This window comes from Ursus americanus, chromosome 10 (assembly GCF_024610735.1).
Source record: "Ursus americanus isolate L20-20 chromosome 10, mUrsAme1.1.p, whole genome shotgun sequence".
NCBI lineage: Eukaryota > Metazoa > Chordata > Mammalia > Carnivora > Ursidae > Ursus > Ursus americanus.
In genome coordinates this window covers 7539133-7611221 of record NC_142136.1, presented here as the reverse complement: position 1 = coordinate 7611221, position 72089 = coordinate 7539133, and the positions used below count along the sequence as shown (strand labels likewise).

At 37.5% G+C, this 72089-nt stretch overlaps 1 pseudogene; it reads left to right on the top strand.

Annotated features, from left to right (window-relative positions):
* The first annotated feature begins 51700 nt into the window (after positions 1-51700).
* Positions 51701-59937, top strand: LOC123802236 (nuclear receptor coactivator 7 pseudogene; annotated as a pseudogene).
* Positions 59938-72089: the final 12152 nt, after the last annotated feature.

Below are 72089 nucleotides of genomic sequence, written 5' to 3'. Positions count from 1 at the left end.
ACTTGCTCCCCATCGCCCCTTTCAGGCCAGTCTTCTCTCACTCTCCTGGTTCAGCACCTTCTTTTTTTTTTTTTTAGATTTTATTTATTTATTTCACAGAGAGACAGCCAGCAAGAGAGGGAACACAAGCGGGGGGAGTGGGAGAGGAAGAAGCAGGCTCCCAGTGGATGAGGCTGATGTGGGGGTCGATCCCAGAACGCCAAGATCACATCCTGAGCCGAAGGCAGACGCTTAACGACTGAGCCACCCACGCGCCCCGGTTCAGCACCTTCTTATGGCCTCTCAAAGGTATCCTTCTCCTTGGCATACACTCATGCTATTACTTCACTCACTTTAGAACTCCATCTGTGCCCTCACCCTTTTCCTCCAGGTACTCCTTGTTACTCTCCTTGTATTTATAACAGAACTCCCTGAAAAATGCTATCCATATTCCTTCTCTGCTTTCCTGTCCTTCTAGGGATGCTCTCTAAACAAAGTTTTGCCCACTGTGTTGAACTTGCCTATTTCAGGTTCACCAAAGATCATTTCTTGATCCTCACTCCATAGGATCTGTCAAAGGCATTTGACATGTGTCTCCTTGAAAGGGTTCCTTCATGTGGTTTTCAGGATGCAATACTCACCTGGCATTACTTCTCTTTTTCTTTCTATATCTTCTCTTTTGTTGTGCTTGTTCCTTCTTTTTTTTTTTTTTTTAAGATTTTATTTATTTATTCGACAGAGATAGAGAGCCAGCCATAGAGGGAACACAAGCAGGGGGAGTGGGAGAGGAAGAAGCAGGCTCATAGAGGAAGAGCCTGATGTGGGGCTCGATCCCATAACGCCAGGATCACTCCCTGAGCCGAAGGCAGATGCTTAACTGCTGTGCCACCCAGGCGCCCCTTGCTTGTTCCTTCTTATCTCCTGTCCTTTTAATGTGGCATTGCCTGGTGCTCAGTCCTAGAGAGTCTCCTCATCCCATGTATCTCTATTCCCTTACTTATGTCATTCATATCAGTAATAAACATGTCATCTACATGCTGATGATTCCCCAACTGATATAGCCTACCCAGATCTTTCCCCTGAACTCCAGATTGGCATATCCATGTCCACTAGGGAGTCCCTGGGTTTCCACAGGTCTGCTCCTCCCATATTCTCTTCTTAGTCGTATGCACCCACATTCTTGAAAGTGTTGATGTCAGCCCAGACTTCTTCATTTTATCATCCCCAGGCTTTTATTCCAACTCGTCAGTAAATTCTGAAAGCTAAATATGTAGGATTCAAGCATGTTCCGCCATCTTATCTCACCATCATCTATCACCAAAACACTACATTACTTCAACAGCCTCCAATCCAGGTTCCTGGCTTCTGCTATTGCCCCTGCAATCTCTTCTCAAAAAAGCAGCCGGAGGGATTCAATTAAAATGCCATTCCCCTGCTCAAATGTCTTAATGCCTCCCCAATTCACCAAGAGTAAAATGGAAAATCTTGTGCCTGCAAAGCCTGCATGATCAGGTGCCTCCTTCCCTTTCCCATTCTTCTTTCCCCTATTATCCACATTGGCCACCATACACTGACTGGCCTCTTTGGTGAGCCTCCATTGTGAGAATAGCCAGGATTTACTTCTCTTGGAAACCACATGTGTCAAAATGGCGAGTGCCCTCATATTCTGTAGATTTTGATTTAGAAATCATCTTCCCAGTGATGCCATTCTTGGGCAACCTATCTAAGGCTGTAACTCGCAACTCTGACATTCTGTGTCCCTTCCTTCCCTGATTTATTTATTCTTAAGTATTATTACTAACATATGAAACCTGTGTGTACATAGCCCCCCCCACACACACAAATGTTTATTGTCTGTGTGAAGGCAGGTCTTGTGCTTGTTCTTTCCACTCTTATATCCCCAGTGCCCAGAATGTAGTACATAGAAGATACATCGTAAATATTGATAGAGTGACCGCGATTGACTGTAGTAAGTAGATGATGCTATAAATTTTACATATAGAGAGTGTGAATGCTAGGTTTCTATAAGAACAACAAAACCCTCCACTATGTTTTCCTTCTACACTGCTGTGTTACTACACACTAAAATACCTTTTTAAATGTAAAAATGTATAGTTTCAGTCCACTGTGTTGAATTTAGTTTATCAGAATACCCCGAACATTGTAAACGTTTTAAATTAACTCTTGTATTTTCTGTAAGCCATTTCCAACTGAAAAATAGTAATGGTTATCAGTGCTAAAATGGGAAATTGCAAACTTAAAAAAAGAAAATTTAACAAGATAAGTGATTGAAAGAGAGTATCCCTTTTCATAAGCTTTACTTCAAAACAGAATTTAATCAAAATCGGCCCGCAGATGTCCTTACATAATTTTATGGCAATTCCTTTCCAATCCAATATCATACAGGATTTCAAATCATTCCAGGATGGAACAATTCACTTTTCTATTCATCAGCTAGGATTTCTGATTATAGTGGTCCTGCCTTTCTCCATTTCAATGACTCTTCATGGAAGAATCAAAGAGTAACTTTCTGCAATAGTGGGGTTGCCTTCTGCAGTTATGTTTTTTTGTTTTGTTTTGTTTTTTGGGTTTTTTTTTTGGGTTTTGGTTTTCTTAAGTGGGCACTAAACATTCTGCTACACATAGTATTTTCTTTACATGTATTAAGAGATGAAAGCAGTCTCTTTGCTCTATGCGTCATTTTATTTTTATGTCTTAAAATGATAACCCACAATTAAAATGCTCCAAAGGAAATTAGTTGGTGCCAAACTGAACAGTTAAACTACTACATCTAGGGAGGTGTTGTGAAAAAATCTTCTAGGTTATTACACAGTACTCATTATTAGGTGTAAATGCCAGGCATTCAACGAGCTTCTATTTGTGTTTATTTCTTTTTGATGTAGAGGCCCAAATAGAGATGAGAAAACCAATCTAAATGGATTTCACTCTAAAACCAAAATGAGTTGTGTCTGAAATTTTGTTGCTACACTTTTGAGGTAGCCTGAAATTTTGTAGTCTGAAATTTTGAAGCTACACCTCTCGGGTTTCATCTAAAAGAAAGATGGGAAAAAGGTTAGAGCATTTTCACTCAATCAGATGGTGGTAGTAGAAAGAGCAAGAAGCCTGCATCCGTGAGGGGCTGTGTTTTATTGCTCAGTGGGCCCTGCAGCCATTTTGTAATGGCTGAGGGAGGGCGTCTGTGAGCACAGGTGGCCACCAGTTCGCCTTCAGTAGCAGCCCAAGCATTTAGTCTGGAAAGGAGGCCAGGTGGCCCCTAAGGAATTATAGAAGGAAACCATGTAAAAGCTGAAATGAGAAAAACCTGGGGAATAAATACAAAAGCATGTGTTCGCAAGGGTGAGTGCTCCCAGGAATGCCACCTCAGCAGAAATCTGGTAACTAGGCCACGCAGAGAACAGTCTTTCTAGTTTAAATGATTCTTGCAAAAATCTTCCCTATCTCTTCCTTAACCTTCAATTCTGCTGTATATTCAAATGTGCAGGAAAAAAAATTAAGTATAAATTTGGGAAACACACTCAAATTCAGCAAATTTTGTATTCCATATTTATAGAGCCTTTAGCTTACAAGTCCCTCAACTGGTAAATATATAATCCTCGAGCTGATGCTGACAGCTGACTGAGGTTTTTATGTTCAGTTCAATAATTCATTTTCAGGGTAATTTGGACGATGCAATGATATAACTGTGTTAACGGACAGTTTTGAAATTAATATTTTAATGTTTCCTATTCAGATATTGCAAGAAACACTGGTTAAATGTTCTATTTTAACTCGCTTAGGTTTCTGAACATGATATTCTGTGTCATTTGATGGCAAACAACTCACCAAGCTTGACTCATGCTTAAAGCTCTGCGCTAATTAATCAAGAATAGACTACTGATTCTCCTGCTGATGACCTCGTCAGCAGTGGGTATATTTCAAGATGAAAAAAACAAAAAGGGCGTCCTAATTATAATTTTTTCACTGTGGTTTTCTCCCTAAGCCGGCATGCTGAGACCGTGGAGACAGACTGCCTGGGTTCTTAACCCGGCGAGAATAACTCACATTCACGGAGCAACTGTTAATGCCAGTACTCTGTAAAACGCCTCATAAATGAATCATGTAACTGAATTATCACAACAATGCTAAGAGGCTACCCCTGTCCTTATTTTACAGTTAAACAGACGAAATCTTAGGAAAGCTACTAACTTGTTCATAGCAATATACCTAATGAATTGGCAGAGCCAGGATTCAAACCTGAATCAGAAAACTGGCACATAGTTAGCCATTGATAAATGTTGGTTTCTTTCTCCTTACACAAATTTTAAAATGCTATTTTAAAATTTAAAAAAAATAGTTTTTTAAAGATTTTATTTATTTGAGAGAGAGAGAGAGAGAGAACACGAGTCGAGGGGAGGGGCAGAGAGACAAGCAGACTCCCCACTGAGCAGGGACCCCCCCCTCCCCTCCCCATATGGGGCTCCATCCCAGGATTCTGGGATCATGACCTGAGCCAAAGTCAGATGCTTAACCTATTAAGCCACCCAGGTGCCCCTATTTTAAAATGCATTTTAAAGAAAGTTTTTTTTCCCCCCCGTTCAAAGCTTCCTTCATGAAAAAAATGTTACAGATACAGTTGGAATTCTATTTGCTGTCTACCTGGAGCTATTTCTCTCTTTCATTCCAAAAGTCACATTATGTTAAATATGCTGCATTTCTTTCCAGGCTAATTTATTAATAGGCCGTAGGTTTGTAAGACCATCCATAGAGCATTAATGTGAATATTCTTCAACTTCTTTTGTTCACTTGCCATTACGTTCTTGGAGTTACTCCAGTTGTTCTGCGTTTCATTGTATAACTATATCCACGTTTATCTCTTCCACTATGAATATAAAATTAGATTGTTTCTCTATTTTACAATAGCAGCTGATTCTGTCGTGAGCCTACTTGTCACTTTAGCGAAACATACGAGTTGAGTAAGTTCTAGAATTCTGCTGAAGAACAGAACGACTCTGTTTAACAATACTCCACTGTGCACTTGGTTTGATAAGAAGGTCGATCTCATGTTGAGTGTTTTTACCACAGAAAAGGGGGAGCGGGCGGGAGGGAACTTCTGGAGGGGACAGATATGTTTATTAGCCTTGATTGTAGAGATGGTTTCACAAATGTTTGCACATATCCAAGCTCATCAAATCATTGTTATTAAATAAATGTTTTCTGTGTATCACTTATACTTCAACCAAGCTAATTAAAGGAAAAGACATGCAAGTTTTAGACACAAAGTATAGGTAGTCACTCAAGATAAGCTTCTTGCTGGAACATTTCTTTAAAGAGATGAAGGACGTCTGATGTGTCGTACGGTATGTACATTTTCCAGCTTAGCAGGCGTCTGTCACCTGATTGCTCTCCTGTGTGTTAAGAATAAAGGGCCACGTTGGACTTCCTTCTCTTTACATCATCACCACCTTATATGCCATGCCAGTTTGCTTGCTAGATTGTTATTTTTTTGTAATTACTATAGAGGTTGTGATATTGTATATAATCAATGATTTAATTTATACCTTCCTGATTACTATGAAAGTTGAGAATCTTTCCTATTAGCTATTTAAGATTTCTTTTCCATGAACTTATTCATTTATTTATTTGAGTTAAGATCTGAATGGGGTCAAGAGGAAATGATGAGTAAGTAGTTCAGTATATGGGAAATGAGTTAAAGGGTGGGTTGAAACCAGAGAAATTAATATAGGCATCATCAGCATAGAAATGGAATTTACTGCAATTTTGATAATATTACACAAAGAATGAGTAGTAAGAGAAAGAGAAGGGACCCAGGGATGATTGAGTCTTGATACTTAAACATTTAGAAATCTCAGAAAAGAAGACGTAGCCACCAGAGAGAATGAGGGGAAAAAACAAAACAAAACAAAAACAAAAACAGGTAACAGAGAAATGAGGAGTAAGTTCTTCAAGAGGGCAAGAAGGTGATTTGAGAATGAAGGCGCAATCCTGCTGAAAGGATAAGAAAAGTGACGAGCAACCATTGGGGTTTGAGTTGTAAAAATCACGATTGAGTGCAGACAGTTGCATGAGTACAGACAATGTTCTTTTTAATCAGGCACAATTTATACATACTCTGCTCTAATTTGTCTTATCTGTTTCGTGGGCTCTTGGCATCTTAGTCTTAAATAACACACAGCTGCCCCCACAAGTGGTCGCAGTATCCTGGCTCGCTCACCAGAAGTTTCTACCAGGGCAAGTGTCATGTGTAGGAAAGTTTCTCTTCACTCCTTATGCAGAGGGAGCCAAAGTGTTGCTGTCACCCCGACCCTACCTGAGAGAGGCCCCTAAGGGAATGACCTGGGCCCTTGCCATTACTTGGGGATTCAGATGAAGTCCCACACTTTAGGACATGATATCTGATCCCCAGTAGCTCCCGAAAGGTCCAGGTGACACGATGCAACATGTGGAATTAATGATCTGCTAACACAGTCTTGCCCGTGAGAAAGAGGAGGCGTAAAGGAACCCACAGGTAAATCCCTCCCCCATTCTTCTACAGATGGATGGTTCCCAGATACGGTGTTTCTTTTTGGCCTACTGGAGTTATACTTTACTATATTATACTGTGAGCCTGAGCAAACAGCTATGTCTCATTAAGCTGCTTCATAATATATAATCTTATATCTGTTTCCCCTTCTTTTTTTTTTTTTTTTAAGATTTTATTTATTTATTCGACAGAGTTAGAGACAGCCAGGGAGAGAAGGAACACAAGCAGGGGGAGTGGAAGAGGAAGAAGCAGGCTCATAGCGGAGGAGCCTGATGTGGGGCTCGATCCCGTAACACCGGGATCACGCCCTGAGCTGAAGGCAGACGCTTAACCGCTGTGACACCCAGGCGCCCCTGTTTCCCCTTCTTCATTTCATTTGTTTACCCTCCATATCTTTGCCTGAGATTTCACCCTCCCTGAAAGACTAGTTCTTAAACTTTGCCTCAGTTTCCATTTCCTGGCAGATTTTGACATCTTTTGAAGAGAGCATAGAAATGGACATTAGATTAGGGACATGGGCTCCAGGTCTTCTGTTTTGTTTACTCGCGTGTTGTGATGGCAAAGGATATCGAGCCGTCTGTGTTAGCTCATGTAATGATCCAATAAATACGTGAGAAAATTCATTTGCAGAAGCAACGTTCTTGAGGAGGTGTGAGCACAGGGGCCCCAAACAAATTGGGCGCTTGGCCTGAGACAGGAGCAGAGAGTTTCACCTTCAGAAGCTAAAGTGAAGTCAGGATTTGTGAGAATACAACTGGGAGTGCTGGGAGGGGGCTGTGGAAGTTCTTTCCTGATTCGGCCATAACCACATTAGAGAGTTTGAATCTTCACAAATGAAATTATTTTGATCAGATTCCTATTACTCACGTTAGGTCTGAAAGTCATTCTCTTTCCAAGAGAAAGTTCATGGATGAGGTTCTAAACATCCTCCAGGTATAAGATGCAAAAACTGAAAAATTCTCTTAGATAAGAATTGACCTCATTCCGAATACTTTTTGTGGGTTATGCAGATATTTCCCTTATCAACAGGAACCTGCCACTGTTTCACTGGTAAAAATAAAGAATCAAATACGGACATTATCGCAAAAGAATGATATGTTCTGATATATACTGATCATGGCTTAACATTGGGAACAAGGGTTTTTTTCTTCATTTTAAGTGTCTTCCCCCAGACCCCCTAAAAACATAACTCTTGTTTCCTAAGCTAATAGGACACCTTTAGACTTTCATGATTATTCAGGGTTAACAATCAGATATTTTTTTTCTGAGGCATAGTCAATATTATAATGTGGAGTGAGTCGTTATTTTCCAATCATGAATTATTAAAGTACTGAAAGTGACTATTTTCCAAATATTTTTCTGGCATGTCTATTTTTGCAAAGGAATATACCAGTGCCGACGAGTAGGCTGAGGGAGGGACACAGAAGTCCAGAGGTACCGATAATTATGTTCAGTTGCTCCTAGGTATATTGGAGTCTTCATTTCTCTCTGCCGACAGCACTGACATAACCTTGCCTAATGAATGGCTACAGATACAAAGACACTATATTCTTGCAACATCAGCCCTCTGCTGACATACCTTATCATTGCAATTTGTCCCACCTTTCCTTGTGTGTACTATCTTTCTGAAGTTTTATCTAGTCGACTGCCATAAGCTGCTGTTCTCAAACACATTTTTCAAATCTAATGAGAAAGGTGATTTTGGAAAAGAAAGTTAATAGCCTCTGGTGCTATCAGCTTCTCGCCCTCAAATCTGCACAGCTGAGGCATCAATTGTCTTGAGATCGATGCAGCTGATCATAAGTTTGCTTGGGAAACTCCGAGGCTAGTTCAAAGTGCGACACAGCCCTGGAGAGGAAGACAAAGAAATATAATCATCCTTTGGAATTCTGGAGAGAATGGAAGATGAAACTCAGCACTGAAAGTATATGTAATATGCACTTGGGTAGTGGAGGGTGGTGGAGGGTAGGGGAGGGGAGGGGAGGGTAGTGATCTTTAATGCTATTTGATGGAAGGGAGAATATGTAGGGGAGAATCACGTAGGAGGAAATCACAGATCCCCTTGCCTTGAACGCGGAGTGTGCATGGACAGACCAAAGGACAAGCACCTGTGTTACGGCTGACTCATCTCTGTCTCCTCCCTTCCTTACCAGCAGGCGAGGGCAGAGGGTTTAAAAACAGAGACCCGTTTTGGCAGCATTCAGTTCCTAGACCTGATAATAAATGCGGTCACTCCTCAGAATTCTTTGCATCCCTGCCTTTCTTCTTGTCGTGGCTACTGAAGCCAACTCGCTTGTATGCTCAGCACCAAGACGCCCTGGGAAGACATGGGCACCCCGGCAGGGAGGCGGCCCTGCTCACCCCCCTCAGCGAAGACTCAGCGGTGCACTCCCCCTTCTTGGCCTGCCGGCCATGCTGAGGCCCAGCCCTGTGTCCGGACTTAGATACTCTTCACGCTGAGAATTCCTCAGTGAGATATCATATTGGAGCCTTCATCTCAGATGTCTTATCTCCACGCCTTTATCCTGTCTCTGTCGCTTATCTTTAATATTCTGACTAAACTCAAGAAAAATATTAACGGCTTTGTTTGGCCTGCAGAGTGCCCCAAGGGTCCTGTAAACAGTGAATGAGCCATCTCACAAAGTAGCAAAGTAGATACTGGAGTGTGGTTTATTTCCTTGAAGCACCAGATTTTCCAGAGAACCCAGGATCCCTGTGATTCGTGGCTTAAGTGTCTGTCCACCAGGTCTGGTCTTGTTATTCTTCTTCCGGAGACGTACCCATGACCTGGGTTGTGATGCGAAGTTTGGGGCGTGGTTCTTGTTTGTGTGTTTGTCTTTTAGATTTAATTAAATGATTCGATGTTTAACTGCATCCCTGCGTGAGTCCAGTGGTACAATTCAAGGAGTGTTTTTAATGCTTGACAAATGGTACTCGGCTCTATAAGACAACGTGGCCCATTACGGTATAGATGAGCTGCTTCTGAAGACTCGTGGGAGACATCCTTGTCTCCGGCTCGGCAGCGTCCCCAGCTACGCGGGTTGTCATCCGTTCTGCCGTCGCCGCGCGGCAGTTATTTCACTGTAGGACATAGGGGTCACCCACTGAGCCAGAAGAATATGTAAGGATGACAAACATGCATTACATAAAATTTTGCAAGATATTTAGGAATACCTGCAGTAAAGGTAGATGTAGCAAAATATAGACTCTAACGTTTTGAAAATAACTGTAACTACAAACACATAATGTAATAAAATAGAGTATTTTACCTTGAAGTAAGTTTCCTTCCTTCCTTCCTTCCTTCCTTCCTTCCTTCCTTCCTTCCTTCCTTCCTTCCTTCCTTCCTTCTTTTCTTCCTTTCTTTCTTTAGCATCTAAAGATAAAACCTGCACAAACAGTAAGGTCACTGTGACTCCGCTGGGGTAGTTCCTACTCTTGTTTAACCTGATTTCCTAATCTGTCAACCATGTTCTTTCAACGTAAGCTTCTTAACTCTCTGAATTTGGTGAATTTGCTATGATTCCAAGCATAGTCATTGACATAATAATGCCTTTTCTTGGTAATTCGATGGCTCTCCATAGAAGTTCAAAGAGTAATCAATCAGAAATTGCTTACTTCCTCTTGGGAAACTGCATCTTGCTTTCCAAATGCCTACTACATTTTTCATTTGGGTACCAGGCAAATGCCCCAAGCTCACTATGTCTCAGATTAAAAAAAAAAAAAAAAAAAATATATATATATATATATATATATGTATGCACACACACATATACGTGTGTGTGTGTGTGTGTGTGTGTGTGTGTGTGTGTGCGTATTCTGAGGGAAAAAAAAAATGTGTGTGAGATAGGAGCAAAAGTTTGAAGTGAAATGACCCTGAGTTCAAGTTTGGTTCCAGCACTTTCTTACGTCAAGTTCCCCAGAAGTAGGCCCTGTGTTGATAACTCATGAGGAAGTGACTTACTGAGGAATTTCTCCTAAGCAAACTAGCAAGGGAATGAGGGGGAAAGGAAGGGCAGAAGGGAGAAAGAGAAGGAGACCACCATGGCTCTGAGCTCAGGTAAAATATTGGTCCATGTATTGCATTAAATTTTATCTACAATTTCAAATTAAACAAGATAAATGCCCTTAGCACCATGCCTGGCACACAGTAAATGATAGCTTTTGTTGATAACTGTTACCAAAGAGAGTCTTATTTCTGTCTTTTCCCTCCCCTTCCTTGCTATACTCTTTCCCTAGTTAATTCCTTGGGAGTCTTTCTTTATAATGTTATATCATTATCAGCATCTCAGGCTGTGGTACGTTCTCCACCTCCCACTTCGATGGACTCAAGAACTGCCGACCTCATCTGTGTATCCAGTACCTGCTTCGCTAATGCATCGTGCAAGCATCACGTGGCCGGCCTGTATCCTGGTAACCATCCATCCTGGTCATTAATTCCCACATTATTTTCCCAGGTCACAGAGTCCCTTACAGCCCTTGCTGTTGAAGATCAATCTTTCCCCTCGTCTGGATGGATGAACAGTGACCTGAGTATTTCAAGTTTTTGGCCCCAATTTTCCTCTGTGCTAAATCTATTTTCATCTTTTGACTTGGCCCAAGATTTTTGTTGTCCAAGACTCTATCTGTTTTCTTTGGCATATGGCTCTGTATTCCATTAATCTCAGCCCTCCAATTTTGGTCTAGAGATCTTGGAACCCCTGCTTTGCATAGGGAGGTCTGCTCTCTGCATGATAGCTTTACTGAGTTACCTCTGCAGTGAGACCATAAAGTTGAAATTTACATAGAATATCTCGTGTATGTCAGTGATTCTCAGATGTAGTTCATGAACTGCCCTGCTTCACCCATCAATGCTATTCCTTGCTCCCCTTTCTTTGCCAACCTCATTGCTCCTTCTTCTGTAGTCTGCTTTTCTTGCTAATTTGGCTTAAGTTATATTTTCTCTTGACTTTCTTAGTTCAGTACGTTTTCCGACTGTTCTGCCTATCATGCATATGTAATTGATGTGGGAGAATCTACAACTGGTCTGTGAAGACCCTAACAGGCAAAGCAAGAAATAAAATGATTACCATATCCTGATTGCCTTTGTATTTCTAGGATCCACGGTTGTCCCCGTGCTTAGAAGACAATGAAGAAATGGGCTTTGAAAACTCAACTTCCATTCAGTGTGAAAGAATGATTATAGCTCTACCATAACTCTAGCTTCTCACCAATCCACAGTCCTGCTTGCCTTCTGGTGTTCAGTCCCTAGTTCTGAGCACAGAGGATCTCAGTAAATAGTCATCCTTGAGCTGATCACTTTCTCTGTACTGCGTGTCCCACAATCCTAATAGCTTTAATTCATGGAACGCTCCGGCATCTCCCTTTTAACTTTTTGAAACTCACTTAGCTCCCGCACCAGCTCCGTGGACTGCTCTGTTGTGTTTATTACAGTATTTTCAAAATATCAATCTGGCATGTTTGAGCAAGGTGTCTTCTTTAACTTAAACCTAAGCCAGGGTCAGCTTTTAGGGCTTCAGGCCCTTATGAACTCATGAACTTATGAAGATTCTGGAAACTGACCTCTATTGGTGTATTCTGTAGATACCAACCAGTGCTCCGAACCTAATACTCCATCTTGGCTTTGATTTTCGGTGTGTTTTTTGCTTTATTGGTCACTTTTCTCCAGATTGAAACTTCTCTCTAGCCAACTTTGCTTTGTCACAACTACCTCCTCCTGTCCCATGCATCCATCTCCACAATTTTGGATCTCGTACTATAGCAGCATAAAGGTTTTTATGCTCTTTGTGCAGTTAAATCACATCAAGTTCTTTTTTTAAGGGTCATATAAAAATCTGCTTCCTCTGTGACAAGGTCTCTCACCCCTGAATCATACAATGGTCTTTCCTGCCTCCTTCTTTGCAATTTTATCTTGTTGTTTTGTAGCATTAAAATTTAACCTTGGACATTTCTTCTTTATTCACTGGTTTATACTTTTTTTGAGAGCAGGGCCTGTGGAGTATTTATTTATTTATTTATTTATTTATTTATTTATTTTTCAATCGCTCATTTACTTGTTCAGTGCGTGCTGGTAGGCCCTCAATTAATATCACTATGGTAATGAATAAATTCATGAATTATCTCCAAATAGACTAGATATGCAAATATGAGAGGGATATTAAATCCTTGAGATTAAAGTAAATTTCTTGACTGAAAGGTAACATAGTTTTGAGACAAAACTTGGAATCTAGCCAAATAGATCAAGATCCACTTTGCTTTTAGCTTGTGTTGTGGTTTTTTAAAATTTTGGCAGAATCACCAAGAATTATGAACGTCTGTAGTGAGGTTTGGCAGCTCGGCTGGTAAAGCAGATTCAGGGTCTGGGAAGAGGATTGCTATTTGCGTAGGAGAAGCAGATCTATGTTCTTCAATTAAGAATCCTCCTCTCTTAAGACTTTGCCATCTTCCTGCTTCTTTATAGGATTTAGCCTAGTTAGGATGGACTATTCAGTTTCATTCTATGCTCTGCCTAACAGAGCTAACAGCCATTTTGCTAGTCTTGGGAAAAACTTAAATGGTCAATTTATAAGTAGTAGCAGGGATATAGGCATTAATATCAATATAAATATAGGGAAGCAGGCAACTCTGCTGGTGGTGTTCTTACCACACAGATGAAGCATTAGTCAATTATTTGTGTGTTTTAAAGAGTTACAGTTTCTTGACACATGAAACAGCTCAACGGACTGACTGGAGGTTTTTCTCAGTCTAATTTTGTTACTTTCATCAATCCTTTATTTAGTCATGGTATTCTAATTTTCTTTTCTTTTTCTTGTATTAGTATTTGCATAGTCTAATTATTTAAACAACTTTGTAAATTCTATTCTCATTTCAGATTTACCAAATTTTTCTTTACTCATTGATTCAAATATCAATTATTGCCACAGTACTTCTAAGTAACAGGCATCACAAATCTGAATGATTTAAAGACGATGAACATTTATCTCATAATCATGAGATCTGCAAGTGGGCTGTGGTTTAGCTGGGGTCTGTTTGTTGGCTCTGCTACAGGTTATAGGTCACCTGAGCTTGCCCAGAAGCTTCACCTGGGCTCAAATTTATCTATCTATCTATCTATCTATCTATCTATCTATCTATCTATCTATCTATTTATTTATAATTGGGGGGGTGCTCAAATTTTATGTGTGTATAGCTATACATATCTATATCTATATATCTATGACACCTATACCTATAATATATATAGACCTCATCAGAAGTCTCATGTATCCCCAAATCTCTCTTTATCCTATGGGCCTCAGATGAACATGACACATGGCTTTATTATCTTTACATATATTAAAAGAGTACATGAAATAGGTAAGGCTTCAATACCTACTAGGTATTAAAGGGGGAAAGAGCCACAACAGCATTATGTTTGCTTCCAGTGTCAAGAACGGATGCATCAACATCAATTTAAATATTTAAAGTACTGATCCTGCAGCGAATGTTGCCAGAAGAAATTTGATCCCAATATTTCACTTTTGAATGGGACCGTCCTTAACATTTAGTTTAAGACAACACTGGACAGAGTTTTATATATATTTTATATATATATTTTAATATATTATATGTATTTACATATTATATATATATTTTATACACACACACACATATATATATATATATATTTTTTTTTTTGAGAATGTGAGAGAGAGAGACAGGAAGGGGAGGGAAAGAAGGAGAAAGAATCTCAAGCAGACTCCATGAGGAGCACAGAGCCAGACGTGGGGCTGGATCTAATGATCCCAAGATCATGACCTGAGCCGAAATCAAGAGTCGATGCTCAACTAAGCCATGCAGGCACTCCCTTAGTTTCCAAGATATTATCAGCAGAATATTTCATACAAAGTAATTTTGAGATATTTGCTAATTTATGCTAATGATTAAAATTTATTAAAGAAATAAACGCATTGTTTCTTTTAGAGGCAAACCTACATGCCCTATTCCTATACAGCCCAGAGATACATTGCTTTCTGTTACTAAGTTCTACTTTCTTCCAGACCATTTACCCAATACAGCATTGGCTTTCATGACCCTTGTGAGAAATTTATGCTTCTAAATCCCACAATTCCAACACTGGAGTCAGTTAGATAGATGCCAACTGAATTGGCCCCTTCGGTATCGATCAGATGTAGCAACTTCTCAGTATTTTCCTCCTTTTGGAAATGTCTTATATAGACGTTAGCTACCTAATATTATGTTCAAGCCAATATCAGTTTAAAACAAATATTTTGATAAGGGTCACAATCACTGACCCATATAGTATTGTTTCAAGCAAATATAACTGGTATTTACCTGTGGATCTTTTCCAATTATTTATGTGTCATACAGAAGAAAATTCTTGTTTAGAGAGAGAGTAAATAAGACAGCAGGCTACAGTTGGGTTCTTCCCAAGTCCACACATTCTGAGCTAAGAAACGGGGCTCTGAAATCTCTGTCATCCTTCATCTACTTCTTTCGCATAATTTCTCTTGAGAAAGTTCTCCTAACTTTAAATTTTTCACAATTTCTCCCAAACCATATCTATTTCCTCTTAGCATTATAACGTCACTACGGCCTCCTGGGATATCCTTTTCTTGCTTTTTAGGTGTTCCAGTTTCTATGACTAGGTAAATATTTTCTCTCTTCAAATTCAGGTGAAATTCAGCCTAATCCTTAAGGTTTTCTCTGTTCATTTGAGTCCTCCATGACCCCTGCTCCTTTGATGTTCCCTGGCAATACATCTCTCTCTGATCCTTTCTGTGGATTTAGTGTATTTTGTCATCATGGTTGTTTTGTTTTGTTTCTGTTACTCCTAGGACAAAGCTTCATTTAGTGTGTGTGTATTCATTGTTTCATGTAATGTATTTGTTGATTTTGATTATCAACCAAACTATTCCAAAAAGAATGTTTTTATCCAGACTCTAAAAGTGATAATGACACAATTTCTGGAAAACATTTTTCTCTGGTAGGATGAGAAAATGATATACAAATTTTTTCTTGAAATATTCTTCTAAATATACATGAGTAACCACAGCTCTATATTTATAGCACACTCTCTTCTCAAATTACAAGCTCCATTGACAAATTCTTACTGGATATTACTAGTCCTTACTGGACATCTCTATTTGATGGTCCCTTGAGACTTCAACTGAAGGGTCAATGCTGAAATAACCCCTTGCAATTTCCTCTCCCCTGTCGCAGTTAAGGAAATTTTCCTTAATCTACTTGGTCTCCACCCCCTTAGGTGTAGAATATTTCCCAGTGACCATCACAGGTTTTTTTAATGTAAATTTAATCTAATTGTGTGTATCACCAGCTTTAATTTTAATTTTAATTAATTTATTTTTAAAGATTATTTATTTATTTATTTATTTGGCAGAGAGAGAGAGAACACAAGCAGGGGGAGCAGCAGGCAGAGGGAGAGGGAGAACAGGCTCCCCGCTGAGTAGAGAGCCCAATGCATGCTTGATCCCAAGACCCCTGGATCATGACCTGAACTGACGGCAAACACTTAACTGACTGAGCCACCCAGGCGCCCCAACCAACTTTAATTTTTAAAATCAGTATTTAGGGCAAACCTTGTTTTACTTGTTAGTTTGCTTAACAAAAGCCCCCAGGCTGGGTGACTTAAAAAACAGGATTTGTTTTCTCATACTATTAGAGGCTAGAAAATCAAGATGCTGATAGGGTTGGCTTCTCCCCTCTCCCCCGGCCACATCCTCTCCATGGCTAGCAGATGGTGGACCACCTTCTTGCTGTGTCTTCACCTGAGCCTTCTTCAGTTTCTCAGATGACCACACATTTAATCTCCAAGGGCTCTGCATTTGCTCTTTGCTTTCTGTGGAGCTTTCTTCCAACCATCCTTTGCTTAACTAGATTTTATCTCATATATAAGAAGCCTTCTTCAATAGAATCTTCCCTCATGGTCCCAATATAAATTAATTTCCTTATTCTATTATCTTATAGCAACCTAACCTTTTCTACCATAATGCTTAGGGTATTTCATATTTACAAAAGTAGTTGTGTCATTGTGTGTATAAAGTTCATTTTTTCCACTAGATTGATAGATCTAGAGGGAAAGCACATCCTTCATTCTTCCACTCTGTATCACAGCACCAAGCATGTACAAAGGACTCAATGGATACTGTGGACTAAAAGAAAACATGGTATCCCTCCATCACATCTTGGTGAATTAACAAATAATCTCTGAGACTCAGGCTACATGACTCCTGCACGATGCATTTCCTGATTTGTTAAGGCAAATTAGATCCTTCCTCCCCTACTCTTCGACCACTTGCACCCAGGCCCTCCTTATACACCAGTTGTGTGGGAAAGAATAGCCTTTCGAAGAGATGGGAGAACCACATTCAGGCAAACTGGACCTTTAACCACCGCACTTTGTGGAATAACTGCCTATTTCTTAGCTCTGGTATTTGGTCATTTTCTTGCCCTTAACCCTGGGGCAAGAATCCTAATGCCTGTCTCAAGAAGAAGAGAGGGGGCCACAATCTCGCTGGGCCTTTAGGAGTAACCAAACTGCCTCTTGGGGTCCATGGTAGGGAATGTCCTTGGACTATACTTTCCCTTCCCATCTCATTCCATACATTCTCTGGAGCTGTTTGGGAAGATTCTTTGGGACAAGGATTCCTGTAATTTGGAGAATATGGAATGAGAAAATCTCTGTTTTGGAGGCTTTATGATCATCTTATTCTTACCACTAATATGAAATGGCCTAGAAAACATGCGTCATAAAGGAATTTCTTTGTTGTAAGTACTATAAAGGTGACACCCATTCATCTGCTTACTGTTCTTTAGAATTACTGCAAAATAAGGGCTTCCATTTTTGTTTAATATCAGAAGGAAAGTCACTAAACCCTGCATTCCAAATATTGTGGAAGCCTGGCTCCACTTCTGAAAAAAAATTCTGAAAATTTTGAGAAATCTCACAAATTTCCTGGTCACTCTTGGCTCTGATGTTTTTCTGGTGGTGAATTATTGATCTCTGTTAATGAAGGATTTACCTTTCCCCCCTAACATCAATCTGCACAGAATGTCTTCCCAATATCTTTGCTCTATAAAGCATTACGTATGACAGCTAGAGGGAGATTGGATAGAGGTGTGATTGCATTGTAACACCGTGTTCAATTTCAGAACTAGGTATGCTTGCTCTGAAAACCCCTCAATTATTTCTTTTACTAGGAACTTCCCACAGGTGTTCTCTCTCTCTCTCTACCTTCCTCTCTCCTTCCCTCCATCTATTTCTTTCTTTCCCCCACCCCACCCTCTCCTGAGTCCCAGGAGCAATCATAAACTCTTACTGCAATTCCCCCAAGCATATGTCTTTCTCTTTTTCTTACCCCTAATGGAAATATGTGCTTCCCTTGGTGCAAAATTTCATTAACACATATTGTTAAAGAAAACGCAATTGTTTGGTACCACAAAAGATGTGGTCACTAAATCCACATTTAGATTTTTTGTTCATTTTAAAACAATGATATTATCAGTCATGGCCTCAATTTTAGCCAGACCTCTTAGTTGTGAACAATAAAACATAGTTCAGGCTGATTTCAGAAAATGACATTTGGACAGCACTTTTATCACAAGAATAGCTGGAGAAGCAGGTTCAAAAACAAGCAGGAGCCTAGGGAAGGTTTGCAGGCAGAGGCACAGCCCAAGTCAAGTCTCAGAATCAGTTCAGTGAGAAAACTTGCTTCTTCTGTTCAACTCCAGGTTTCATAGCTTAACCGCCATTGTCACTGCCACAGGGCACTGGACCTAATCTCCACATAGGTTTCATGATGTCATTTCCACTGACTGCATCCCCACTTCTGTTATCACTACCCTGCAGGGTACCAATAGGTTCTGGTTTGACACCCTGGGCAGAAGTGCCTATGTGGCTGACCTGAGGTCATCTCCTAGTGACTTTTCTAGTGGGGAGTAGGCTCTGCACCCACAAATACTCAAAGTGTGGCAGTTCTCAGATGTGGGAAAATGACTCCAAGTCCAGGGAGAGAATAATAACAATAACAATAATAATAATAATGGTAATAATACTAAACCCCTGCATCTTTGTTCAAACATTCTCTGTAAGCAGAGATAAGCCACATGGAAGTTTCTTCTCTAACATTTATGCAACATGTCAAGCCCCTTAAAGGGAAGGAGGGGATGCTACAATGAAACTTTTGTGTCTTTGTTCGCTTTCAATGGCAGATAGCCTTCATTTTCCCTACTGCTGACATTATTAGACATTTGGAGTAAAACAAATTGTTTCTTGGCAATGACTTTTTTAAATGATCCTCACGCATCATTGTTTGTTTAGCTTCTGTTTTGTTTTCTCTTTTCTCTGATTTTTTTTTTGCATTAAATAGACAAAAAAAGGCTACTAATTAATAATGATTTTATTAAAAGTATCTTGATTCTTTTAGATCTTCAGAGAGAGAATGATGGAGGGTCGGTGAAAGAAAATACATATTTATCTCCATGTATATTGTTGCTTTTAAAACAATCAAAAATTTTTAAATGATCCAATTTCCAATTTATATTATGATTCATCTTGTTATATTTTGTATTTGTATTTAAATTATGTGTAAGTAGGTTTGGAGACATTTTCTCACTCAGGAAATAAACAATAAATATGTTATTTTGGTTGTCATTAGAAAGCTTGGTAAATTACTATTTGGTTGACATTTTCTGAGGGATTATGAAATAGAAATTTTTTTCTAATAATACTAGACTAAATTACTTATGGTGTTATAATATCAGTCCTGAAGAAACCAACAATATATAAATAGTATACTCTATATCTAAGAAATAATTTATTATTTTATTTTTCAAAATAATGAAAAACATTTTATTATCAACTCTTCTTTATATTTAAATTTGAACTCAACCACCTCAATCCTGAAAATGTTCACAAGTATAGTTTTATAAAATTCAAACACATAAATTTGCAATGGACCCAATGAAAGTCATCCAGAAGAAATTATGTCACTAAAATTCAAATTGAATTACCTAAAAAAAAGATGAAAAAATATACTTTAGAAATAAACTTACTGAGAAGGCTTCCAGTTTCAGCTCTGACATGGAGCTTGACCTGACCTTGTAACAAGGAAAAGAAACTGAACAAACTGAAAATTGACTTTTCTTGATCCATCAAAGAGGTGAGTTCGGAGGGCGAGCCACCACCCTGGACTCTGGAGAAATGGTGAATCCAGGGTCCCAGCTGGAGTCGAAGCTGCCCCTGGAGTGATTAACTGATAGGAACATTTAAATGGCACTTCTGGCACATTTCTGGAGGCTAACTATGGTCTGACAGGAGTGAGAAACTCTTTGAGGGACACCTTACACGGGTTTTACATCCTGGAATCCTACCAGATTCTTGTGGCTAAGAGCCAAGAAAGATCCTGTCAGTGTTCTGGCTTTAAAGGAGAAACTAACCAGTGGGAAATATAACCGGAGTATTCTCCATGATAAAGGACATTCCTCTAGGAGAAAGAACTTTGACAGAGCCTCATGTCCTCAGGGAAGGGTGTTCCTTCTCCTAGCCCTTCTCCCAACACCAGTAGCCCCTACCCTTCTTGGTTCACCTAAACAGGGAAGGAAGTACAGGCAATGACCCCAGAAAAGAGAAAATGTGTCCATCTCTCAAAACTGGATCCCATTGAGAGCGTGATCCGTAATGATACTTAGACCTAGGTTTATAGTAATTAATATTTTCCTGATTGAAATAATCACTACGTTTGATGTTAACGTCTCCAAGAGATATAATTATAGTGAGAATGTAAAATATCCAAACAAATCCTCATTATTTTTCCAAAAATTCCACTTGTACAGCCGTTTGAGAGAGAGAGAGTGGTGTGTCTTGCGGAGGTCCCAAAACGCGTGGAGGTGTTGGCAGTGAAGGTTTTTTTGTGGAGCAAAAGATGTCCGTCCTTGGGAAAGTCAAGATATTCTAATTCTAGGCTTTGTGGGGGCTTTAGTATCCATAGAGTGAGCACTCTGTACTTGCTGTTGCGGATGCTGGCCCACCTCGCTAGAATCATCAACGTTGAAATGCATAATCTCTTTCTATGAGGCTTTGGAAAAGAATTCAAACATTAATTTCAACATGAAAATAACAGCTTCCTTTTATTGGAGCTTGCTCTGTGCTGGTCCCTGTGCTGAGTACTGAGCTCATTCCATGCACAATTTCATTAAAATGTCACAAATTTACACTGATTGTACAGGGATATTCTGCTTTTAGGAGGAAAAGCCCAGACTCAACCCTGGTCTTTGGATTCAATCAAACACACTCAAAATTTATGTAAGTAAAATAACATACACAGAAAAGAGTTTAGAAAAGTCTATGTATTGATTTGAGCTTAGTAGAAACACTGTACGTGTAGGTTTGAATTGGCCTGCTAAGTAGAATTTGGACAATTTTACAAGTAAGAGAGACGTTTTTAGGTCCAGGATTCTCATCGTGAATTGCTTACAATTCACATCCCAGTGATTTTATATGCAAATAGAAGCTGTCTGTTGACCAAATGAAAAGAACCAAGAGATGCATTTTAATTACAAAAACTGATTGTTAATATTGGAATTTTAATGGACTTCTTGACTGATGAAGAAATAATCAGAAAGATTAGCACTCTTTTATTTTAATCTAACTGAATATGGCGAGGGAAAAATAACCCTTCCTAGATTGCAGGGGTATTAAACCATAGTGTTTTGCAATTGATAAGAAGGTTACAGAAACTACAAAATTGAATAACATTCATTCCAGGAGAAAAATGTCAGTGTGTATGCACGTGTTTAGACATTCCTAATTCTGATTTATAGTATTAATGATAGTAAAGAAGGAAGGAAGGAAGTTAATCTACCCCTCAATATCTAATATCAATGTTTCAATATCTTAAGAATCACACTAAAATATAATTTAAACTTGTCTCTGTTTCCAATGACTGGAATAAATTGGCCTGTGGTAGTTTTAAGAAGAGCTGGCTAGATTTCTAGATGTGTGTATTAGAAAAGAGAGGGACTTTACACTTACTGTTATATTGGCAAAATCTGTATATACTACTGCCCATTTTGTATGAGTTTGTAAAATATTGTATTAAAATAAAATTCCTGTCCTATAGCTAAAGACATTTTTAAATATACTTTAAACATTTACTGTTATCCTCCAGAAGATCACAGGCATATAAAGAAATTTTAATAAAAAAATTTACAAGTCCTCTCCCATCTTCCATTACTCACTGCGTTCAGCAAGGCTGTGCTCTCTTTCAAACCCCCAACCCCGGCATTGCTTCTCTAAAACACAGAATTGCTGGCTTTTATGTTTATCACCAGTTCCCCTTTCTATACGTTTTATTTTCTAGGGGTAATTCTATGCCTTTTCCAACAAAATCAATCAATTTGTGTTTGGTTTCTTTAGTTTCCACCCTTCCAACCCCCTTTCACCCCGCATTTGGCCAACGCACACATAACACCCTGAATAAAACTGGCAAAAACTAGAATTATCTTTAATGGGAAATGAAGGGGAGAGGCTGTGAAACTCATATGTGAATGTTTTTCCTGTCACACTAGATTTCATTTTTTAAACCTTTGTAACGCTGCCCTCTTAAATGGCTGCGTTGGTATCTGTCTGCCTTCTGTGCCAAAACACGGAGCCCTGAAAAGTCACGACCTTACATCATGTGCGAACATGGCAGGGCTGTCCCTGTCCGGAGTGAGAAGGAAGCCTTCCTCTGAAGAATAAACTGAGCTCAGGCTCTTTCTGAAGTCTTTATTTGGGCTTGATTCAGTACACCATAGAGAACTGCCCTTAGAACCTCGGGAAATAGGGACCCTCTTGCAGCCCTGTAAATATCCCACAGTGTGCATCAGGTATTAGGAATTCCTCGGCAGTGGTTGCTCTGCTTGTCACTCAAAGGCTCAGAGGGGCTGTGGGAATGCGAGTAGAAAGCAAAAATCATACAACTCCCATCCTCCCGAGTGTTGCTGATACGACTTCCTGTCTACTCGCCTGCTTTCTCTATGGCATATGGCTTAGAGTACGGGTAAATATTTGTCGTAGAGTGGTAAGTGAATAATTAGTACAATACTGTGGGAATCAATAACCATTTGCTTGACTTTTCTCGATGCGTCACAACAGCCCATGACATCTGTTCGATGATTTACATTAAATCACTCTTCAGACGCAATGTTAATCCAGCCCTGTGTATTTTAGAACACAATCTAGAGGCTAAAGTTTGCTCTTTCGAAAGTTATCTTTTTTCATTTGTTTCCACTGACTTCGCTATTTATATAAATATAGGAAAAATAGGGTGTGGATTTCTTTTAAAGTCAAGCACATTGGGCCTAACACTGATGGTTCTACTCTTAATTGCTCTTTTTTTACGCTATGTGCGCTCTCTGAGTGATGGGGACTCTCAGAGAAGTTTAAGCACAGGCATATGGACCCACTTACAAGGCTTCATGCTAAATTCGTTCAGTACTTGATCTTCCATCTCGCTAATGACACTTTTTTTTTTGTCACCAGCACAATCACGGCCTACAGTTGACTGCTTTTATTGCTTTTAATTAAAGCCTAAAATAGAAAGTGTCTATTAATCAGTGTGTGAAGCCAGTCAGGAGTGAGAGCTTTATGCACTCCTTACAAGATGGATAGTAGTTACGTAAAGTGTCCCACCTTTGTCATCGTGGCAGGAAGACAGCCATTTAAGTTAATTATATCACAAGGAAACACCTGTAATCTGGAAATTTGGAAGGCAGCACCTATTTTGACAGGCCAGCTATTTTTTTTTTTTTAAGGAGCAAAAGATATATTTAAAAAATTCATCATTTTATGATCATTGTATTCATTTCACTGTACAGTTGGAGAGAGAATAGGGAATGATTTTTGTGTGTGTGCTTCTTAAATCAGAATAAAGTCAGCTAATCACTGACAATGAATTGAACACGTTGACTGTTCTCTCCTCCTCGTTCTCCGAATATATTTTAAAATGGCTTGATTTTTTTCCACATTTCCCAGTTCAGATTTACAGAATAGGAACTTCTGATGATAAAACTCTCGGCAACCTGCTCCCTTCAGTTTCTAAGATGGAAAGAAACGAGGCATTTTCCCTGGTCTTTCTTTTTATGTGCTGGAAAGTCTTTTCAAATTCAATTTAAATGTAATTCAGAGAAGATACATCACAGTTCGTTGGGATGATGAGAGTGCCCAATCTCACCAATATACATAGTTGTGCGGATTGAAGTAAAAATATTGAATTACAATTCAGTGAAATTTATCCGAAGCCCTTGAGGGGCTTCACAGAGCTCAACTCATTTTCGGTTGTTCAAGTGAAATAGTGGGATTTGGGCAGGTGGTGGATTAGTTTTCCAAGTTGTATACTTCCAATAACAGCAGACACAACCACATCTCAGAGACAGAAGCGTGTGTCATCCTCTAGTGAAAATCACTACTGTTTAAAAATGTGGAAAGTAAGAATCTGGTCATATTCTGTGTGTGGGGGGGGTGCGTGGGTGGGTTGTTCGTTGGTCAAAAGAATACAAGAGTCCAAAGACCTGTCATCGAAAAGTGAAACTACCATTGTCTGTAAAACCTAGCAGTGTCTGTGATTTTCATCCCTGTTTTGTTTTGATTTGCTCATTTTACAGATGAAAGGGTTGAAATACATTACCCCAAATTCCATTCTGTCTCTAAAATGCACTAAATAACTGTGATTACTGTTTTCACTAATTCTTTCTTCTTCTTCTCACTTCTCTCTCTTACTGCACCCCATCTCCAGCATCCCTATGCCGTCAAGAGTTGCAGGAAGGAGGCACCCCATGGTAAAGAAGTAGGAAGACTGGGTATGAGACAGGATGTTTAGGAATACCCTTCGGGTTCACAGTGAGAGCCTGGGTATCGGCTCCCAGATCACTTGTCAGCACTTTACGCTCCCCTCCCTCTGTAGTCACAGCACATCCTTCTGTGTCCAGCCACCCCCAGGGTTCCCCCTGCAGTTAGAATGTGCTCCCTGTCCCTTGTTGGCCACAGTCAGTCCCACCATTTGTTTTGCCCAGCAGAACAGGATGATATCACATCTATGCGAGGATTTTAACGTAGTTTGTTGGTTTTGGGTTTGTCATCTGCCATTTGTGTCAAGGCCCAGCATGAGGCTCCTCTTTTAATCTGGGCCAATGAAAGAGAAGACACAAGGAAGAGATTCACAGCTTGGAGCATCAAAGCCAACCCCCAACTACACATAGGGCAAGACAGAGAGGAAGGCTGCTTTTCATAAAACTCTGCGATTGGGGGAGAGGGGTGTTGTTCATTATCACCTAAGTTTACTATTACGAGTCCATGCTTTCCACAGGGTTTTCCTTATTAAATTTGTCATGTCTTTATTCCTTGGCCCTGATAGTGGCCAAAGGATATCAATGATCCAGGAAATCGTCAGGAGATGTGATCTTTTTTGCCCATTGCTCAAGCCATCTAAATCCGCCCATAGTCACGGGAAATGTGTAGTCAAAATATGAAGTCATCAGTCTCACAGCAACTTATGACAGTAGTGCCGGTCATAGCACACAGTGCCCTAGAGCTGGGACTTGTGTGATTAGTTCTCATTTCAAGGAAATGGGTCATTAGGCAATGGGCTCCTTTTTGAAATTGTGCTGAACTCCTATTTGCTCTCATTTTTGTTACTTCTTACTCATAAAATTTTGAAACATTTGAGAGAAAGAGGTCACCTTATCTAGTACCTAAACAGCCAAGCATTTACCCATCCCAACTCTCAGCTCCTTGGTTATCAGACAAGGAAACTGTCAGGGAAGTTATAGTGGACCGAGTTATACGCGGAATTGATAGCAGAGGCAAGATTAAGATCATGTTTTACTATCTCCTATATAGCCCCAACTTTTTTTCCACTGTAATTCTTGCGCTTTAAAACAGTTTAAACATCAACATCACCTTCAAAGTTCTTTTAAAAATATGCCTGAGAATCATCGTATTCATTTTGTCCACTGGTATACAATGATGCATTACTGAATGAACCAGAAAGTTTTGGTTATTCATTATTCACATAACCACTGACCAGGCTCTAGATCTATACCAACTTGGATTCTGCTGCTTCCTACCTGATGTAATTTCAGGAAAAATAGTCCACAAAATAGTTTAATGATGGCATTAAACCATCATGCCCCCAAACTTGTCATTATATGTGAAATTTCTAGTATCCGATTCATGTTTCTTGCCTAAAACATGTTAAATGTCTTGCTTCAATTGCTTATGTGCACTCTATTAGTCAATTAATTCAATTCAGTAAAATATTAAAGACCTATCACATGCCAGTTTCTTTTCTAGATACTGCCTATGTGTGGATATAGATGAGTAAGTCCGCTGCCTTCCCTCAAGGAGCAGGGAAACGCAAAAACTAGTTTGTAAGTGGTGTTGACTCCATTCCCTGTGCCCCAGAGGGTCTTTCCATACAGAAGTCACGGCAGACAGGAAAGATGCTGATAAGAAAGCCTACGGAATATTTACCTCCTCCACAGTCACTCAACCAGTGTTAGTAGGTTCAATTGAGCACAGCTCAGTTTCTCAAACCTGAGATGTTTCCAAACTCGCATCCTCAGTGTACATGTAAGCCATGTCCGGCAATGCACGCCCTTTCTCCTTCTCTTCATCTCCATTTTTACTTCTATGCAAACCTCTGCTTAACCAATTCTTATTACTCCAAGAGGATCTCTTTAGACAACTAGGTACTTCTTTGATACTCTTTATCTCATCTGTGGGCTTCTCTGCCTTTAATACCATCCTCATGAGGACAAAGACTCTATCTACCAGGAGCAGGACATTTGCATTTCATTTTAACTGTAGCCACTGCTATATTTGAGCAAACAAGCCATATGCTTGTTCACTTGGAGTTGTTAGTAACAGGAGTTTAGATATTTTGTGGTCTCTGTTATTCTTTACTTTTTCTGATGTCTCACATCTTGATGACTGGTATAAGCTTTTATGAATTTCCTCATTTCACGTATTCTAGTTTTACTCAAACAGGCAATGGAAGGGAAAGGTAACCCTGATGTATTTTAATTTTTTAAGGTAATCAATTTTTTTTTAATCATTATTACTCACATGCTCCCAAAAACACATCTTTCAAAATCTCTCAATAAGAAAATCCACCAGTGGTGTATGAAATATTCTTCCGGTGCTGATCATGAGGAAGAAAAAGTAATCAGAGGAACCACATCTGATTTTATCAGACAAGACAGGTCAGTCCTCACCTAGCAAGACTCCCAGACAATGGAGCACAGTAGAGACCAAGGACTGGGGATAGTGTTAAGAGAATGACACCTTAAGGTGGGAGGGGGTGGGGTGACAACATCATTCTCTTAGTCCCCTCGGTATTAATTGGAATGAACCAGAATGAACAGGCATAGACGTTAGATTTTCACAGAACATTTTTTTTCCTTGTCTAATTGAAACACCATGTAGAATTGTCAACTTTTTATTATGTCCTGATACAGGGATACAGAAATATGGATATAAACATAATGGCATTTTTTCTGTTTTTGCTGAAGAATAGTGAAAATCTGTCATGGGTAATCTGTGGACTAGCATTGGGGGAACTGCTTGGGCAGAATACTCAGAATGAGGCAGCAAGAAGGTATTAAATTCAAACATCTAAACATAAATATCTAGGCAAAGATCACAATAACATTTCTGGGTTTGTTAATGAAAATACTTAGCACATTCAAAAAAAAAAAAAAACAACTATTTTTAAATTGGATCTTGCCTCCATAAATATCTCTTAAAAGAAGCACTCCAGTCAATCATTTCTAAGGTCTTTAAGGAAGTCTGTTGATTGAGAAATTAAGCCTAATTTAATCACACCAGTATATCCATCTAAAAGGCTTCATTTTCTCTAGCTAAATACAGGTTACGCTCTTCAAATCAAAGCTATTTCCTTCTCAAACAATGGCAGAGAAGAGTTGCTCTTTTTTTATTATAACAAACTCACAAAAGGTGTATGAAATCCCTGAGTGGTCATTCATTTGTCAGTAAGACCACAGTCCTCGCAGGGATTTTTTTTCAATGGAAAAACTTGGAAGTATGATGTGTCTATATGTGTTGTGTCTCCCTTTTTTATTTGACAACATGTTCCTCCTATAAATATCTTTCATTTCCTTCAATATATTTTGGAATATTTCAGAGGAAACATTATTGCCTTAGTAAATACTTGAACCAAGAAATAGAATGACCAGTAGAATCCACTTGGTGAATGAATCATATACACCATTATCTATGGGTGTATTAGTCATGGTTATGCTTGTCATCCAGTTATTCATTAACCAGTCAACAGAAAGTTTGACTAAGCATTAGGTACTGTTCTAGGCACTGGGGATATTCATTTGAACAAAACCCCTGCCTCCGTGTTACTAGTCTAAACTATGACATCCTAAAAGGATCAAGATTTAGGACATCCCCACATTGCTCTAAAGCCCTGGGAGAGCCTGCTTATATATCATAAATAAATAATTTGACATTTATTAAAGAGTCATAATGTGCCAATCCTAGTGCTAAATGCTACAAAAGGATGAACACCTTAAGGTCCTATTCTCAATAGGGCTTATAATCTATTCAGTTTAACAAACTATAATCATAGTCCATTGTGATGAGTGCAATAATTAATGCATGTGTGTGCTGAGTCCAGAGGCAGCATAAAGCGAGGAAGAAACACAAAGGATGTTGGGAGTCGAGTCTGTTTCAGGGAAGGCTTTTCAGAGACTGACTTTTTAAAATTTTAAGGATCATTCTCCTTTTTAAAAAATATTAATTATGTTAAATATCTTCATAGTTGCAACACCAAAAGCAAATAACAAGTACATTCAGAGAAATATCACTTCCATCCTCTCACCTACCTCCATGCCTAGAATTCAGCTTTTAAACCAAATCTGAAGAAAGGAGAATACTCCATCAGACACATTCTGAGGTGTTATTAATATTCAGATTTCTGAGTCCAGCACAGACATGCTGAATTTGAATATCTGGGTGTGGGACCTTGGAGTCTGCATTTCAAACAAGTGTCCTATTCTTAAGTACAGTGGAGTCTAAAACCCCTGGTCTTTAGGTTTTGGTATGGCTATTTGGGCATTACGTAGTTGCACTGGGTTACAGAGTGGTTAAGAAGATAGGCATTCCTTGAGCTCGCTACAAAGCTTGATATGTGGACTATAAGACAGGCTTTGGGGAGGCATGACAGGATAGGGTAAGAAGGTGAATGAGGCAGACTTACATTTTGACATTTTAGAAAAATAAATCTGGACTCTTTATGGAGCATAAATGAAATGAGTCTGTAAGTTTCATTTCAAGAAAGGGGACCAGAAAAAGAGCACATCCAGTAGTCCAGGGAAGAGAAATAAAAGTCCGACCCAGGGCAAAGTAGGTTTCCAGCACATCACCTCCTTGACTTGTTACCAGACCATAAAGCTTTCCTCAACCGGAAATTTGCTACTACATATCCCAACTTAAATAAAAATTTCAGCAGTCATTTAAAATTTTGATATTCAGACTATTCTTGCAAGTCTTCTCTTCATCTACTTTTTAAAAAATGAATTCATTGTTCCAAGTGGTATTTTCAAAAGCTAGAAAATCAATTATCAATCAATGAATGTAAAAAAAACTTTTTCTTGGAAGTATGCAATGAGGAGAGTGTTTCCTTTCACTTGATATTTCTTCAGCCTCGTAGAGAGAAATGCTGTAGTTGTAATTAGGTGTCTAGAGAATGGATTTAATAATTATAACACATGAATATGTATTCTATAATTTGATTTTTGAGAATACTATATTACCTGCCAATATATTTGAGGTCTTTGACCATGGGACCATGTTGAATTCTAATTGGTAAAAACCAGGTCAATATCACTTTCACATACATAAGTATATGAATATGCAGGTTTAACAAAATATATGAATATGGGTAGGCATTGACCAAGATGGCCTTATCTTTCTTCTCAGCCTAACTGAACTTTATACAGATTTCTTTCTGACCCTAGTCCCCTGACTTCCCTTTTCTTCAAGCTTTACTTTAGAAAACTTGCAATTGCACACGCTTCCTCTGTCCCTTAGAGACGTGTATCTCCTACAGCCCAGGGATATCTTTCTCAAGGACTCGGGATATGTCATCATCAAGAATGATAGTGCCCTATCTCCCATCTCTGTGGGAGGGTAGGAGCCTAACTTCCATAAGCACCAGTCAACAAACACAGCCGGCCTCATCACATCAACCAACCTCCCCTGATGTCCTCCAGTACTTTTCCAGGAGCTCAGCCCCGAGCTTAAAACTCTTTTTGTTTCAGTGGAACTGAGTTCAATCTTTTTCTTCTATTTGAATAGTCTTGAATAAATCTTCCTTGCCTATTTAACTGCTCTGGGGGAATTTTTCTCTTACAATTATGCATGAGCATGTAACAACATGTAATGTAGCTAACACATACACACGCATACCTTATAAAAAGAAAAACAGGTCACTAGTTCATCTGTTTTAGAAAGGAGAAGAAATGGCGCCTAACGATCATATTATTCATGCCCTTTTGAATTGCAGCTCATTCATTCATTCATTCATTCATTCATCATCCATTCGATAAGCATTTATAGGAAATGCAGTCAGGGGAAGCTCAGTATATCACACACAAATGGAAATCAGTAATAAGAACATTTGTTCCATCTACAACATCCTTAGCCTTCATTCCACCATCCTGAGCTGGGAAAAGAGAAGCTGCTGTGTTATTACCCTTTTACCAGTCTTGTTCTGGATGGCAAGGTAAAAGAGGAATCAATCCCTTTCAATAGTTTCTTCTCTTTATGTACAGATATCTGGGACACATTTTTATTTTTATTACATGTGATTTTATTTCTATGATTTGAGGTCCTCAAATATCATCTTCAACTAGTAAAAGAACAACAATGAAAAGTTTCCAAGACATTTTAGTGAGGCTTTATTATTATTTTTTTTGAGTTGCATTTATGGATTTTTTCCCCCAAAAAACGAATTGGGGATATTTTTTTTTTTCTAAGCAATTTAGGGCCTGTTTGAAACTGAGTACAAAATTGTGCAGAGGCACTGACACCCTCTCCTTGAAGATGTTGACCCTATGGTAATCTAACCCCTGATAAAAGTGAGAACTTTTATTTTAGTTTCTAATTCTTCGTGGTTTAAAAACAAGTCCAAGGTAGGTAGTTAAGCTGTAATGGCTTCTAATGACTGTGACTTTTACGAACAATGACCCTCTGAGATGAAACTATTTGGCCATTCATAGGTTAGTTAACCTTTTGGAATCTCAAAGCCTCAATTACTTCTAGCAGAGAAACACGTCTATCAGATACACACATCTGCGCCTTTAGTGATAAATGGCACAGGATAATTTAACCAGTGACTTTCTGAAGGGGGAATATTTACTCAGGTGTGGAGTGAATATTGTATCAATAAACAATGGAAATGAGGATTGTTAATTAATTAAAGATATTGGGACCTAGCTAATTTTTTATCAAAAAATTTTAAGAATGAAAATATCAAGGGGATTTATTTAAATGGGTAAATAGATCAGTCTACCAAAAGTCCAACAATTATTTACTTAAGGAAATAATTTTGTTTTCTCTGTGTTCTTTAGTAAAAGAAAAAATATCTGCTTTCAGATAAATGTCCAGCGAGTTTGACCTGGTCATTCAATTTGCTTGCATTTTGTAGACGGATGCCTAGACTTCAGTGCTCCATGTAGGAGAATTTATATTTAAGCATCTCATGTGTGTGTTGTTTTTCTTAGATGTGTATGGCCCTAGAATGTAATCATTTAAGTATTTCTAGCTACTGAATATTTTTACTGTTCATTGCTTTTAATTTTTCATGGACTACCCATCATGAAGAAAAAATGCACTGGATCTTATTATTCTTAATATTGAAGGTAGATAGGCCAAGAAAGGCCTGTGAATTACAACATCAGGGAAGAGACTTCCCTCTCTCCACTGATCATTAGTATAGTCTATGTCTTAAATCCACATCAAAGATTTGTTGATTTTAAAACTGGATGCTATCCCGGCGACCTGGGTGGCCCAGTCAGTTAAGGCCATTATCTCAGGGTCCTGGGATACAACCCGGCCCCACATTGGGTTCTGTGCTCAACATTCAGCAGGGACTCAGCTTGTCTCTCTCCCTCTGCCCCTCACCCTGCTTGTGCTCTCTCTCTCTTTCAAATAAATAAATAAATAAATAAATAAATAAAATCTTTTAAAAAATTATGCTATCGGTATATGTTAATTCCCTAATATTATATGGAGCACAGCACTTGCCACAATAGAGGGGAAAATAAGCCTTCACGCCACCTAAGTGCTTTTTCTTTTCTATCAGATGCTGCCTTCTAAGTGACTATGGCTATCACTGATTTCATGAAAAACTCAGTCATGCTAACTAAATTATGACACTCCTTTGTCTAAAGTACATTTGATATTTACTATTTTTTATATCTGCATTTCCTCTTCAGCTGTCATTATTTTAAGCTGTTACACGGGTAGGTCAAGCCTTGCTTCTTTATGCCATCGCAGTGTTGTGTCTTTGCTGCTTTGTTAAAATCATTCATCAGACAGCAATTGTTTTATATAAGCAGTGAGGTATGTGTAGGATGAAGAGCGGTACCACCGGGAGTAGTCTCTATATAATTGCTTGGAATACGCTGCTTAAATTCCATTTGTCTTCCCCGCCGGTGATAAGAGAGACGGTTGTTTACGCATCACTCACCTAGATCATATTGCGAGAACTAGGAATTGTATTTGCAAGTACAATTTCAAAGTGCCTGGCAAGATTCACCATAGACCTAGAATGACAAGGATGTTTTCAGGATGCATGGATAATGTGCGTTACACACCTTGTTATAAAATGTTGGCGAGTGTGTTGTATTATCTTTGATGTAGAAAATCGCTCCTCCTCTCCTTTGCCTCCTCTCTGTCTGCCTTTGTCAGAGCTTTGCTGGATTGTCTGTGAAGCCCACCTAAGGTGCACCTGGCAGAAATTGGGAGACACAGCAAACTTCCTTGGGGACCTCTGAGAGAGAAGAGCTGCAAATAAAGGATATAAAAAAGTTCACGAAGAGGGAATGTCCCCCAGATGGAATTCACATTAGCATCTCAATGCACGATATTTTCACTATGTTACTGAAATCATATTAACCTTTTGCAAATTACAATATGATACACAGAACTGTAAAAGATGATTCAGGTTTCATCTAACAAACACATTGGCCATCAAGGTTAACAGTGCCATGTGGTATAGAAGACAAAGGACCTAGACAATTCTAGTGTTATTTTTGGACATTTAGCTAGACATACAGGCAATAATGACTTAAGATGTCCAGAGTTAATTTTAAGATAGAAAACATGTGACTTAGAAACCTAGCAATGCAGCACAACTTAAGAGAAAGCTCAGTTTTAGACCTAGGCTCAAACAAACAGCAATCTACATGAGTTTGTCTGAAAGGACAAGGAGATAGGTAAAGAGAAAAAGTGAAAATAAAGTATGTTGTCTAGAGAAACAAGATTATAGATTTAATCAATCACGTTGCCATAAGTTATTCAATCAATAGCACATAATAGAAATGGAGATGTTGGTAAAATCATATAAATAGATAAAAGGGGACAAAGTAAGTTGATGTTGCTAGAAACATGTAAGGTAGCTCATTAATGGTGCCAGGTAGAGAATATCTACTGTCCATTTTAGACTATTAGAAATAAGCATAGAGACAAATTAATGGACAGAACTGTATTATGAATGAAAACAACGTTTGCCATTGTGTATATGGACTTCCCATGGACCATTACCAACAAGTGTCATTTTGAAAAGTATTCATAATAAGCATTTTTTAGCATTATGGTAGAAGTTTTTTCATTTTAAAATGTCTTTTGAGATATACTATATTTTGAATCTAAAATACATGATATTTTTAATATGTTCATATTACAAAAAAATTGAAACCGAGTCGCTGAGAGATAACATGACTTGCCTTCGTCTTGTTTACACATCACTTCCTTAGCTCATCTTGTAGGAACGAGGGCTGGTGTTTGTAAATATACAATCCTGCTAATGGCGAAACAAGAAAAAAAGGCCAGGTGAACACCTTGGAAAACGGAGTGAGGGTTTCCTTAGCTGTTTAGGTAGAAATGATGTTTCCACCACAATTTTGAAATGAAAAATAAGATTTTTAAAAATGGGCATCTGGAGGAGTGGCCTAAGTACCACGTATCTTTACCCAAGTACCCATAAACAGAACCAAGGAAAGAACTTCAAAGCTGGTTGGAAGTGGTTTGCTTGAATTTCCCAAAGCAGATGCTGTAGGAGCATCTGAAAAGCAGGAGGAGGTCATGGACACGTTTGCAGATTTACTTACTATCACTCCCCCTCTCTTGCCCCCGGCCTCTTCATCCCTCCCTCTCTCCCTTTCTTTCCTCAAGTATGGGCACAGCTACTTATTTGCTAGGTAATGTTGGCAAGTTAAGTAACCACTTTCTGCATCAGTTGCTATGAAAAATAGACACAAAAATCCTACCCCTTGGGAAGGTTGCCTCCAGGATTAAATAGATTGACACGCTTGCAGCAGAAGCGGCTGGCTCACATCCAGGTGCTCTGGATCCTTCTGGCTTGGTTGGTCCGCCTTTCCTCTCCATGCAGCTGGGGCTTCTGCATTTCCCTGTCATTTATTCCCTCTCTGCAGCTTTCCCTTTGGGTCGTGGAAGCCTCCTTCTAAGGGGAGACCTAGAAGTTTCCTCCAGCCCTACAAAACCCAAGTGCCTTGTGTTTTTTTTTAAAATTTTATTTATTTATTTGAGAGAGAGAGAGAGCACGCACAAGCAGGGGAAGGGACAGAGAGTGAGGGAGACATGGGCACCCTGCTCAGCATGGATGGGGTTCCATCCCAGGACCCCGGGATCATGAACTGAGCCCAAGGCAGATGCTTAACTGACCGAGCCACCCAGACTCCCCCATCCCCCCAAGTGCCTTGTATTAAGGGAAGACAGCTCTGAGGAGCCTCTGCTGGGGTCTGGCTACATACTGGACCCCACCTGACACCACATTTTTGAATAGCTGCTTTCCCTTCCCTAGCTTGCTTCTGTCAGTCATCATGGGTCCTTCCCGAGACTTCCTTCAGGGTGCATCATGAATGCTCTGCTTCTAGGGAACCCAACCAATGGCTGCATGCACTTGACCCCTGAACAACATGGGGGTTGGGTCGCCAGCTCCCCTCATCGTTGAAAAATCTGTGTATAATTTTTAACTGCCCCCAAACTTAACAACTGATAGCCTACTGTTGACCAGAAGCCTTACTGATAACATAGTCGATTAACACATAATTTGTATGTTATATCTATTATATACTGTATTCTTAAATTAAGTAGGCTAGAGAAAAGAAGTTATTAAGAAAATCAAAAGGAAGAGAAAATACATTTACAGCACTGTACTGTATTTATCAATAAAAATCTGCCTATAAGTGGACTCATGCAGTTCAAACTCATATTATTCAAGGGTCACCTGTACGTGGAAACACTCTGAACGTTCTGGGACATTGTAAGTGCTCAGTAAAAAAGTGCCCAATGTTATTATTGCCTTCTTCAAGTATGCATTAAACACTACTATTTAATAGGCATTGTGCTGGCGTGAGTCTCTTCCCCAGAGAGTTGTAACAAAGCCCAGTACATTGATAGGAAGCCTGCAGAGGCTACATAGCAGGTGGGAGTGGAAATTCAGTGGGGAATCGACTAAATCAGTAGCCTGAGGAAGCACATCAATCAGGAGAATTGCTGTTCATTGAGTTTTCCTTTTATTTTGTAAAATACCTGGTGGGATATTCAGTGATCTTTTGCAAGTCATTTTAATATTACATTTGATAATAAATGCACTTCTCGCGGTTTGTGTCTTTTGCTTCCCTATCAAAATACGGGTATTTGTATTTACTCCAGTTATGCTTTATTTAAATGACATTTTCAAGTTAGCTTCTTATCACAATTTGTGGCCTCCCTAAATGTCTTACCCAATTAACCATTTGGCAGGATTAGTTCTTTGCTCCAATGGTTATGGCTTTTGATTATGGCTTTGTCAACATGTTATCTTTTCCAAAAAGTACCACAATACACTGAATGAAATGCAAAGCATCCCAATTCAAGGCTCGCTACTAGCTTTCTTCTCAAAGACACACTCAGAACAACTCCAGAAGAATCATGCATTCTCTGGAATCTACATATTTGCATTATCAAGTTTTCAAAGATAGGAATGAAGTCTATTTAAACGCCGTGCACTGCGGTTCGTTTTAGTAGAGACGTTTGCATAATACATGTAGTGTTCCCACAAGCAGAGGGCAGGATGAAAGTGTGTATTGAGTGGCGCTCCAGGAAAGTGCACAAGGATTTAGCTAAAGGTCAGTGAATGTTACAAGAAATGCCGTTCCTAACTAAAAGGAGTGACTATAATGAACTTAAAAGTTTATACCGAAAAACTCAGATTTGAAAAATACATTGTTTCTCTATGATATCTTCTTTTCTTCCTCACTTCCTCCTCCTCTACCCGAAAGCATGAGGGGGGTGAGCACAGGTGGGAAGGTTTTGAAACTTCAATGCACCTACGCATAGATGTCTTTGTTTCTTTTACCTCCGAACTGTCCACATGCTCTCCTTTATCGTAGGTACCTAGAGACTCAAATTGACCTAGGAGTGAACTGGATGGGTCGTTCATTGTATGATAAAGGTTTTTAGAATTGGCGGAACTGGTTTTCAAAGTGTTTGTACCATGTGCGGCCCCCCAGGAGTTGTACGTGAGTGATCAGATCGAGCACATCCCCATCAGTATTTCCTACGACCTGACTTTTTATTTCTAACGGATGTGACGTGGTATCCCATTTTGGTTCTAATTTGCATGTCCCTAATGACAAATAATATTGAGCATCTTTTTTATATGCTTATATATTATCTTGTCCATCTATTTTGGTGAAGTATTCCAATCATTCTTAAACGAAGCCATTTGTTTTCTGATCAGTGAGGCTTGAGAGTTCTTTACGTATCCTGGACCCAAGTTCTTTATCAGATATATGATCTGCAAATATTTTTTCCCAGTCTTTTGTTTTTCATTTTCTTAACAGTATTTTTCAAAAAGCAGACATTTTTTAGCTGCGATAAAGAACAATTTGTTGATTTGTTATTTTATAGATAGTACTTTTGGTGTCATATCTAGAAATATCTCTGCCTAACTAAACAACACGCAAAAATACGCCTCTATGCATTCTTCTGGAAGATGTATAGTTTTAGATTTTAAATTTCTGTCTGTCATCCATTTTGTGTACATTTTTATATACGGTCCAAGGTGTGCATTGAAGTTCAGGTTTTCTGTGTATGGATATTCAATTGTTTCAGTGGTTTGTGAACAGTTCCCTTTCTCCACTCCATTGTCTTTGCATCTTTGTTGAAAATCGTTATGTATGTGGTCGGTGTAGATATGTGTCCGTTTCTGAACTGTATTCTGTTCCAGTGCTCTATTTGCTTGCCTTTGCCCCGACCCTACACTGCCTTGATCACATTTTCCTGCAGTTGTTGACTCAGGCAGTGGCTGGTGGCATCGCCAGGACACCAAGATAGTGCCGAAGTTCAGGTTTTCTGTGTATGGATATTCAATTGTTTCAGTGGTTTGTGAACAGTTCCCTTTCTCCACTCCATTGTCTTTGCATCTTTGTTGAAAATCGTTATGTATGTGGTCGGTGTAGATATGTGTCCGTTTCTGAACTGTATTCTGTTCCAGTGCTCTATTTGCTTGCCTTTGCCCCGACCCTACACTGCCTTGATCACATTTTCCTGCAGTTGTTGACTCAGGCAGTGGCTGGTGGCATCGCCAGGACACCAAGATAGTGCCGCACGGCGCCCCACCGTGTGCTGCTGCTTTCTGATCTTCCTCCTCGGCCCCACCCACACAAGGCCAGGACTGCGGCAGGGTTACGCGCCAAGTAGCACAGGGCATCCCAGAGCTGCCACAGTCTAAGCGGGTTAAGTTGGTTTCTGCAGAGGGAGGTCTCTCCAGCTCCAGGTCTCCAAGACCCGCTGTGGAGTAATGACGCCTTCTGAGTCCTCGCCTACCCACAGCGGCTCGCCGGGGTTCCAGACTTGTGGCCGCTTGCCTGGCAACTCCGCAGAAGCCCTGGACCAGGCAACCCAGCGAAATTCCATTCAACTGGCTGCAATTCCACCGTCCACGCGGCGGGGTGGCTTCTTCTAAGTGTGCCCTTCGTGACTGCTCTCTCATGGCCCTGGGGGACCTTTAGAGTTCTTGCTCCATGTTTTCACTTGCTGCCCTGAGGCTGCTTTATATTAAAATTATTTATATTATATAAATTGTATATTTTATTATATAGGCAATTACTTCTATTAAAGTCCTCTTTACTTTGTGATTTCTGTCTCCAGATTGGATACAGACTGATCCAATCTTTTTCCATCTTTCTGCTTTTAACCTATTCTTGTCCTTATATTTAAAGTCTATTACATCCTATCGGCAGGTCTGGCTTTTTTATACAATTGACAAGCTTTGGGGTGTTTAAACCACTTACATTTAATATGACTATTGACATAATTAGGTTTAAATCTACCATTTTGTTATTTATTTAATATCAATTTTTGTTGTTCTTTGTTCCCCTTTTTTTTCTTTCTGACTACTTTTTAATGAACTGAATATCTTTACACATTATCTCACATTGGGACACCTGCGTGGCTCAGTTGGTTGAACCTCTGACTCTTGGTTTTGGCTCAGGCCATGATCTCAAGGTTGTGAGGTTGAGCTTCTTGTCTAGCCCGTGCTGTGTGGAGCCTGCTTGAGATTCTTTCTGTCCTACTCCCTCGGTCCCTCCCTCCTCCATTTGACTCACTCTCTCTAAAAATAAAATATCCCACATTATGTCGTTTCCTGCAGACAAAATGTTGGTTGGTTGATTAACTAGCCATAGCTTTTTTTTTTTTTTTTTTTAGTTTTTAGTTTTATTTCAGTGGTTGCTCTAGGTTTTAGAGTTACACATTTACCCCATGAGAGCCTATCATTAAGTGACATTATATGGTTTCATGCATAGGACAATAGCTTAAACAGCCTATTTCCATTCCTCCCTTATCTAACTTTGTGCTATTTTGTGATATATTTTACTACTTTTACATATATTACAAACCTTACTCTACGTTGGTAGTATGTTTGCTTACATAGTAAATCACCTTTCAGAAGTTTAAGCCTAAGGAATATTTCATACCTTTCTATATGTAGTTACACTTCATTCCTCCATGTAAATCCAGATTTCCATGTGGTATGATTTTTCTTCTTCCTGAAGACCCAGCTTTTTCTTTTCTTATAGTGCAGAGCTATTGGAAGTGAAGTCTCCTGGATTTTATCTGTCTGAAAGTCTTTATTTTGCTTTTGCTCTTTGAGAGATTTTTCACTGAGTATGGAATTCTATACTATTGAATTCATTGAGTATAGAAATTAAAGAGATGATTTCACTGTCTCCTCGTTCACTTTCTCTCTGATAAAATATCTGCTGTCAACCTTATTTTGTTCCTGGTGGGTTTTTTTGTTTTTTTGTTTTATACTGTTTCCTTGTAAGATTTTTACTTAATCTTTGGTTTTAGACAATTCATTGATGTGGATGTATATAGTATTCCTCATGTTTATGAAATTTAGCTCCACTGAGCTGCTAGGATTTGTGGATTAATAATTTTAATCAAATTTGGAAAAATTGAGCCATTTTTTTCAAATATATTTTTTGAAATATATTTGGCCCCCTTTCTTCCTTTGAGGACTCCAATTACAAGTGTATTAGGCTTCTTGAAGTTGACCTCACAATTAACTGATACTCTGTTCATATAGTCTTCCCTCCCTCTGTTATTCATTTTAGATAATATGTATTGCTATATCTTGAAATTCCTTAACCTTCTTCTGCAATATCTAGTCTGCCATTAACCTTATCCAGTGTATTGTTCATCTCAGGCGCTACAGTTTTCATCCCTGGAAACTCAGTTTGGGTCTCTTTCATATTTTCTATGTCTGTATATTTTTTGAGCATGTGGGATACACAATGTCCTTGCATTGTGATGTTAACAGGTGTCAGTTCTGGGGTGGTTTTCATTGATTGATTACTCCTCTTTTCAAGTCATGTTTTCTTGCTTCTTTATGTATATGTCTCACCTGTTTGCATGCAAGGCTGTGAACTTAACCACTTAGGGACTAGCTATCTTTGAATTCCTCTAAATATTATTAAGTGTAGTTCTGGGGTGCCATTTAGCCAGAAATAGTTTGATACTTTCATGTTTTCCTTTAAGATTTGTTATGAGGACCAGAGCGGTGTTTGGCTTAGAGCTGATTGTTTCCCACTAATGTGTCAGGACTCTTCTGTATGGGTGCCCTGTGAATATGAGTTTTCTGCTCTGTCTGGTAGGAGCGGGGACTATTGTCAGCCTTGTGTGAGCTTCTAATCCTGTCTCTCTAATCGTTTTGAAAGATCCTTTCCGTGGTCTTGGGGAGTTTCTTCACACGCAGATGCCAATCACAATTCTGCTGACTGCTTGAAGGGAAGCCTCTTGCAGATCAGCTGTGCTCTCTCTGCACATCTTTCTCCACTGTCCCGTGAATTTTCTCTGCTTTCATCTCCCTCGACTCTCGGTTCTGTCCGCCCAAATAAGGAAGTGAGCATGGCTCTGCTTGGGTGTTCCCTCCCAGAACCATGGTCTTGTCATTCCTTCAAGGCAGTAAAATGGGACAATTGTAGGCTCACCTTGTTTATTTCCTGTCCTTCAGTGTGTTCATTTTCAACGTGACCATAACAAATTAATACCAACTTAGAGCCTTAAAACAATACTCATTTATTTTCTACAGTCCTGTAGGTCAGAAGTCCAGACGTAGTGTGGCTCAGCTGATTCTCCCTACAGTCTCACAAGGCTGAAATAAAGATTCTGCCAACACTGCATTCCCTTCCAGAAACTCTGGAACATAATCTGTTACTCGGCCTATTCTGGTTGTCGGCAGAGTTCGTTTCTGTGTGGCTGTAGGACATGGGTTGTTCTCAGTTTCTAGAGCCTGCTGGTATCTCCTGGCCAGTAGCCAACTTCAAAGTCAAGTTTGGTGGTCAAGTCCTTCCAGGCTTCTATTCTCTGTGACCCCTCATACTGCCTCATCTCCTGCCTCTTCTTCTCTTCTTCTGCAGCATTGCTCTTACTGACTCTTCTGCCTCTTTTTCCATGATTACTTGGGGATCCCCTTGATGGTCCAGGATGACCTCTCTATCTCAAAGTTAGCTGATTAGTAATCATAATGCTACCCACAGAGTTCCTTCATGACACCTCTTGCTTATATTGTCTGCATGGGTAACCAGAGGATGGTAATCTCAGAGTTTCATCTTTGGGATTCTGGCTAGTACATTCACCAATCACTTACTTTTTTCGGTCTGATGCTCAGTGCCTTTAAAATCATTGTTTCTTATAATTGATCTGGTGTTCTGTTTGTTGAAGATGAGATTGTAAATTTTTTCCTGCTACTCCATTTTGGATATGAGGTGATGTCAATGTTCAAGTTTTTAGTGTTGCTCTTCCCTCTACCTCTCTAAGATGCTGTCCATGTGTTGCCGTAGAAGTGGAGATGGGGCTGTTGGCATGCCAGAGGGACCTTGTTTTACTCATGAACTTGTACTTTTCTCTAACATGCAGTGCCTGAGTGAGTCTGATCCCTGCCACCTTGGTGCCTGTGAACACAGAGCTGGTCTAATCGATTGTGTTGTCACCATAACATCCACTGTGGAAATCCGTGGTCTTGGACCTTCGACTGTAATGCAGAATTAGCCACACACTCTGTTTTCTTTGTCCTAACTGGGTTTTCTGCTGGAAAACTGAAACTCAGAGTGGACACAAGCTCTCTTCCCCTTCTCAACCCCAGCATTCTATGTCTCCACTTGGAACTTCTGACTATTCTGAAAGCCACACAATGGCTGTGGGTAATCAGGATTGCCATCTTAAATAAGTCTATACTTTGATTTCACTTTCCCGGTGCTGGGGTTGGCTCCTATATCATTTTTCTAGAACATCAGATTATAGGGTTTCTCTTGGATGCTCACAACCTGCCCCAGGAAACATCTGCAGAAGACAGACACACCAAGGTCTTGGTTTTGTGGTGTCATGTTCCTTGTCTGTGCGTGCTGTCTTCTGAATTCTTCACCTTCTTCCCACCAGTCCTAAAATCTGCCCTTGCTCCTTTCTAAAATCTGCCCTTGGGGCACCTGGGTGGCTTAGTTGTTAAGCGTCTGCCTTCGGCTCAGGGCCTGATCCCAGAGTCCTGGGATCGAGCCCCACATCAGGGTCCTCCGCTGGGAACCTGCTTCTTCCTCTCCCACTCCCCCTGCTTATGTTCCCTCTCTCGCTGGCTGTCTCTCTTTCTGTCAAATAAATAAATACAGTCTTTAAAAAAATAAAATAAAATAAAATAAAATAAAATAAAATAAAATAAAATAAAAAAATAAAATCTCCCCTTGCTCCTTTTCCTGGAAACAAATCTTTTTATTCTTATACCTCCTAATGATAATTTAGGCTTTCTAGGCTTTTCTTTTGATATGAAAAAAGAAACAACAATAACAAGAAAGTATGTTGATTAATATAAAATGCATTTAATAGAATATCACAAAATAAAATCTATAAACTCATAAAGTGACATGTCAGCAGATTAATGGCTTTCTGTTCTCTCAAAAAATATCTAAGGCATTTCTGCACATAGATCAAGGTTTTGTAAAATAAATATAGACAATGGGTAAAATGTCAGAAAGTTCATGGAAAAGAAAGGGCACAGGGAATAAGTTGACCTGTTCAATACTGAACTACTGAATTGAGACAGCAATGGAGAGGAGAGAAAATAAGGAGCCACTGGGGGCAGGTTTCTGGCAGAGAATTTTCAGAGGAAAGGATAGAGATCAGAGAAGGAGACTCCAAAGTAGCCGTTACAGTCATTCAGAAGACAAATGAATGAATACACTTATTTTCTTTATGTCAATGTTTGCTATCATTGTATCATGGAAAAATCTATTAAATGTTTCTATACTTTTCAGCGCTTCTTGGGAATGTAAACTTGCCACGGATGAGCCACAACACAGAAGCAGGAACACAATGTTTTTCTGGTTCCAGATTTATACCTACACCTAGTTGATAGTATTAACATAAGGTCAGGTATCTTCCCTCAAAAGAGACTTCAGCAGAACTCATATGAATTTTTAAAATTCATTTATTCAAAATAATTAATATGAATTTAGCAAAAGCTATCCACACAAATGTGTATGTGAATATATATATATATATATATATATATATATATATATATATATATATATATATGAGATTTCAGGTCACATATACAAAGACAAATGGACAATAGCAGTAAGTTATTGGGGAAAAATTCCAAGCACACAGCAATAGCATGGTGCTTTATTCCCAGTGAATGGAGCAAGGTGAACAATCTGAAGAATGGTGTCGTGACCAAATTGATCCACGTCAAAGAAAAGAGAAATTTATTAGTGCTCAGGGAGGTAGATACTAGACCTTATATTCTTCTCTATTTTAAAATACTAAAGCCAGAAAAGGGGGATTTAGAAGTAAGCATCTTGAAGACTTCTTCTCCTCCCTATTGTCATTGGAGTATGGTTAATCCCTTGGAACAACAAAAATAAGTTTGAAAGAGCTACTTGTTTTTCTAACTCTTTCTATGAAAGTAGTTTCCCTACTTCTATTGTCTATTGGCAAAAGTCTTTAATAACATTTATCTTTTGACCTTTTATCCATTTGCCCTTTGAGTTTATTTGCACCAGCCCTGTGAATCCACGTGAGACAGAACAATCTAGTAGGTATTTGCCCTGTAAATCAAAACCACCTCAAAGCAGCTTACAACTCTACAGGACTGCAGTCTTTCTCTGTCTACAGACAACAGGCAAGCACGATGAAAAGATGCAAGTGGAAATTATAGATTCAGGTGATTTGCTCTTCATTATTTCCTTTTTTCCACTATCTCAAAACACAGAGATGAGTATCAAATCACTGAGAGAGACATATATGCAATTTACATTTATGGTCAAGAAGGTGGGAGAAATTTATTTTTTCACTTGACTGACAAGCAGATTTGAAGGAGACTGTGTTAAGTGGAATAATCATAAACTGTTAATATGTTCCTCTTTTTCTTTTTATTATTCTTTCAAAAGGACAGAAAAAACCCAGATGCAGTACTGGCTTATTTCCAGACTCTGTCATCAGATTAGTATTCAACTTAATGTTCAGGGGTTTAGCCATTATAATTAATCATCTCCTAAGTGTAGAAAGATACTTAATACTCTGTCCCTACTCATTATTTAGATTTTTAGTTCTGTAGTGAAGGGCCTCAGAAAAAGATTAATTAAGTCAAACACTTTGGGGTTATTCTCCCATCATTGTGCAGAGGATTTACATACATAACTGGCATTAGTGTTAGTGAATACTCCTCCCATAATTCCTAGAATATCAATGAAACCAATGACTGCCGACGTGAGTTCGTCTAGCAACAAAATACAGACCAGGAGTATCCTAATGAGTGCTTCTGATATTTGCTTTTATTAGTAACTTTTTTCATACTGCAGTAATCACCAGTTTTCACAATTAAGGCAGAATATACCCTGTTTTAGGAAAACGGTGAGCTTATTTTACTTTGGAAAATTAGTAACTGTATAACCAAACTACTTCTATATATCACTGAATCTCAATTTGCTCAGCTAAAAAAAATGATGGGTTAAACATACAATCTCCAAAATTGCTTGTAATTTAAAAATACTGTATTTTGTTATGTAATGTATTTAGATCTAAAATGAACCTTATATATTAGAAATTCAAAAATCTGAAATTTGCTACTTGGGGTGAAACAAAGAGATTACTGATTTTAGTTTTGCAAGTGCTGGTTTAAAGTGCTTAAAATTTGTCCTTCCACATGAAAAGATAAATCTTTTTGTCAATATTTCACTTTCCATTTATGAAATACACAGTATTATGTTGAAATGACACAGAGACTATCTCCTCAAGTAGGGAAGAATCCATGCTATGATTTGAGACCCCAAATAGCCAAAGCAAACTTGAGAAAGAAGAACAAAGTTGGAAATATCACACTTTCTGATTTCATATATATATATATATATATATATATATATATATATGCTATTGAATGAAAAAAAATATCATACTGAGACATAAAAACAGATACACAGAGCAGAATGAACCATGAGAGACTATGGACTCTGGGAAACAAACTGAGGGCTTTGGCTGGGGGGGAATGGAATAGGCTGGTGATGGATATTAAGGAGGGCACATATTGCATGGTGCACTGGGTGTTATACCCAAGTAATGAATCATGGAACTTTACATCAAAAACTAGGGATGTACTGTATGATAACTAACATAACATAATAAAAAATTATTATAAAAAAAAGAGAGATCCCACAAATTAACTTCATATATACGTGACTGATTATTCTCAACTAAAGTGCCAAGAATACACAATGAGTAAAGGATAGTCTCTTCAACAAATGATTTTGGTAAAACTGGACATCTATACACAAAAGAATGAAACCAGACCTTTATCTTAGACCATACACAATAGTAAACTTGAAAAGGATTAAAGACTTCAACATAAGGCCTTAAACTACAAAACTATTAGAAGAAAACATAGGGAAAAAGCTTCACAATTGTAGTCTTGGCAAGGATTTCTTGGACATGGCACCAAAGGAAAAGCAAAAATAGACAAGTGGCACTACATCAAATGAAAAAACAAGCAAACAAAAACTTCTGCACAACAAAGGAAATAATCAACAAGTGGAAAAAAAAAACCCCCTATGGGATTGGAAAAATATTTGTAAACCATATATCTGACAAGGAGTTAATTTCCAAACTATGTAAGGAACTCCTACAACTCAATAGCAAATAAACACCCCGATTAAAATGGGAGGAAGGCTTGACTAGACATCTCTAACAAAAACCTACACATGGCCAATGGGCATATGAAAAGATGCTTAACATCACTAACCCACAGGAAAATGCCCAACAAGATATCACTTCACAGCTATTGGATGGCATTTTCCAAAAACAAAACAAAACAAAATATATCAGGTATGGAGGTGAATATGGAGAGATGGGAACACATGTGCACTGTTGGTGGGAGTGCAAAATGGTGCAGCCACCATGGAACACAGTGTAGAGATCACTCAAAAACTAAAAACAGAACTAACATCTGATCCAGCAATCCCACTTTTGGGTATACATAAAAAATAATTGAAATCAATTTCAAAGAGATACCTGTGTTCCCATGTTTATTACTCCGTGTGAATAATGCTGTAATAAACATGGAAATGCAGATAAATCTTTGAGATTCTTATTTCAGTTCTTATATATGTGTGTGTGTGTGTATATATATATATATATATATATATATATATATATATACACATATATGTATATAATCACATTTGTACACACACACACAAATATATACACACATACTATAATATTATTCAGCCTTAAAAAAAAGAAGTATCTTGTCATATGCAACAGTATGGATGAATCTGGAGGATGTTATGGCAAGTGAAATAAACCAATTACAAAAAGATAAGTACTGCAAAATTCCACTTACATGAGGTACCTAAAACAATCCAAATCATAGAGAGTAAAATGGTATTATCAGGGGAGGGGAAATGGGAAATTATTCAAAGTATATAAAGTTTCCATTATGCAAGATGAATAAATTCTGTTGATCTGCTCAATGACAATGTGCTTATAGTTAACAACATTGTATTGTGCACTGAAAGATGTGTTAGTAGGGTAGATCTCAAGTTAACTATTCTTACCGCAATAGAAAACATAAATTAGAGAGGCACAAACAGCTTAACTAACATTCTAACATTCTAGTTCTATGTTCCCTAATATTTCCCCATTATCATATGAATTTTTTCAATGTAATTCTTCATCCAGAATATTAATTCTCTATGTACCCCAGGACTTAAGTCAGTTAATTAAACAAATTCGTCTGCAAAATCTGTACCACAAGAGAATCTTGCATTCTCAAAAATGTTTCCCCGTATGGCTTTATTTACCTCTGTGGAGGTCATTTATCAAAGCATACAACATACATGGGATTGAAAATGTTTAGATTTTATAACTGTGTCTACATTTTCAACCAGATGCATGCCCTTTCTTAACTCCTTATTTTTTTTTTTAAGATTTTATCTATTTAATTGAAAGAGAGAGATCGCGAGAGAAAGCACTGAGTTGGGAGGAGAAGGAGAAGCAGGCTCCCCAGGAGCAGGGAGCCCAATGCAGTTCTCAGTCCCAGGACCCTGGGATCATGAACTGAGCTGAAGGCAGACACTTAATTGACTAAGCCACCCAGATACCCCCCTTTTTTAACTTCTAAAAATCTAAATAGATGGAATAAAATATGTCACTTTTATTTGCTTTCAACTCAAATTTTTAAACTGTTGGTTCTTAATTCACCCTAGTCTATCCAGAAAAGTCACTTCGCCCATATCACCAAAGATCATGAATGATGATCTCAAATTGATTCTTTCCCAAGTAGAAAACCACTGTTGGGGAACTTAGTAGACCAACTGCAGCTCTTGGTGGTTACATATTTAATGTGTGTATTTTCTTTCTGCCTAAATAGGTTGTAAGCTTTTGGGTGCCATGACTAAATGTTGTATTTCTTTGGTATCCTACCGCAGGAATTGGCAAATGTTTTTCAGTACAGGGGTGAATAATAAATATTTCCAGCTTGCTGGGCCATACCATCTCCACCGCAATTGCTAAATTCTGCCGTTTTGGTGCAAAAGCACTATAGACACTATGTTAACAAATGAATGTGCCCATGTTCCAATAAAGTTTTATCTATGAAAAAAGGAAGTCAGTTTGGCCTGTGGACAATAATTTACTGATTCTTTCATATGGGCAGGCAGTAATTCATGATAAAAATGGACTTAACTGCAAAATCAGCACAAAGTTTTACTTGCATTTTAACATTCTTTTTCTGCAACATTGTTTTTCCAATTTGTATAATTGATAATATAAGTTGTACCATTGACATTCAAGTCCATGCAGAAACTAACTGTTGACAAAATTTTATATATAAGCTAATGTCTGCCATAGAAAAATACAAACGTAGGGAAAAAACCTTAGAAGGCCTATGGTAGTAATGGAATCTTCTAGTGTAATATTGCAATTTTGTTTGTTTCTGTTCTGCCAAACTACTTCAATCTGTATTACATTTAATTTTGTAACAAAACCAATCATTTTAATAACACAATAGATGAGATTGTACTACATGGATCAGCTATGCATGAAAATTAATACAGACATTCATGGTTCATTAGTTGGAAAACAAAATTTAAAAATACACAAAAGACATCCTATGCTAAGAAAAATACTGGTTGTGATAAAAAAAAAAAATGATGCACCATGCAATTATTTTAGCTGATCTCATTCTAGTCTGTGATATCATATCGCAATAATTCTAGGACTTTAATCATTTTTATCAGTTGAAAACTTGTTCCGATTTTCAGCACTCTTGCAACGCTATTTGAAGATATTTGTAAGATAATACAGGGTAAAGTTACCCCTTTCTTGTTACTGTAAGCCAGAAGCACAGGCTACTGGGTCCTGACTTCCATGACTTGAAAGGTATTTTTATTGTTTTTATTGTGCAAAGGAGTCAGTATGGAATGCTGAATTAGTCTTGATTTATGAATTATTTGGTTAGATCAAGTAGAATTCAAAAATTTACATCAGAAAATATTACTGGAAAATAATAAACAGAAGCTAAAATAGATTTTAAAATGTTCTTCTAAAATTAACAACACAAGAAACAACAGGTGTCGGTGAGGATGCGGAGAAAGGGGAAAACTTGTGTACTATTAGTGGGAATGCAAACTGGTGCAGCCACCCTGGAGAACAGTTTGGAGTGCCTCAAAATGTTAAAAAAATAGGACTACCCTATGACCCAGCAATTGCACTACTAGGTTTTTACCCAAAGGATACAAAAATACTGATTTGAAGGGATATATGCACCCTGATATTGATAGCAGCATTATCAACAATAGCCAAACTATGGAGCAAGCCCAAGTGTCCATTGCTTGATGAATGGATAAAGAAGATGTGGGATATATAGACAATGGAATATTACTCAGCCATCAAAAATGAAATCTTGCCATTTACAACTATGTGGATGGAGCTAGAGTGTATCATGGTAAGTGAAATAAGTCAGAGAAAGTCAAATGCAATATGATTTCAGTCATATGTGGAATTTAAGAAAGAAAACAGATGAACAACGGGAACGGGGATAAGAAAAAAAGGAGAGAAGGAAACAAGCCATAAGTGACTCTTAATGACAGAGATCAAACTGAGGGTTGATGGAGAGAGGTGGGGGATGGGCTAGATGGGTGATGGGTATTAAGGAGGGCACTTGTTTTGATGAACACTGGGTGATGTATGTAAGTGATGAATCACCGAATTTTACTTCAGAAACCAATAATGCATTTCATGGTAACTAACAATATTTAAGTTTAAAAAATGTTCTCCTTCACCATTATAATTTTCAGTTTATTAGCAATATAATTATGTTGTGAGGAGTCTATGCTTTGAAAATAAATATATCCACAAATTCTTATTTTGTTTTTGGGTATTTAATCTGATCTGTATGCCACCATTTCAAAATATTTGTGCTGGATATTGATTGCTTGTTTGGAGTTAAAATTGTTAGAAAGAATGCTGGAATGAAATTTCTTGATTCTGGGGTGCCTGGGTGGCTCTGTCAGCTAAGTGTCAGACTCTTGGTTTCGGCTCAGGTCATGATCTTAGGGTCCTCAGATGGAGCCACATGCCGGTCTCTGTGCTCAGGGGGTCTGCTTGAGATTCTCTCTCCCCCTCCCCCACCCCTCCCCATGCATGCTCTCTCTCTCTCAAATAAATAAATAAATATTTAAAGAAAAGAAAAGAAACATCTTGATCCTAAGAAAAACATTTTTTTTTTCTTTAATAGAAGAAGAATGGTTCTAAGGCTCTCTTTTTCATTTTCTAAGATTTTATGCTCAGGACTCTAGAAAATAAATATGGGAATTAACATATGACCTGTGATCATTTGAGCCTCAAATAATGATTCAACTTGTGTGGATTTCAATAACAAAAGGAATTTGTTTTAAGGGTATAGGTGTTAGAATTTGGCTAGAATAAAAGGATTGACATATTCGTGAGAATCTAGATGTTTCTCTCATTTTATCTCTTGCCTGTGTTTCTTTTTCTTCCTGCATGACTCTTCATCCACTGCATTCTCCTTGTTCACTGGCAAGCTGGTTTTTCTTTGTTTGGTGTTTATATGACAGACAAACTTGGTTACCAAGAGGGACAGTATTTACATGTCCTCAGTTTCATCCACCCAGAAAGATATTGATCCAGAATCCAAGGTACACATTCAGATTATCTCAGCTCAGCTCATATCACTTCTGTCCTGAACAGCTGTAGAGGACTTGGGGTCACGACAAAGGCTACCTGCTTCTGATATAAACATGGATCAAGGAAGATCAGCGGTCACCAGATATGGTGTGTAACAAAGGAATTGTTTGTACAAACAAATTAAAACCAAAAACAAAATAAACAATATGTGTTGCCTCAAATAGCATGCAATCTTAAAAAAAAAAGCCTTTTAAATCTTTGAAAACTCCAAAACAAAAATGTAAGTTAAAAACCATGATTGCCTCCTGTAAGTACATCCATATATATTATTTATTAGGTGAAGAAATAGCCTGTTTTTCCATATAATTTACTGAGGAATTTCATGAATGTCTTTGCAGATTCCTTAAAAATGATGGTCTAGCTTTTGTCACCTGACTTTCTGGTATAATGGATAATGTAACTACATTTCCGGGAGTGCAAACCTTTTTTGCATTTCTGTGCCAAATCTTATTTGTTAATAATATGTGTTTATTTTAATACAGTAGATAGATTTGCTACTGTTCTACTCAGGTTTCTGTAATAATGTGTGCAAGTAGGTTTGCTGTTTCTTTATCTCAAACAAGGGAGACGATTGTATTTTCGGAAGTATTTCACTGGAATATTGGACTCCAAGTGAAGTCAGTTTTAGTTGTCACCCTATCTAATAACATTTGTCTTAACTCCTTTTCTGCCACATTTTTTTCACTATGCTTTCAAGGTACCACTTTCACTTATTTTTGCTCCTGTTTAACAGGCCACTAGACCCGACCTCTTGTTAACCCCTGTTTCTTGTTAACCTCCATCTCTTGTTAACTCACGTTAGACATAGGATTTGGTCCCTGGGTTCTCATGTGTCTCTCCACCCTTCTTTGGTAAACTCATCCAGGTCTTTGGTTTCAACCCATTTAGTTGTTGAAAATTCCAGAATTTGTGTGTCCAGCCTGGTCCTTCCTCATGAACTGTCCATTGCATGGAAGATACCCACTAGTGTATAAAGACAGTGTTTTCTATTTTCTTTAAGGCATCTGCATTTCCCTGATGATTAGTGATGCTGAGTATCTTTTCAAATACCTGTTGAGCATTTGTGTATCTTTGTGGGGGTAAATGTCTATTCAATTACTTTGCCTATTTTTTAATTGAGTTATTTTCTTTTTTCCTTACTCTTGAGTTGTAGGAGTTCTTTACATGATTTGAATATTAACCCCTTATTAGATGTACGGTTTGGACTATTTTCTCTCATTCTGTTGGTTGTCTCTTCACTCTGTTAATTGTTGCCTGTGTTGTGCAGATGCTTTTCAGTTTGACGCAATCCTGTTTATCTATTTTTGCTTTTATTACCTGCACTTTTGGTCTCATAGCCAAAAAAATCATTGTCCTGACCAATGTCAAGGAGCTTTTTTTCCAGGGGACCTGGGTGGCTCAGTTGGTTAAGCGACTGACTCTTGATCTCAGCACAGGTCTTGATCTTACGGTCATGAGTTCAAGCTTCGTGTAAAAATAAGGAAGTTTTTTTCCTATGTTGTCCTCTAGTAGTTTCACACTTTAATCCAACAGGAATGTCTCACATATCTGTTTCTCGTATTATTCCATTGATTAGAACTCTCAGACAATCATAAGTAACAATGAAAAGTATGGGGAATATTGACATCCTCCTAGCGTGTTACAGACAAGGAAATAGAGGTACAGACAAGTGAATTATTTTTTGATGACCACCTGTCTTTTTGTCATCAGCCAAGAATGAACTCTTGCTTCCTTGTTTAGCTTCAAACTAAGCTAACTGTAATGCACCTTTTCCCCCTTTTTTATAAAGCATTTTTTGACCATGAAAATCATGAGAATTCCTGTTTCAGTTTCAAGAAAGAGTAAAGGAGCTTTTAGTAAAATCATATGACAGTTTTGTATTTTCATATGATCATTACCTTCCAGGCAAGTATAATTCCTCTCACAGTTGATTTTTACATTATCTCCACTTATTTGGTTTTAACTCCTGTTTTAAGATGAGATAAATGGTATCAAACATGTATCCTTATGCAAGTAAATATTATAATGCTATTTCAATTCTACCTTTGAAATTTTATTTCAGATAAAAAAATAAATTATTATTTTTCAGGGAACAATTATCCACATGAATGGCTTCTCTATCTCCAGCGAGCCTGCCTTACACCATACGAGGAGGAAAATGAGCAAACTCACCATTTGGGCCAATGAGGCTTATCTACAAATATCACACCTACTGATGATGAAGTTGTGGTTTTGATCTCATTGTTTCTTCACGTGTCCAATAAGACAACAAAGCCTATTTTATTTTTGAGACATTAAAATATTATTAAGACACTAAAATCTATTTTATGTATAAGATAATAAAATATATTTTTCACTATATTTTAAAGTTTAAATAAAAGTGAGTAAATTGAATAGAAGTCAATAAAACTAAGTAAGAGTATCGGCATAGTGGCTGGCAAATATTAGACTTCCAATAAATTGTAACCCCTTTACTTCCTTTCTTTTGAAACTTACCCAAGATTGTTGAAAGAAGAAAATGGGTTTTCAGTCATTCTACATCTTGAACGGTAATAGATATTTAAGATTTCTACTTGTATGGAAATTTCTGAAGATGAAGAATTTAACCGACTTATGTTTTCAGTTTGTGTCTGTAGATCTAAGTAGTTTGGGAAGAATTAATTTTTTAAAAAGTTTTTAATCTCTGATTGAGGAATACAGATCAAGATGAATAAGTATAGAGTAACTGGTCTTTACTATACTTCAAATCCCTTAAGCGTAGAATAATTACTGTCTCAGGGGAAAATATGTAATTATTCAAGTGAAAAATATTTGGTAACAATTATATGAGCCCTTTTCTTTTAATAACATAGGAGTCATGTTTGAAAATGTAAGCTATATTATTCAGCTCCAGGAAAAATGTTTATTTGTTTACCTTTTTATTGAAGTATAGATGACATACAATTTTATATTAGTTTCTGGTTTACAACATAGTGATTTGACAATTCTGTGCATTACACATTGCTTACCACCATATGTATAGTTAATGCCACCATACAAAGTTGTTACAATATTACTGGCTTTATTCCCTGTGCAGTACTTTCCATCCCCCATGACTTATTTATTTTATAACTAGAAGTTTATACCTCTTAATCCCCTTTACCTACTTTTGCCTCTGGTGCAGCCACTATAGAAAACAGCATGGACGTTTCTCAAAAAATTAAAAATAGAAATATCATATGATCCAGTAATTTACTGCTAGCTATTTACCCAAAGAAAATAAAAGCACTAATTCAAAAAGATGTATGAACCCTTAGGTTTATTGCAACATTATTTACAATAGTCAAGATAGGGAAACAACCTGAGTGTCCATAGATGACTGGATAAAGATGTCTGTGTGTGTGTATGTGCGTGTGTGTGTGTGTATAATGGAGTTTTAGTCAGAAAAATGTTTTAAACAACTCTATGAAAATATTTAGCTAAAAAGCATGTTAAATTTATTGCTAGAACTCTTGTGTTGAATATTACGTGAATGACTTAGCATAAATTCTGGTAAGAAGATATTAGTAAAGAGAAGCCGTGAAAGAGTTTGTAACTTGCCACACCGTGCTGGAAATTATGGAGTGTACAAATTACTGTAGTAAAACCAAAATTACTTTTCATAAAATTATAAACATTTTAAAATAGATTCTGTTAATTAGTTAAACCAAACAAACACTTAGCTAGATACATGGAGCTGTTTTTCAAATTTTAATCATATATTCTATTTGACTAAATTAAATATCAAATTAAGTTAAAAAAGGATAGTTAGGAATTCTGTGGAGATGCTGCAAACCCTTGCTAACTTGTTTTCGAAACCCTGAGCTGTATGGTTGCTTGCCATGGAGTACCCTTGAAAAGGCTCAGATAAAGACCCCAGCAAGGTAATGAATCTCACTAATGGTTTGGCTTCAGTAGATTCCTAGTATAACTCTGTAGAAAATATGGGATTATTTTTACATTGGTATTGAAAAGTTGCTTCCAGCATGTAAAGATTTCCCTGACAGAGTATTTACCATAGTATTTACAGCCACTCAAAGACGATTAATTGTTTACTTCTCAGTTTATCACCAGTCAAGGAACGTAGAAATGGTTTCCAAATATTTGACATCTACTAACTTTCTTAATAAAATCAATACATAAACTTGAGCGTTTGAGGAAAAAAATAGTTTAGTTGTTTGAAATTGCAAAAATATTCCTATCTAATCATTACAAATGTTTGTTTTCAGTTTGTTAAGACATTTTCTTTTTTCTCTTTCTGACTGGGATAGGAGGATGATTTGGAATTTTCATTCTTAAAGAAAAAAATGGGCACCATTCTACAGAAAAATCAAACCAATGGAACAGCTCTGTGGTTTAATTTCATAATGAGGAAGAACAAGTCAATCTGATAAAACTTATAAGGTGGAAAAGAGAATATTTGAGATGATTTGGTGATAAAGAATATTCCGTGTCATTTAGAATGTTTTGTGAAAGTCAAAATCAGTTTTCAATTATGAACAGTGCATGTTTGAATGTGTGTACAAAGCTTTATAGAAGGGTATGAAGATTTTAAGTTTCAGAAAATAAGCACTTACAAATATGAATGCTTATTCTATTCCATTAAATTAAGAAGTATGTATTTTTGAAGCCCTGGGGTCCACAATCCAAGAAGGACTTATGCCAGTTGAAGCCTGAAGACTGAGATTTATGCTTTCACCTTGGGGTCAGGTGAAGGGATATGAAAACGGTGGCTATAGCAGAGTAATGTTGGAACTGCTCCTCAAAAATAGCAAATACCAAACCGCCATGATGACACCCACCACAAGAAATCAGGAAATTGGGGCATCTTGGTGGCTCAGTCGGTTAAGCGTCTGCCTTCAGCTCAGGTCCTGATCTCGGGGTCCTGGATCAAGCCCTGCATCGGGCTCCCTGCTCAGTGGGGAGCCTGCTTCTCCCTCTCTCTCTGCCCCTCCCTCCACTAGTGCAGGAGCATGCTCTCTCTCTCAAATAAATAAATAAATAAATAAAATCTTTAAAAAAAAAAAAAGAAAGAAAGAAAGAAATCAGGAAATAAGAGCAGGGGGCACAAACCCCTGGCAGCTCAAGACTTGGATGGTATCAGTATGTCTTCAGGAGGAAAGACAGCAGGCAACGTGTTACACGATGGATGTGAGAAGTAGAGAACCCCAAAATTGCCACCAGGAATGCACTGGAACATGGGCAGGACAATTTGAGAAAAATCTACTGAAACTCTACATATTTTTTTGCATAGGCTGAATTGTGGATAATTAGCATGAATCCATGACTTAAGACGATGTGACAGGAGCAATCTGATGTCTATGAAATCTGCAAAATCCCTTCTACAACAGGCCGACCTTGAGGAGAGACCATTCGAAAGAGAATCTAAATTTATCCGAAGAGGGACGATAGGGGCAAAAGCAAGAGTTAGGTATGTTTAAACTGAAGAAAGAAAACTACTAGGAGATTTCAAATGGTAAGGGACCATACCTTAAAGAATTGATGGAAATTACACGGAGCGCATTAGAGCCATGGGCCTAGAAAAAGTCTTCGAATCCGCCCCTACTTCCTCAAATGCCACAAAACTAATTTAATGTAGAGAAAGAAAAAATAGTGCAACACAAATTATCACAATTAAATCCCATACTCTTATTTTTTTAAAGATATATTAAAATAGAATATTGACCTTATGGAAAATAGAAGCACTCCAAAAAGTCATGGCAAAGAACAAATGGAAACAAGTTACATGTTTCCAAGCACGCAAAAATAAATTAAGAAAATGATAGAAGACATAAAACAGTAGCATAATTGTAAAATAGAAAAATTCAGAAATGAGGTGATGGCACGTAGAAAAACATGCGAAATAAATGAATAACAATATTAACCTAGGCACACAGATAATTTCTTTAGACAGAATAAGCAAAGGGAGAAAAACAAAATAAAAAAGAAATTAAGAACTAAAAAGGAACCAAGAAAAAGTGACTGTTACGGAATGTGTGTAAAGACTGTCCAATAGATTTATAAAAGATGACCTCAAACCAAAACCAAAGCAATGAAACCAAAGTTGAGAAATTTTAAAATTTCTTGAAAGCAGTAAATTCCGCCAGCAAAACCCACTCAGCCGTGAGTCACGTACTTGACCAACACTACCCGTATCTCATACACTATTATAAAAATGTGTATCATAAAATTCAAAAAAGAGTATTAGTTGTTTAATTATTTTAGTTTTTTCAGATATTTTAGTTTATTATAGGTGATATGTAGGGCCTTTTCCTCAAGCAGAATCCTGTGGAATCCTTTTTGCTTCCCAATATCCTTAACTCTTCCATGAAATTTGTTGCCAAATACTGGTCCTTCTTTTACAGTAATTCTGGAGTTTGATTTTTCCCCCCAAACAAATCTGTATCCTTCCAGCACACTCCAGCCTCTGGGGAATCCTTCACTCACTAAGTGCAGCATTGAGTTTCCCTCTGTGTTGGTCACAGTGCAGGGAGGAAACAGCATCCCAACCTTTGTGAGTCTCTTGACTATGGCTGATGTGCTCTCATTTTTAACTCGCTCTACAATTATTTGTGTTTTTCCAGACATTATGATTTCCTCAGATGTGTCTGAGATAGCCGGCTACTGGCAGCCGAAACAACTTCTACTTGGAACATTTCTGCGTGAAGAGAAAGAGCCCAGGTTCTGGCTTCCAAAACACTCCAGCTTAAACCTCATCTCTGGCTTATACTAAACATAGAACTTAAGTAAAGAACTTAATCTTTCTAAGCCTCATTTCCTCAGCTGTAAGAGGGCTTTAATGATATTTTACTCCATGGTTTATTGTGGGGATTAATGGGCCAGCATATGAAAGTGCTTTGTAACCTGCAAGTGCCCCACAGGTTTAAGGTTACAGGACCACTGAAAACATCCACATCAAATTCAGTGTGTCTGGTATGGAGTTCATCTAACAGTCATTCAGAAAGCATTTATGAGATGCCCGTGAGCCACAGGGCCAGGGCTGGCTGCTGCACCTCCTTCTAACTACCCCAGGGGGACTCCCATCCTGAGGCTCACCAGCTCATGCAGAGTGCTTCATCCGCCCATCGCCCATCAACACATTTGCAAAATCTCAGTGTCACTTGAAATCATTTCTTCTTCCTAATTTCCAACAGCCAGTCAGTGTCCTTCTGGCTTTCTGCTGTTTTCTTTCTAAAGTTTCTGAATCTTTCCCATCATTTCCTTTCTTATACCTATTTCTATTTAAGGAAACCAAAATTATATAACTTAAGCATTGTGCAGTTATATTTGAAATTTGCCCTATTGTGTTAAAAATTAAATGAACACAGTTTAAGCATGTATCTTCACCAAAAAGATGCTAGCAGTGGTAGAGTGACTTACTTCAACATATTTATGGGAAGTAAGCAGTGGAACAACAGTACAGTGCTTTTATTGTCAAAGGTCTATGGCACAATGAGATAGCTAGGAAATTTATATATATGTATATATGTAAATAAATCTATTTGTGTTTATTTATATATTAACTGTGCATATATAAATACATATTTCTATATATTTGTGTATATTAAATATATATTGCCTATAAGTTATATATTAATATATAATAAATAATATATTATATATAAATATATAAGTCTATATGTTTTATGTATTAAATTTACAAATATACAATACAGATATAATAAATAATAAATTTATATATTTATATATTATGTTTTATATATTTATGTGCCCAGAGCTTTTATTTATATATATTTGAATATATATTTTTATATATATGTTTATATATTTGGGGAAAGAGTCCCCAAAGAACTTTTCAGAGATGGAGTCCTGCTAGAATGGCTCCCAGGACATCTTCATTCTCTCTGTAGATCAGAGTCTGGAGTTAATAGGAGTGATAGAATTAGAATAATAATAAAAATAACAATAAATGGTAGCAACAAGATTAATCTATAGTTTTTCCTTTAACACAACGAAGATGTCTGAGTTCCCTCTAACTGAAATGTGGAACTTAGCCTGTCTCAAGCCACCTTGGAAGGTCATAGTCTATGGGCACCTGGGTGGCTCAGTCGTTAAGTGTCTGCCTTTGGCTCAGGGCCTGATCCAGGGTCCTGGGATTGAGCCCCACGTCACGTGGGGCTCCCTGCTCAGCGGGGAGTCTACTTCTCCCTTTCCCACTCCCCCTGCTTGTGTTCCTTCTCTCACTGTCTCTCTCTCTGTCGGATAAGTAAATAAAAAATCTTGGAAAAGAAAAGAAAGGTCATAGTCTAGGAAAAGGTAAATTAATCAGACCGACCCCTGGGAAAAATAGAAAAAATGGTCAAGAACTATACCCAGGTAAGTATCAGGCCTAGATAATTTCACAGCATGTTCTATCAATTATTTAAGAAAGACAATAAAATGGAATTCATTTACTATAGCGAATGAAATATCTAAGAATAAATGTAACAAGAAATGTGCAATATTTACATAAAGAAACTTTAAAATACTACTTTTCCTGTCATGGAGCATGGGAACAGAGAGAAAATTGAAAAAGGAATTTCAGTCTTTACAAATGAAGTTAAGATTACATTAACATCAAAAATAGGTCAAACACTTACTGAATGGGTTGATATCTTTTTCTGAAGCCAGATCTTCCCATCATCCAGGCAATGGCAAGACAATTTTGGATCTTCATGTGGGAATGTCATTGTAGAGGGCAATAGAAACAATCTCTCCCATGATCCAGTAAGTTTAAATCTCTTAACAGGGAAAAACAGTAGCAGAATGGAGAGAGAATCATCTCTTTAGATTCCAAAACAACAAGAACTATGGAGAAGTCAACAAAATACACACATACAAAGCCCTCAGACAGCTCTGGTCAGAAAAGTTAAAGACACTGGAATCTTCTCTGGAACAAACCAATGGATCTATCACAGTGACTAAGGTCAGCAAGGAAACTTCTAATACTCATGCTTCATTTGAATCTATAGCCAAAGAAAATTTACTTTTAGGGGAAGATGTTGACTTCGTTGACTTGGAAGAAGTTTCTTCTCAAACTGATAGTGAAACAGACAAAAGGGACACTTCAAAAGATTGCTATTCTCTTGACCCAGAAGAGCTAAGGAAAGCTAAGTCATGAACAATAGTTCTGCTACAGAAATGCAGGTGCAGTTAGCCCTGAAATTTTCAGGGCTGAACTGAAGGGAGCCTGAGATTTAGAGACCTGTAAGAAGCAAGACATAATGCTAGACATGGACAAGCAGTCTGGTCCAGAAAGCCACATAGAAAACACATGGAACGTATATGGAGATCTAGATAAACTTAAACACATTGAATATTGCCTTAATAAGAACAAAGTAGGGTCACAGTTATCTGAAAAGTTACAGGAGGCAGAATTAAATGGTGGCAAAAGTATTGAGCCGGTGGGAATACACATCACCCTTAGTAATTCTCTTCCCCAGGTAGGTGATCCCTCAACTGAAGACAATAAAGAGCCAGATAACACCTGGGTGAGGCTCCCTCCCACTGCAACTGGCCTCTTCTATAGAAGCATATAGGAATAAAGAGTCTCCAGACAATTCTTCAGAATCTGCTCTGGACAAAAAACACCAAGGGACATAAATGGATAATAAGTTTGAAATTAAGTTATGTGCCATTGAAGATACCGTTCTTCAAAAGAAGAGAAAAACAAGACTCCACCCATGTTTCTGTGCATTAAAGTAGGAAAACCAATGAGAAAATTCTTTGCGACTCACACTGTAGCCATAGGGCAGCAGTATGGCAAAGGAAGAAGCAGCCTGTGTACTGGTTGGCTGTTCCTCTGGAGAGCCTGTGTTAGCAGCTATCTGATATAAAAGAAGAAGATATCCTGTGCCCCCCGAAGAAGTGTGTAGTCTTGGGCTGCTCTGCTCTGGTCGTTGGAATAATGAGCCACAGAATCAAGCAGCGAGTAATGAGAATTCCTAGAAATACTATGCTCTGGACTGAGATTCTTCATCTATTTGAAACATAATTTCTTAATTTGAAAAATAAGTCATTGTGGTAAGTGACCGGATCATGTGTGAACAAATTGATGCATATATTAATGAATGAATTTATCCTGGCGTGTACTGGACTAGTTCTAGATAAGTGACTGGGACTCTACCCTCAGAAGGTTATGAAATCTGATGAAACAGTTTCTAGCACTTTCTAGAGACTTAACATGATTGTATTCCATAGATTTGGATACTGCTTTATGTAAAAAATACAATCATCTTTTTCTTAATACTAAGAGATTATTTCCTTATTTAGAAAGAACCAATAATCCTGTTCAAATTAAATCTTCCCTTTTTTTCTAATTAAAAAAAAACTCAAAAACATAGCACAAAAAAAATCACAGTTGAATCATTCTTTTGAATATCAATTTAAAATATCTCAAATAAAATAGGAAACAGAATCCCAGCTTCAACATGGCATTGATACCTCATGACCCAGTAGTATTTAAGGTATAATGTCAAGATGTTTTGGTGTTAGAATATTTTATTCATTATATTAATAAATGAAAGTAAAAAAAAACCTCACAATCTTCTCATTGTATATGCAATAGGCAGCTTAAAATGCATAATCCATTTTTTATAAAAATTCTTAATTAAATGAGAATAGATAATTACTTTCATAACAGATAAAATGAATTCCTATCTCTTTAATGGATAAAGTAAAAGTTCCTATATTAACATTCTCTTAATGTTCTGAAAGTGTATGAAACCTTAGAGGAAGTATTATCTGTAAAGTAAGAATTATAACAAGAGTACTTTCTTCTTCTTATTATTATTATTAAGCATTGTTCTGATATACAGTTTAATCCAGTTAGATAAGAATAGAAATGAAAGATAAAAATCTTAATGGAGACTTTAGCTTTTAGGAAAGTGGAGTAAAGTTACTTTTTGTAATTCCTTCTGCAAAGTACAACAAAAAACCCTGGACATTACACATAAAATAAACATAGAGAGACTCTGAAAGGTGGAGAGAAGGAGGTAGACCAACTAGACATGTTGACACCCAAGGAAATACGTGGTGGTGAGTTCTTTGGATTTTCTTTTTGCCTGTCATTTCTCAGGCTTGGAGCTGAAAGAGACGTCGACCTAGAAACACAATGTGTGCAGACAGAAAAAGCCCCAACCAAAGCTTGCTCCTTTATCCCAAGGACCAGAGAGAAGTTTAACAAGACAGATAAGTTTAGCCAATAACTACTCTTCCCCCAGCCAAACGCCACAGATAATATTGTGGTTTCCTCTCCAAACACAGCAGCAAAAGTTGAGTGAGGAGCCTGGAGTTCCACCTTTGCAAGGCTGTCATAAGGTGCCCCAATAACCTGACCAGGGGGTAGGACAGCAGACTAGTTAATGGTAAAGTTTACTATACAGCTGCAGGATTAAGGTAGTGTGGTACTGCCTAAGGGATAGATAGACAGGTAGATCCAGAACCCAAATAGCAAAAGGACGAAGAGACTTACACTCTTCTTCCCATCTGATTTTTTTACAAAGTTAAAACCAATTCCATGGAGATAAAATAACCTTTCCAACATATGGTGCTAGAGCAATTGGACATCTGTAGGCAAAAAAAAAAAAAAAAAAGTGGACCCTGACCTAAGCCTTACACCTTACACAGAAATTAACTCAAACTGGAATATGGAATTAAATTCAAAACTAAAACTTGTTTTATAAAATAAGAGAAACTCTCTGTGATGTGGAGCTAGGTAAAGACTTCTTAAACTTGGCAGGATGAAAACACAAACTATAGAGTGGGAGAAATATTTGCAAACCACCTACCTAGCAAAGAATAAGCATGTAGAATACAAAAAAAGAACTCTTAAAACGCAACAGTAAAAAGGCAAACAATCCAATTAGAACGAGGCAAGAGTCATGAAGAGATATTTCACTGAGGAAGATACATAGATTGCAAATGAGCACGTGAGGAGAGATGTTTAACAACATTTGCTGTTAGGGAAATGTGAATTAGAACTTCAAGGAGATATCACCACACACCTATTTGAATGGCTAAAAAAAAAAGAAATGTGACCTTACCAAATGCTGATGTGGATGGAGAAGAACTGAATTGCTCATACATAACTAGCAAAAATGGAAAATGACACAGCGACTCTGGAAAATAGTATGTCTGCTATTTAAATGCTGAATATACAACTTTGCAATTACGCTTCTAGGCATTTACCCCAGAGAAACGAAGATAAAGACCTGTACCCAAATGTTCATTGATATTTTACCTGTAATAATCATAAACCAAAATCAATCCAGATGTCCTGAAATGGGTGAATGATTAAACAAACTGGTATTTCCAAACAATGTAATCCTACTCAACATTATAAGGAATATTTGTCGGTACACACACCAACTTGGATGGTTCTCCAGAGCATTATGCTGAGTGAAAAAGCCAATTGCAAAAGGCTTTTTACTCTTTGATTCTATTTACATAATACTCCCCAAATGACAAAAATATAAAAATGGAGAAAAGATTAGTGTCTGAGTGGGGTTAAGGAGAGAGAAGAGGTAAGAGACAAGAGGGCGTGTCTATAAAAGGGGACCTGGGGGATCCTGGTGTGATGGAAATCTTGTGTAGACTCTATCAATGTCCATATCCTGGTTGTGATATTGTGTTGTGTTTTTGAAAGATGTCGCCATGTGGAGAAACTGGGTGAAGGGTACACAGGATCTCTCTGTCTCTCTGCATTATTTTTTTTAATGTTTTTTATTATATTATGTTAGTCACCATACAGTAGATCCCTGTTTTTTTATGTAAAGTTCAATGATTCATTAGTTGCGTATTACACCCAGTGCACCATGCAATACGTGTCGTCCTTACTGCCCATCACCAGCCTATCTCATTCCCCCACCCCCTCCCCCGAAGCCCTCAGTTTGTTTCTCAGAATCCATAGTCTCTCATGCTTCATTCCCCCTTCTGATTACCCCCTCTTCTTTATCCCTTTCTTCCCCTACCGATCTTCCTAGTTCATATGTTCCATAGATGACAGAAATCATATGATAATTGTCTTTCTTTGCTTGACTTATTTCACTTAGCATTATCTCCTCCAGTGCCATCCATGTTGCGGCAAATGTTGAGAACTCATTCTTTCTGATAGCTGAGTAATAGTCCATTGTATATATGGACCACAACTTCTTAATCCCTTCAACAGATCTCTGTATTATTTTTTACAGCTTGTGTGAATCTACAATTATTTCCCCAGGAAACTTTTTTAAAAGTCTGTTTAAAAAAATAACTTATGAGGGTGCCTGGTAGTTGTGTTGGTTAAGCGTCTGCCTTCAGCTCAGGTCATGATCTCAGGGTCCTGGAATCTAGCCCCACATCAGACTCCCTGCTCAGCCGGGAATCTGCTTCTCCCTCTCTCTCTGCCCTTTACCCTGGTTGTGCTCTCTCTCTCTTACTCTCTTTTTCTCAAATAAGTAAATAAAATCTTTTTTAAAAATTTATGATTATTTTAAGACATTATGTTTTGCCTAGAAAACTACGATAAACAAGAAAAGACAAAAATGAAACTCAGAATAAAATACAATTCATTTAATTGGCTGGATAAAAATTTATGTATCTTCTATGTAGACAAACAACAGGAAGATAGAAGATGAAGTCGATATAATTAAATAATAGGCATCATGTCTAGAAACTAAAAAAACACCACTCCTGAGGGACACAAAAGAGTCATAGTTACAATGTATATACTTGAAAATGAAGACTCAGTAGATCTTAAAAATTACTGCTTTCCTCTAAGTCAAGCTCTATGTTTTATGTAATTTCAATGAAACTGTCATTTGAAATCATTCTGAAAATACTAATATGATTTTGGAGTCCTAGGAGAAAATATGTAAGGATACTTTTCAAGATGAAGAAAAGGAGAAGAAAATGGATTTAATTAATATCGAAGTGACGAGTAGAGAGTGTTAGTGATATTTATTTATTTTACTTTTTATTTATTTTTTAATTCCTGTATAGTAAACATAGTGTTATATTAGTTTCAGGTGTACAATATGGGCATTCAACAATTCTGTACATTACTCAGTGCTCATCACAAGAAGTGTATTCTTAATCCCTTTCACCTTGATTGCCTATTTCCCTCACCCAGCTCCCCTCTGGTAACCACCAGTTTGTTCTCCATATTTGAATCTGTTTCTCTGTTTTCTCTTTTTTTCTTCATTTTGTTTTGTTTTGTTTTCTCTTAAATTCTACATAGAGTGAAATCACAAGGTATTTGTCTTTCTCTAACTGACTTATTTCACTTAGCGTTATACCCTCCAGATCCATCCATCCTTGCAAATACCAAGATTTCATTCTTTCTTATACCTGAATATTTCATTATATATATATATATATATATATATATATATATATATATATATATATACACACACACACACATATATATCTCACATCTTCTTTAGCCATATCTATGGATGAACACTTAGGTTGTTTCCATATCTTTCCTATTGTAAATAATACAGCAACAAACATAGGAGCACATATATCTTCTTGATTTAGTGTTTTCATTTTGCGGGGGGGACTACCTAGTAGTGGAATTACTGGATCCTATGGTAATAATATTTTTAATTTTTTTGAGGAAGCTCCATAGTGTTTTCCACAATGGCTGCACCACTTTGCATTCTCACCAACAGTGCACAAGGGTTTCCTTGTCTCCATATCCTTGCCAACGCTTGTTGTTTCTTGTGTTTTTTATTTCAGTCATTCTGACAGGCATGAGGTGGTGTCTCATGGTTTTGATTTGCGTTTCCCTGATGATGAGTGATGTTGAACATTGCTTCATGTGTCTGTTGACTATCTGTATGTTTTCCTTGGAGAAATGTCTGTTCATATCTTCTGCCTAAGATTTTTTTTAATTGGATTTTTTAATTGGATTATTCATTGTTTTCTTTTTCCTTATCTTTATCTTTCTCCTTTCTTTTCTCTTTTTTTGGGGAGGGCGTTGAATTATATGAGTTCTTCATATATTTTGGGCATAATGGACATATCATTGGAAATATATTCTCTTACTCAGTAGTTTGCCTTTTTGTTTTGTTGATGAGTTCCCTTAGTGTGCAAAAACTTTATATTTTGGTGTAGTCCCAATAGTTTAATTTTGCTTTGTTTCCCTTGCCAAAGGAGATATATCTAAGAAAATGTTTCTAAGGCTGATACCAAAGAGATCATTGCCTATGTTTTCAAGTCTCATGCTTAGGTCTTTAATGCATTTTGAGTTTATTTTTGTGTATAGTGTAAGAACGTGGTCCAGTTTCATTTGCAAGTAGCTGTCCAGTTTTCCAAACACCATTTAGAAAAAACTGTGTTTTTTTTTCCCCTGTTGCATATTCTTGCCTCCTTTGATGAAGATTAATTGATCATATAACCATGGGTTTCTTCTGGGCTCTTTATTCTGTTCCATTGATCTTTGTGTCTATTTTTGTGCCAGTACCATACTGTTTTGAGTACTACAGATTTGTATTACATCTTGAAATCTGGGATTGTGATAGCTCCAGTTTTGTTCTTTTTCAAGGTTGTTTTGGCTATTCGGGGTCTTTTGTGATTCTGTACAAATTTTAGGATTATTTGTTCTAGTTTTGTGAAAAATGCTATTGACATTTTGATAGGGATTATATTAAATCTATAGATTGCTTTGGGTAGTATGAGAATTTTAACAATATTCATTCTTCCAATCCATGAGCATGAACTATCCTTCCATTTGTTTGCATCATCTTCAATTTCTTTCAATATTTTATAGTTTTCAGAGTATAAGTCTTTCACCCTCTTGGTTAAGTTTATTCTTAATGCATTTTATTATTTTTGGTGCAATTGTAAATAGGATTGTTTTCTAAATTTCTTTTTCTGCTACTTCACTATTAGTGCATAGAAATGCGATAAATTTGTGTATGTTGATTTTGTATCCCGTGACTACCGAATTTATTTATCAGTTCTAGTAATTTTTTTGTGGAGTCTAGGTTTTCTATATATAGCATCATGTCATCTGCAAATAGTGAAAGTTTTACTTCTACCATATCAATCTGAATGCTTTCTATATCTTTTTTTGTATCACTGCTATGGGTAGGACTTCCAGTATTTTGTCGAATAAAAGGGGTGATAGTGAATATCTTTATTTTGTTTCTAAACTTTGAGGAAAAGCTCTCAGTTTTTCACCATTAAGTATGTTAGCTGTTGGTTTTTCATATATGGCCATTAAGGATGTTATATATTCACTTAAATGGATATATATATAGAGAGAATGTCAAGAAATTTCAGAAATAAACCAACCATAATACATTGTGAAATTCAGTGTATTTAATGGAAACATTTCAAGTCACTGTATAATTAAATGAAAGAAAAATAACATTAAAAGGCAATGAAATAAGCATAGAATATCTCATTTGAATTCATGTTTTCAGTAGCTAGGCCTTTTTTCAACAGCATGTAAATCTTAGAAGCATACAGGAAAATGACTAATAAATTCAAGCTATAAAAATAAAGAAAGGAATTTTAAAAAATCATGTCAGGGGCACTGGGTGGCTCAGTTGGTTCAGCACCTGACTTCAGCTCAGGTCATGATCTCAGGGTCCTGGAATCAAGTCCTGAGTTGAGCTCACTGATCAATGGGGAGTCTTCCTCTCCCTCCTGTTCTGCCCCTCCCTGACAACTTGTGCACTCTCTTTCTCCTCTCTCTCTCTCAAATAAATAAATAAATAAATAACCTTAAAAAATGACAATTAGAGGCAATTGACCACTTAATATTTGTGTCAATTGTTGCTATATAAGAAACCACCCCAAATCTCAGAGTCTCACTGCAGTAAGAATTTTTGTTTATGCGCGTGCAGCCCCAGGTTCCATCAGGATAAGCAAATTTTGATTGGGTTGCTGGGGCACTCTGTCTCATCCCGCACCACTAGCTGGGCTCAGATGCTCCTTGTGCTTGGACTCAGGTCTTTGCATGTTTTCACTGTGGTGACCAGGCTAAAAGGACAATGATAACTGGAGGGAACCTTCTTTAGTTGTGGATCACAAAATGCCAGAATTTAAGACCAGTCTTGTAAGTAAATTTAAATTCTCCACTCCTGTCACATCTATGAACTCATCCTTGGCCAAAACAAGTCACATTGACAAGAACAAAGACAAGGGGTGGAGAACTACACTGTCTCATAATGCAGCAAAGGCCAGGATTTTAATGTATAATACTATCAGAGAGAAGTGAAAAGTTAAGACTAATAATTCAATTTTTGACAGTGAGGTTGATATTTGCAATTCATATTACATACAAAGGGAAATTTTCTTGTACATAAGGAGCTTCTACAGATCCATTAGAATTAAATTGAAATGCAAAAGAAAAATTAACAAAGGATAGGAATAGACAATTTTCAGAAAATAAACAGATATGCTGTGGTTATGTGGAAAGGCAGTCTACCTCATTCACAGTAAGATGAATGTAAATTAAATTTGGCAAAGATTGGCAACAATTAAAACAAAATCACAATATCTTGTGTTAGTGGGACTTTCTTATATATTACTGTTGCTTGTGAAAAGGGCACATCTACAAAGGGCTATTTACATATATATTTGAATACATAGTTTAGCTACATATGGTGCACATGTTTAAAATGCACACAATCTTTGACCTAACAATTCTGTTTCTTATAGGTATTTGTCCTACAATTAAGTAATTGTACCCAAGGTCATCCATAGCAATGATGTAAAACAATAGAAAATTGAAAACAACTAAAGGCTGTCAATTTTGTACTAGAGATATAAATCGTGTTACGTCTATACACTCATACTCAGCTTTCAGAAGGAATTGGCTAGCTTTAGGTGTTCTGATGTGGAATGATCCATGACATATTAAGAGTGAAAAAGCAAGATGGAGAAGAGTTACAATATCCTCACATTTCTGTAGGAAAAAAAACAAAAACAACAAAACATAAAAGGGATTCTGTTTGTGGGAAAATTGACAAATACCCAAAATATACCGAAGAATAAATGAGAAATAAGAGTTGTCTCAGGAAGGGAACTTGGACGCAATTAGCAGCTGTCATTGAGATGAAAGCTGAGAAACCCCCGCATTGCCTCAGTAACCATCAGACAGCAAAGATGCTACTTATAAACATTTGGGGGAAATGCATTGGTGTATTTACAGCTCAAGATTTAACCCTAGAACGTGGGGTAGCTGTTTCCTACCTGCTTAAGCTTGATAGCACAGAGATGTCTTTCGTACATCTCCCAACATATGTATTCAATAATGAGAATATGAATTTTTAGTATGCAGATTTCTGCAAGGCAATCATCATCCTCTTTCATTTTCTTTGAAATTACCCAGAACTATTCCACTGATGTTTTTGATAATGATGACAATCCAGATTATAATAATTTCCTTGTTATCTTTCAGCTTTAGAAAATTATCTGCTCAAAAATTTTATAATACTCTAATTCCTTCATTATAAATGTTATCTTCTAAGATGTCAAATAGAGCAATTGAAAGGAGACCTTAATAAGGATAATTTTTTTCTGGTTGGGGAATTTCCCCTCCTCAGATCTATTGACCAATTTTCCTGAAAGAGGGGGGACGTGATAAACTAAATTATCTGGTATTTTGAAACTATAGTTTTTCATTGGTATGCTAGAATATAAAATACATTTCACCCAAGCACTTGCTTTCTCGTAAGAAATTATATTTCTTTTTTTTTTTTTAAAGATTTTATTTATTTATTCAACAGAGATAGAGACAGCCAGCGAGGGAGGGAACACAAGCAGGGGGAGTGGGAGAGGAAGAAGCAGGCTCATAGCAGAAGAGCCTGATGTGGGGCTTGATCCCATATCGCTGGGATCACGCCCTGAGCCGAAGGCAGACGCCCAACCGCTGTGCCACCCAGGCGCCCCAGAAATTATATTTCTGAACACAATTTTGTCATTATAATCTGATACAGGCTTAATTTGGGGGGCATTTATTTTATAAAATCTCAGGAAACTTAAAGCAATTTGGTCTGTTTACCTCTGCTACAGTCTGTTACAGAAAATCTTGAGGAACTCTCAATTCATTTAGAAACAGTTAATGACAATTGAGTTGTCTAAATTTTCCTGTGGATTAAGTGATACATCAACAGCTGTGTGACCTTGAGAAATTTATTGAAGTTTTTTATGCTTTCGTTTCCTCATCTACAAAATGTGAATAGCAATAATTACTTTGTTGGCTTGTGAGGGCGAAATGGAAACCATAACAACAGCGTCTGAGGTAAAAATAATTGTTAGCTATTTTTAGTTACTTTTACTAAAATGTGTATTGAATGTTACTAGGAAACTAGAGATCTGCCATGTCATACTTATCCAAGAGAAAGGTTTGTAAAATTTGACATATTGAGTCATTGTAAGTAGTGCTTGTCACTTAATAACAATTGAAAAATGGATTCTGCCTTCATAACATTTCAGGAACTCTTAGTTTGGATGGGTGGGTCCATGGATGGAAAAATAGAGACAACATATTAGTAAACTAGCTCACAATACTGCTTCTAGTTCATCTCCCCAACTATTACTTCAGATATTTTCTGTTCTGCTAATACTTTGATCAGTTCTCTGAATTAAACTTCACTGGAAATGAACAAGTGTAAGAATAGTGATTTTTATAGTTTCCCATACCAAAAAAAATGATTATATATCTGAGTTTATTAAACTTGTAATTTTGAGCAATTTCATCAAATGGTTGAATGTGCTTGAAGGAGAATTCTAGCTTTAAAAAGACACAAGATGTCTTAGAAAGAGCAGTGACATGAAGGGATATTAGTAAGAACATTAACACCGCACTAGCAGCGATTATCAGCCAGTAGCAGAAATCCGCGGATGCAAAGGGAGATATTTCTGTTCCAATAATTCCATAATCCATCTAACTGTAAAAATATATCCAATGCAGAACAGTGATTTTCAACTTTGTGATGTGCATTCCTTTTTATGCATGTTATTATATTTAAGTCTTATTAAAAAATTAGTGGGAATTATTATGTTTTGGAGGAATTTCATGATTAAAAATTTGCTCAGTGTCCTGGAAGTAAGTTAAAAACTGACCAAATATGGAGTTTTTCATTTACATCCCAAATAATTAAATGATAAAAATTAGAGGAGGTATAAATAAACAAATTAATAAGTAGGAAGAAAAGTAGTTTTAGTTTAAACTATATCCAAAACCACCTTGGATAATAATCATAATATATAAGAGCCTTAGTAATATTCTAAACTCCAGGGGCACTACACCAAGAGGAAAAACATTTTATTTGTTCCAGAGTTAACTAGTAAATGCAAAAAGTTACTATAATGTCATTTTAATCTTTATTCTGTATGAATCGGAGCAGATGACATTGCATTTATCTTATATGATCTTAATACAGAATTGATAATGAAGATAAGTGAGTATATGTTAGTGCATAAAGATTTATTAATAAGATCTTATATTTACAAACATAGATACAGAGTAACTGTCTTTCAGTTGAAATATTTATTACTTTGCTTACTTCTCAGGAAGACAAAATTCCCTTTAGTATTTTTTAAAAGCCTCCTTCTTTTTCCCCTCAGGAATACCCTAGTGCTAGGAGCCATTGTCACTAAGTACCCAGATTGAAAGTTAATTTATCTTACAAAACAAAATGGCCTCCACAGGGTCACCGTAAATGAGAGGAATCAGAATCTTTGGATCACCGCGGATGCCCCACAGGAAGCCCAGCATCTCTGTATCGTAAAGAATACAGAATTGACAGTTTACAGTCTACAGATCAGAGTGAATATTGTTACGAAGTTGGAACCGTGCACCAAAGGCTAACCTTAGCTTTGAATCTCAGTGTCAAAAAATAAGACAACAAAATCCAAACAAAGCTTATTAGGAATTTTGCTAAGCAGTTTCAAATTAAGTAAAGGAAATAGAAGTGGAGAAAATGGTCCTATTTACAAGACAGTTGATTAGAAACTAAATATATAACACAGATTAAAGTACTCACTAACAAATTTAGCACTGGATTCTAAATACAGGCTCATGGTCTCAGAGGAAAACCGAGAAGCTATTAAATTAACTTAAAGCAAGTTTTATAGTGTAAATTATTGAGTTTATACAACATTTCCCTACTGGTTTATGTCATAATGTGTGGTCCAATAATGCAACAACAAGTGCCTAGAAACAATAGTTCTGATAGTAAAAAATCATTTTTTTAAAATTAACAAATCTCTAACATAAAGCATTTCACACACTGAACTGAAAGCTGATCTATTTCTCATAGTCTCTACCACCAATTACTGTCAACAAGCCAGTTCACCCCCTCCCTCCCAAGCCTGGAGTGCCCCTCTAGACCCTTACCAGAGAGCTAATTAGATAACACTGTAGGTCTATGATTTGGGATAAATGGGTTGTCACAGTGGCTGTGAATTGAAGTCTCTGCTCTCTTTCTTGAAGCAAACATCAGAATATTAACCAAAGGAGTCATGGGCTTAGTCTGAAGAGGTCTGCCTACACTACTCATTTATTCTCAGCTTAAGAGTTGACCTTGTTCCTCCTTTAAGAACTGCTTTCCCCAAGATCTTTCCCGAAGGGCGTTTTTACCTTTTTTCTTGGAATCCCATTTTATCTGCTCATCTCATCTTCCAAAAAGGATGATGTTCCTGCATTTAATAACAAACATATTTCCTATTTTTTCCCTCAAAATTGTCAATGCATGAGAAAATGATACAATATCGGATCTTTGACTAGCATATTAAAATTCACTTACTCATTTCTTTGAAAATATTAGCAAATACTTCCAGGTGCTCAGCACTTGGGAGAATGAAAACATTGCAAACCAGATATAGATTCTTACAAGACTCTATGGAAACATCATTCTCCCTCCTTCCAAGCAGAAACCCACATGACCATGGGAGCTCCACAGCACAGTCCAGGAGACTTCAGAACCTGGATGATCTGCCCCCATGTTCAAGGGTTTCATTAGCTTT